This window comes from Cupressus sempervirens, chromosome 9, assembly GCF_028749045.1.
Source record: "Cupressus sempervirens isolate cs-2001-9-10 chromosome 9, ASM2874904v1, whole genome shotgun sequence".
NCBI classification, from domain to species: domain Eukaryota; kingdom Viridiplantae; phylum Streptophyta; class Pinopsida; order Cupressales; family Cupressaceae; genus Cupressus; species Cupressus sempervirens.
Genome location: NC_143126.1, coordinates 763,146,929 through 763,208,333, shown reverse-complemented (window position 1 = coordinate 763,208,333; position 61,405 = coordinate 763,146,929). Strand labels below are relative to the sequence as shown.

Sequence of the window (61,405 nt, the reverse complement as noted above, 5' to 3'; positions counted from 1 at the left end):
GACAAACCTCTGTGGGGATGGTACCAACAAAATGATCCACTAATCAAAAGTATCTTGTGAAAGATATTGACCTTGTTAGGAGTCTATTACACCTGTATAGTGTATCTATCCTTGTTAGAAGACTAACCCTGTTAGAAGCTTCAACCTTATTAGGAGTTGGTAATACAATAAAAGTAGCAAGCTAAGCCTATTGCTCAAACATGCATATACAATAATACAATCTGTATACAAAAGATATAGACACAAAAACCTTTCTAACTGTGCTAATATCTTCAATATTTGATTTGTCCTTTACAATAGCTTTCTTCACAAAACTCATCATTAATTCGTACAACACCGTAATATCACCACGTTTGCATCAATATTGATTAGGCAAATTGTGCATCACAACATTATAACATTAAATTAGAATGCCACACTTATTACAAACAAAAAATGTCTTCTTTTATACCAAATTGCTTGCCCAAACAACCTTCCATATCTTGCGTGTTTCTCAAAACTTGAAATAATTTTTTGCTAAGTGAGGGTTAACATTTAGGATGTCATCCCAACCTTGTTAAGTCATTGTTTTGGTAGACCAAAATAATCCTTTAACTGAAATGCCTTTACTTTGTTACTTCTCTATTCTGCTTGTATAACCTGTACTTGGAAAACTTGCCATAACTTTATCCACACATCGAATCTCCTTAAGTGCTCATAATCATGTGCTCATTACATCATGTACTTCCTTCCTTCAACTACACATAGTCTGAAGTGCCTCGAGTGAACCGTGCTAAAACAAAATGTATAATTGTTCTTTGTTTTCCTAAATAATACCTAGACAATTTAAGTCCAGGTATCCAAAGCTTAGAATTATGTTTTGCCTTCTTCACACTAGGTATATGTTGCCATAAATGGCAACTCTATATCATCCTTACATATCCTCATAAGCCGAATTACCAACATTCTATACATGGAGTATTATCAAGATAAATATATGACTTGTAATTCTTCCTATCCAATATCTAAATGATTGTAATCTAGTTATGTTATAGATGTATATTAATATTTTACATGATTGCAAGTATAAAGGTTGTGACAAACTTTAAACTAGTTGGCCTTTGATAGGTGGTGCTTCATCTTCTAATGGTTGTGGTTTTGGATGTGTTGTAATAGCAAATGACATTTCATAAAATTGCTTGGAAGGGGTGTTGAATTTTTTCTAATTTGCTAAGGTTTTATTTGTTATTCTAAGTTCAGTGTTGAATATGTGATTTGTATGTGCTATCATGCATGGTGTAGATGTGGAGTGAAACTTTTAAAAAGCTATTTATGAAGTTGCCAACCATACTTGCGTTGGTACCTCATAAGTAAAGCATGAGCAACGACCTATATGTGAACTATTTAATGTTGCTGATATTGAATAACATGATTCCAAGAATTAAATGAAGAGCCATAGAAATTTTTTATTTATTGAGAATTATAAACATAAAACATAGTCCAATAAACTCTATAAAAAAAGTGCTTTATTATTATACATAAAATCAACAGATTAATACACATTCTAATACATATTTCACAATTATATTCGCATAAAATTCTTAATAAACACCAACAATTCATCAATCCACCATGGACTGAAACACCATAATAGCAATTCCGACTCCAAGGATATCTTCAATCTCTTCTCCAAGATAATTCCCTTTAACAGAAGGGACAAAGAGAGTAATACTTTTTTTGGTTAATCAATTTTTATTGGTAAAGTTTTTTAAAAAAGTTTTTATATAGTAAAAAATTAGAGTACTGTGTGGATGGTAATGAAAGCATAAAATCATCGAGACAAAAGCCCAGAACATGAGGACGAGGAGGAGGAGGACGAGAATCTAGAGCCATAACGCAGAATATAATATTTTCATTGCCTACGACTCATCCTCATTTCCCGGTAGCTGTGGGAAAGGAGCGCAGAATTCAGCATTGCAATGCAAAATACCTTCAGAGAGGCATGATAATTGCAACTGTAAGTTCTTGTTGCGGGAACTCTGAGGGGGAAAACAGAGGAGAAATGAAATTAGAAACTTGTGGACGTTGCGGGATTTGATCGCTTGAATCGGCCAATTCAAAAGTCTTCCTTCCTGTCAGTGAAAATAGGTAATCTCAATCAAATCTGGGTTTGACTTCCAGTTCAAAACTGAAAAGTCCCTGTCTACCCATCCATCTGTCAGTTGACAGCGATTTATCCGTTGAAGGGAAGTATGGCACTGTTCTTTAATCACGTGAATAATTGAGTTAGAGTTTGTTCGATCTTAGGTAAAATGGCTTGAATTGACTCAATTTCCTGAAACTATCACTTTTTCAGTCTGTCGCCGGGTAAATCATGCCCGGCGAGTATCACCATTCTAATTGGTGAAGAAAACTCTGTTTATTTTGGTTTCGAGAAGAATTGAGTTAGGGTTTGATCGATCTTGAGAAGAAAGCTTGTATTTACGAGCAACTTTTATTACTGCAATTTTTCCCCTTGTCATCTCCAATTACCGGGAAAGGCATGTCCCGTTTCGGGGACGTCGTGGAACATCCTTTTCCTATAGCGAAGAAGAAATCTGTTTTCTTTCCTTTCTTTTGAGGGCCTGATTCGGCAATTGGATTTCACTTTTGCTCTAGTTGCCGTTCTGGAACAAAGTTTCAACGTGGAAACCCGTGCTACATATCATGCCAGTAAATATGTGTAAAGCTTTGAGTTAGATTTTCATTCATATTTGGAAGAAAGTCTCAAATATTTGCAGCTGAAATAATATTTTGTTGGGAAGGCATGTCCGGTGCTGGACAGGCTGTAGACCATCACCGTGTTCCTTTACCAATGCCCACAACATCAAAACGGGGAGCTGATCCCCAGGCTGGACACTGCAATCCCGTGAGGAAGTCCGGCCCGCCATCCCTTGAACATGTCCTGCTAGCCTTGAGGGAGACAGAGGAAGAAAGGGAAGTGAGGGTCAGAAGTCTGTTTAATTTCTTTGATGCAACAAATGTGGGTTACCTTGACAATTCACAAATTGAAAAGGGTTTGCAGGCATTGAGGATACCTTCTGAGTACAAGTACGCTAAGGATTTGCTCAAGGTTTGTGATTCCAACCAGGACGGCCGGGTCGATTACCAGGAATTTCGGCACTACATGGATGACAAGGAAATTGAGCTTTACCGCATTTTCGAGGCAATTGACGTGGAGCACAATGGCTGCATTTTGCCTGAAGAGCTATGGGATGCCCTTGTTTCAGCAGGTAAATGTGAGCTATCTTTTCTTCGAGGACTTCTGTTACCTGTATGCACCTTATTTCAACGATTGGTTAATTTTGATAAAATTTTAAAAAATTGGATCCGCGAAATTTTAAATTTTGTTGCATTTTGCACGGGCTGTTTTTCACTAGTTGCTTAGTTTTGACGGAACTTCAAATAAAACATATTAAGAACTTTTCATATAAAATGCATATTGTGTCATTAGATTTAATCAAACCAATCAGCCGGTCCTAAATTTTATGGTTTTTTTGGTGAGTTAGTCAAATGTATATGTATTTCTGAATTTTCGAGTCGGAAAAGTTCACGAACCAATCTATATTTGTAAAAATATTTTCACCACTAATATATACTTCATAATTTCTTGTGAGCTGGGTACTTACACTCGTAAATTATGGTGAATTTGGCAAATTTAATTCTAGTAAAGATCAATTCTGGCGAATTTGTTGTTATGACGCGTGTAAATTTATTGACGGCACACTTGATTTCTGTAATTTCTGTAGTGGAGTGTAGTACTAGGGATGGGTAAAGGTGTTAAAACAGTAAGTTATAACGTCATATGTTTTTAGCTCAGCCTGTTGATTTCTTAAATGTATTATCACACTACAGAGATCTTGTGAAAAATATAAACTGTTTCTTAGCAAAAACACTAGCAAACGGTTCCTGGGAGAGGAACTTATCTTGGGACTAGTACATCATTTTTATTGTTTATTGTGCTGGAAGGTTGAATTCCAAATAATATAAATTCCAAAACAAAAACCAGCAAAAAGGTTCTGGGGTGAGGAACTTTATCTTGGAAAATTAATATACATCCTTACAAGTATGATCCTGATAATGAATCATGGAGTGTGATCCAAAATGTTGATGAAAAAACTCACACACAATTAATTTCAGAAGCATTTGTAATGTACATCCTTATTGTTTATTCTGTTGGAAAGTTGAATTCCAAATAATATAAATTCGGAAACACTTATAAAATGTTCCACAGTAATTTTCCTTCCCTTTTGTGTATAAAGGTCATATATGTAACATTTATTCTAATCTGGTTTTTAGGTTGATATTCTTTGCAGGCAACAATTGAGAGAAAAAAGAGTCTTTTATGAAAATTACTGTTTTGATATACCAAGATTTTATTGACAATTTTTTTGCGGGTACTGATTTTCTACTGTGGTTTTGTCCTTATCTTGTGTTAAATTGAAGATGGGTTACAGTTTCTTGGCATTCATGACTTTTCGCAAAATTAAGAGACAAGCAATGTTGTGTGGACTTTCATGTAAAGTTGTCAGTAAAATAAATGATATTGCAGGTGTGACAACTCTTTTGTTTTATATTGATTTATGCTTGTCTATCTTTGTCAAGTGGTACTTTTGCTACTGTGATAAACTCTTTAACTTTTGCTCCTGGAAGCAGGTACATTGCTAAGGTCCTTAGAAAGTGCATTCATTGAGAGGCTGAGTATTTAACTAGTATTTATAAAAAAGTGGTCCTTGGAAGCTAGGTAAGCAATCAAGGTCAAGCATATTAAGTGTTTGAAGTGTTTGAAGCTGATGACGGTGAGCAAGATTTATGATTTATCATACACTGGCTTGACCTCTACAAAGGGATGACATTGTAGTCATTACTGTTGTGATAAAGGTGAGTGAGATATATGGTCATTTATCTCTCATCTACTGGCCGGACCACTGTAAAGGGGCAGTGATGTAGGCATTATTATCATTATAACTATTAAAGCATCATACGAGTATATTCAGCTTTATACTATGTTAACCAAAATTGTGGTTCTGTTTATAGGCTTATTCCATTGCAGAATGCATAAATCAAGGATATTCTTTTTGATTCTACATCTCATTTTTTACAGCCCTCACGATTTTGAAAAAAATATAACCAATAATACTGTATGTGAGCTATCTTTCATGAGGATGCTTTTGGATGTGATTCCTTATGGTTAAGGTTTTTTTAAGGTGGATATTGTTGATTTAAAGAATTATAGGAATGATTATTTTATGCTGTCTGAACGGTCTGTGTTATAGTCTTGTATGAAGTATGTAACTTTGTCATCCCCTAAGATAGGCTAATAAACTCTATATACCACTGCTACGAACTTTGACATTCTATACATCATCTTTCCTTTTATCTGCCAGCTGGGTATTTAATTTATATTTTAGTCCTTGCTCGTTTTGGAGTTTCCAGTTTCACAAGGAATGGAGAAAATGAATTTTGATGCATCTTGGTTTGTTTTTATTTGTAATTTTTCCTGTTCTCTTTTTCAGGCATTGTAATGAGTGACGAGGAGCTTGTTCGTTTTGTGGAGCACATCGACAAGGATAACAATGGAATTATAACATTTGAAGAATGGAGGGATTTTCTGCTTCTGTATCCTCATGAAGCTACCATACAAAACATATATCAATATTGGGAAAGATTTTGCCCCATTGATATTGGGGAACAAGCAGCTATTCCTCAGGGTATTAGCAAGCACATTCATGCAACTAAATATCTTATTGCTGGAGGAGTGGCTGGAGCCTTATCTCGAACGACAACTGCTCCTCTTGATCGCCTAAAGGTAAAGCTGCAAGTGCAGACATCAGGTGCTCATGTTGCTCCAGCTATCAAGGAGATATTTAGAGAAGGTGGTGTGTTGGGTTTTTTTCGAGGGAATGGGATTAATGTTCTTAAAGTAGCACCAGAATCTGCAATCAAATTTTATGCTTATGAAATGATGAAAAATCTTGTAGTAAGTGTAAGTGGGGAAGAGCATATTGGTACGTTTGGCCGCCTTTTTGCTGGTGGTACAGCTGGTGCTATTGCTCAGACTGTAATTTATCCAATGGATTTAGTGAAAACACGCTTGCAAACATACGCCAGTGACGGTGGTAAAATTCCAAGGTTGTCAAAGCTATCGAAGGACATATGGGTTCATGAAGGTCCTAGAGCATTCTACAGAGGGCTTCTTCCATCTATTCTTGGGATAATACCATACGCAGGCATTGATCTTGCGGCTTATGAAACACTTAAAGATATGTCGGAAAAATATATACTCAAAGATACAGGTCAGTGCCATAACTTTTCTATTACTGCTTCAATGATACTACTAAGGACTGAATCTATCGCATGTTTTGCAAATCAATGCAGGAGAAACCTTTTTTCTCTCATCTTATGGGAACTTTTATCTCACTAGCATTAATCTAGTTATCTCGGTAGAGGTATAAGTATCAATACAGACAGGGACGGGGATGCCATTTAAGTTAGGGCATGTGATTAAGTACATTGGGATACAATTATATTCTGTATAAATATGGTTACCAGAAATTTTGGGTATGGGGACTGTGATGCAGTCCATGTTCCTATAATGTAGTTTCCTAATAACTATGTTCCTCCACTAAAACTACCATTTTATGTGATGCCTTGTTCGTAAAGTCCACAAATGCTTAGAATTTGAGCTCTTTTGATCTTCTCAATTTGTTGTTTACATTCATTCCAGCATGTCTTTGATGCTTATCTTATAACCAGTCTTATTGGAACAAAAAAGGAAAGTATGATAAAGGCAGAAAATGAATGAATTTCTGCACAGAAGAAAATGTGGTGTATTTTACAACTAGGAGCAATAAAGATGCTATCCTCTTGGGTGGTAATTGTAATTACATTCCTAAATTTTTCCTGTGAAATAACAGAGATCTGGTGATACAACAGTAGCAATTCACACAATAGGAGCATAAGACAGCAAATGGAATGACAAAGCAGTTCTGAAGTAATAGACAAATTCAAAACATTGAAATACTAAGAATTGGGCTCTGACTGGGCCTGCATATAACACAAGAAACCATTGTATTTCAAACTAAATTTGTTGTTCAAACATGATTTGTAGTAAAGCAGCATGTATATTCTATAGAAGATAAGTTATAACCATTTGAAAATCAAAAGACAAGGACTTTGGAATATCAAGCTAGTAATTGCAAAAAACGGAAAACCAAATGATTTTGGAATTTTCAGGATGATAAATGTAAACCTGTTACCATGAGAATTATATGGTATTTGATGGATTGACCTTTCTTTTATTTGCAAGAAATGCTAGTTCAGAAATCTTTTAACAAATTAATACTAATAGGTCCCTGGGATTTGAGTGCAACCCTGGATGTCTTGGATGATTGGCAAAATTCTGGAGACATTCCCTAGTTCTCACCAACATACAAATCTCTTATGGCAGTCTTGCAACATGCCTTCGACACTCCATTTTTATCGCACAACATTTCTGGATTCAACTGCATAAGATTAGCTTTTGCATCAACATTCTGTAGCACACTGTAAGCCATCATCAGGATCACATTGTTTGATGACCATACATGGCTATTAAAACCATCTAACATATTTATCACATCAACAAAAACATAAGGAATGCAAAACTGAAAAACAGTAAGTGCAAAAGAAGATATGCAAATTATTGTGATGCACAAGATACCTTGGAGAAACCCTAAAAAGGGTAAAACCTCTAGCAAGACTGAGCATAAGCTCATTATTTCACCATCATCCCGTTTTTCCAAGTGTATACCTATCTTCTAGGGTGAAAATGCTATCCCACTAAGCTCAAACTTAGCTAATATGTCATTATGCAATGACAGACAAGCCTCCTCATACAGTCAACAATAAAGATTATAGGTTTTGCAAGAGGGCCAACTCCTCAAACATCTCTACAAACCATACACAAACTCCCAGCAACTTTGGCACCAAAGAGAAGACAATACATTGAAAAATGCAAAAAGACACTTGAAAGATGCTTGAAATTCCAATTATCTGCTCTGAATTGGAAAACCATCGTGATGGTGTTGGAATCTCTGTTTTCAGCTTAGTGGCAATGTCAGGATTGACCTGACAGTTTTGAATTTGTTGACTATACAAATCGGTAGTGTCGTTACAATTAATGTTTTGCAATTTGAACACTCAATCCTCTTTTCAAAGTCATCCCTGTAATGCTTTAGATCATCACAAACATGCTTCTCACAATTAATCCAGTTTTCCAATTCATCCTTGTCATGCTTCAGATTATCAGAAACATGCTTTTCACAACAGTAAATATTCTCACACGATGAACTACACTAAAAAATTGTTTTACCTCTCCCATGGTTCAAGACATTTTGTTGATTGGAATTAGAGACTTTTGACCCTATGGCCTAACATCTTTGACCCAATGTTTTTTGGTCATAACTCCCCACTAAGGAGGTTCAAGGACCTAACGAATGTGAGAACTTCTTCCCTATGCCATCCTTTGGTTAGCATTTTCTTGTCATGGAAATTGACCGCTTAAATTCACCATGTTTCATGTTTGCTTTTCCTTGTTTCCCTCACTTTCTTTTCCAGTGGTATGTCATTGTTTAGCTCCTTTTGTCCACAAGGGGCCAAGTCATCCATTGTAGGCAGCAGTACATCTTTTTAGTCTAACATGGAAGGTTCAAACAACCAAAGCTTATTTAAACTAATTGCTGAGAATATTATCATATGAGGAGGTTGGTCCAGCTGGAAGAAAGCATTCTCTTCCACTTTCTCAATAAGCTGAAAGGGAGAAACCAATGGGTTTCAGCTTCTTGGCTGGTCCTTGGATTCTATCCCTTTCCAAGTAATACACAAATTCTGTCACCAACTTGGCACTTGTGTTTCACTCTATACTCGTTGTCACTGTGCTTGTATCTTTGGATTTTGACTATGGAGTTGCATTTGTTGAACTTTTGTCCATGAAGTTTAAATCCTTGTTTTCTAAACCAACCTTTGACTGTCCCCATGAAACATTGAAATAGCTAGGGGGTAAACACCCAAAACATGTCTTGTAAGGCAATGGCTTGGTGAATGGGTGGGCTGCTCTGTTACAGGGACATTGTATGTAGGCTATATTTTCCTCCCAACTCTTGGGAAACTTCTGATTATAATCTTGTATGAAATGCCCCTTTCTGAGATCATCTTATATTTTGCCCTAAGTTCACAAATCCAAAAAAAACAGAGAGAAAATATAATTAGAGAAAAAATCCTCTCTCTAAAAAATAAGATGAGATAGATCTGTTTTGGAAATCTCCTGCCAGATTAGATAATAGTGTAGATATAATTCATGAAATAATTGGGTAAGGAAATACACATATGAATCTACACAACACATCTTAATGATTACATGGGAGCTCAACCATAGCAAGCATTGTACTGGAAGATATGACAAGGTGCCAAAGTATACTTTACCCAAGGTCTGATATCAGGACCTTATCCTCAATGGCCTCATATGGTCCTTAACCATCATCATGAGGTGGTGTACCTAGTGATGGCTTTACACCATTCTCCTTCCTAATGTTAACTAACCTCTTGCCTCTTATGATTGATTCACTTCAACTATTGATCAAGGTAGGGCTAGTAGGGGAGCTGCAATAGGGTGTCCTTGACCTTCAATTCTAGTCCCAAGCAGGACCTTATCCTCCTTGGCCTCAAGTAGTCCCCAGCCGAGGGTCCTTAAACATCATCATGAAGTGGCCTTGCGATCCTTAAACTTATGGCCCTTAACCGTCTTTACGAGGTGCTACGCCTAGTGGGAATCTTTCACCACATTCCTTGCTTGCATTCCCTTCTAGGGTTGTGTTGGGAGACATGGTGAGGTGGCCCAAGTATCCTTTACCCTAGATCCAATGGCAGGACCTTATCCTCCATGGCCTCATTTGGTCATTAACCATCATCATTAGGTGCTATATGTATATAATCATTGGTACCATCATTGCCATTGGGCTTTACAGTGTTCTCCATCATATTAATGTCACTTATTTCAAAAATTTCATTTAAATTCAAGTATTCATCATAGTAACAGAGGGATGCATCGCCCTCCTTTTTGCCCCACGTTGTGGACACTTCAACGCACCGGGGACTTGAGGACTCCATCCCCCCATCCCTAGCGGTGCCCCCAGATTCCACCACCTCCACCGAGGATGGGTGACATCCTGGTGTTGACTGTTTGCAGATTTGACTATTTATGTTTAATGTTCGATATTCTAATTCAATGCAATGTTCAAGTATTTACTCTTTTACATTTCTATATCTTATATTGCAATACATATTTTCATAACTAGCATTTTAAGTACCATATATATATATATATATACCCCCACTCTTGTCCCCCGCTGCCGTCCCCCTGCCGTCCCCTCACCGTCCCCAAATTAAGAGCATATCACAACAACACAAGGGATTATGATCAGATTGCCCTGCTGCAAATATAATTGCTTCTTCTGTTGATATGATTGGTTCTGCTGTTTATATGATTCCTACTGCTGTTCATATGCTTGATTGCTTACTTTTTTTTATACTTATGTCCTTCCCATGTGGTAGAAGAGTCATGTCTTTTCGATGAATGGACACTAGTGATAAATCATAGCTTTAATATCTTAGTCACACTCTTTAAGGATTGGTCAATATTTTTAACTGAGTGCTGCCTTTACCAGGTATAATTGCTGTTCTTACAATGAATTTCAACCAATGTTGTTTACCATAAACTATTTTTGATTTCTGCCATATTTATTAAAGGAGATTGCTTTTCCTTATATTATGATGATTGCTACTTCTTGCCTTGATCATTGTTCCTAATTTTGGTTTATGTTTGTTATGTCCGCTCTTGAGCATCGTATAGGTCTGCTATCATCTTTTACATCTGCTTAATGATTAGATAGATATTACTTGTGCTTTTCAAATGAGTTGATCTCCCCTTTATATCTTCAATGTTGGGGAGTCACACTCCATTATGACTTTCCTTTGCAATGGTCACAACCTTTCACCACTACCTCCCTTTGGAATTGTCACAACCCCTCATCATTTCTGCCCTTTGAAAGAGTCATAACCCTTTGTAATTGTCACTCTTTGAATGAGTCACAACTCTTCATAGTGATCACCCTTTGGAAGAGCCACAACTCTTCATTGTTTCTGCCTTTTGAAAGAGTCATAACCTTCCATAATTAGCACCCTTTAGAAGAGTCCCCCCCTTTCTTAACCTTTGCATTTTGAGGGAGTCATGTCCCTTTCTTTCCATTTTTCTCTTTCATTAACCATTCCTTGATTCCACCTTGCCTTTGCTCTTCCTTCCTCTATCTCCCTTTCAAATGAAGTTATCTTCTCTCTTTTTATAAGTCATGTTTGAGGGAGTTGCAATCTCTTTTCATTTTATGCCTTTTGACCTACTGATGTGAGTTTTGTTCCACTACAACATACAAAATCTAATACTCAATGTTTCAAAGTGAAACACTAAATCTTTTCTTGAATAAGGTAACTAATCATTCTAAGCTTGCAAAGTAAGATTATGAAATGACTTCAAGGTTCCTTCAATTGGGGATACTCACTCAGTTTTATTATGTGATATGTTGGTTATCACAAAGGGACTTTACTCATTCGATGGATATCAACTTTCTTCTATAGATTTGGCTTTACAATATGTAATGAAATTATAGTTTTTTTGGATTTTCAACTCTTGACTTCTCAACTTGGACTTAAGATAAACTTCTGCTTGTAACTTTGAATGCAAGGAATAATGGATGAACTTGGACTCTATGCAATTTTCTCAGCGATTCCCTGCCTAGTACAAGCTTCTAAGTTATACTCAAATGATTTTCAAATCAATATTTCCTCTTCAATCCCATCAAATGGATGCAAACTAAAGATTGAGTATCAATGGAAGTTAAGTGCTTTCAATCACTAGTTCATATCACAAGGCACACTCACAATTAGTGAGAGGCTAGTGGCCTAGATTTGTTCGAGTCAAGCAAGTAAACATCCACAATTGTCTTCCTTCAAGTAGGCCACTTTTAAAAAACATGAATTGAAATCTACTCCAAGCGAAATATTGAGGAAACCATGCAACACTTCAAAGAAACATAAAGTAATTTACCATAAAGACCAACAATGAATCATCAGTCACTTTGATAGCATTACAGCAACAATTTCAACAAGTCTCCCCCTTAGCTAGCCTAATCTAATCTAATGGGTTACAAATGAGAAGACCTTGGCCTTTTATATTTGTTCAATTACAATGAAGGGTTAGGATTGATTCAAGATCAAGGTGCCAAGTTTAATCCCTACAAACTCTTTCAACCAAATTACATGAGGGCACTGCTTTGTGGGCTAGTAAGAAAATTACATTTTTTTTGAGAGCCAGTGAGAAGATTGTACACTTGGCACGATGTGATTTGAATGTGCTTGAAACTGGAATTTTTTGATTGGTAGAAGACAACTAGGTGCCACCTCAACTTGTATCTTGTGGTCTTGATCAATCCTTTGGTGATGGGAAAATACCTCTTGATACTCAACATTGTCAAGTCCTCTAATTTGATTACATGTTCCCAAATTGCTTCGTCTTCCAAATTGTTTCTGCTTTTACTTTTGGAAATTTTGTCATTGCTATGACTTGAATCATGTGCATCTTTGTGAACTTGATCTTCATTTTGCCTAGAATTTGTACTTGGATGATTTGATCTAAATCCTTCTTCTCATTTGGAGATCTTGAAGCTTGAGCTTGCCTTCTTGTATCATCCACTTGTTTGAGATTTTCTAGCTTGATCTTGCCACTTGAATTCTTGATCGTCCCTTTGCTCTCATCTCCTCGCAACGATTACCTCACACTAACAAAGGGGAATTGTATCAAGCTAATAAAATGGTGAGAAGAAACAAAATGAAGAAAATCTTAGAATTCTCATGAAATAGAAGTGGCATCTATATTTCCTCGAAATCAATGTTCCATGAGGACGTGGGGACGGATTTTTGCCGTCCCTTGAGTCATCCCCTTTTTGGCAAATTTAGAAACATCCCCGAAACTGCCATTTTTTTTGGCAGGAACTTGGGGACGACCAGCAGCCGGGGATGGTTTTGCTGTCCCCTATCCGTCCCCAAAACTGCTGGCCATCCCTTCTTTTCCAACCAATTTAGTAAAGGCAAAATACCCCCTAATTTTTTTTTTATAAAATTTTTTGCTGTCCGCTCGGGCCCCTACTCGTCTTAAAGACATAATAAAAATATACAATCCATATTTGGTCCATTAAAACACTAACTCTTTTACTCATAGGAGCAGATCAACATGGCATCAAACCAGTTGGTACCTTGATAGGGCAAATGGTAATAATAGGAACCCAACAATTTGTTTTAGACTTTGTGGTTATTACCTTAGAGAAGAAAGGATATGATGTTTTATTAAGGAGAGAATGGCTAGTAGTAGCAAAGGCCAATCACAACTGGGAACGAAACACCCTCTCTATTGAATTGGAAGGAAGGAAGTACACTATAGATCTCAAGAACCAGTTAGTAAGTTAGGACTTGGCATCAAATTCTGAAGGACAAAACTATGAAGGGATGCAACCAGATGAGGAAGGGGTGCTCAGACTAGGGGAATGCTCAGACGACGACACAAATTCCCTTAATGAATTATTACACTGGCAAATGGGAGACTATGAAGTTTCCCACGCAGAATGTAATATGTTACAAGTACAAGACTCTCAATCAGAAGGAAGGTACTTGAAGGAGTACACGAAGCATAAAGAGAATGGGGCAGTAAAGTTATCTATTTGGGATAACAAACCTATTAGAGACCTCGTACATGGGTCTAAGTTAAAAGCGTATGAGAGACGGAATAAATTGGCAAGTAGCTATGAGACCTCGTAAATGGGTCTAAGTTAAAAGCGTACGAGAGATGAAATAAATTGGCAAGTAGCTATTTTATAAATATAAGAGAGGAAAAAGGACAAAAAGCAAAAAGAGAAAACAACGAACCAAGTCCTTATAAAGATACGAAATCACAAAAGATTACCCAAAACATTACCCAGAGTGACAGAGAAGGAATTACCGGGGAAGGAAGTGACAAAGAGGAAAGTGTAGAGGTAGCTGAAGTGATGGCCGCTGTAGGAGAGGAAAGGGTCGCCGTACGGACAGCCGTACAACAGGAGGGAAGGGTGGATAGAGCAATCAGGAAAATAGCCGTACAGAGAGGACCACACCTCGTCATTGGAGAAGAGGAACTCGTATGGCCAAGCAACACAGAGAGGACCATCGTACGGCAAACCTGCGTACAACAAACCATTGTATAGACCAAGCGTACGACATTGGCAGTTCCAAATTTCATTTGAAGACACTGTGTGGCAATATTCTGCAAGGCAACTTCCAGTACAACAACATCATCCCGTATGGCAACATCTCATACAGAAACATCACTTCCAACATCCTTACGTACGACATCATTCCAGAGGAGAGACCGTATGACATAATTCTGTACTGTGGCATCAGTCCAGGCAATAGACCATATGACAAATTTCTGTACAGTAGACTTTTGTACTAAAGAATTCCATACTGCAGCCACAGGGCGTACGACATGGGCAATTTGTGACATCCGTACGACAGAGATAGCTAGCAAAATCAGTATGGAAGGCAAATATAACATATGTACATGCAGAGGAAAACGTGGCCATGGAGGAAGCTTGGAAGATAGAGAAAGCAAAGCCGCGCACAGGGATGTTCTCCCATCCCTCTTCTTGCAGTCAAAGTTCTTTTTTGTTGTTGTTTTCATATTTAGTAGTCGTTTGGAAGACGACTTCTTTTTTTGGGGGGGGGGGATAGATGTAGTCGGAATAAAGTAACCATTGTGTTTAGCACTTGTTAAGCTAGCCAGGGTGGGTAGTTAGGAGGTGAGGGAATGCGTTGGTTGGTTTCCAACCAACGGACCCTTCTATAAGTACTCGGATGATTGTCAATGTATGGGGGTGGGTTTTTTGGTATTAATAAAGAAATCATTTCCTTGCCTATTGGATTGTGGTATTACTGGTACATCCTATGTTCTATACATGTGTATATCAATTGTGTTATTTTGTATTTGTGAACTTGAGTGATATTATCACTCTACAATTAAGTTAATGGTTTTAATCAAAACCCATATTGCGACAAATAACTTCCAATTACAAGTGAGCTACAGGAAAGTTGCCAAAGCATGGCAGTTCCAACAAGACAAAAAGTAAGAAATGATAGCTTACCAATTGAATAACAATAGTGCCTTTTTCAGCAAGTTAAATATAAAACTCATTACCTCCAACTTGAAGATTTAGTAAAACATTAAGGGATCAAAAAGTTATATCATGGCACCTTCAAATTTTAGCTATAGTAGTCATATTATAAGAGAAGATACTGAGAAGGTACAATAGCAAAAGAACAACTAAAATCGCATACATCTCCAATGGTAGCTCATTGTTTCTTGTTATTTCTAAATGCAGCAATACAGATTTATTATGACAGTAATAGCCAAGCATGGTGAGCCAAGCAAATGAAAATGTGCTCAGCAAGTAATACCACCAGCATTATCTATCAAATATGGTGGTTTCAAGTTCTTTAACCTCCATTCACATCAACAATGGTAGCCAAAAGGCATGAGATAAATCTTTAAAAAACGTAAGGGAAAAGGAAACCCATGTTTTAATCACAGAGTAACAGCAGATGATGGCTTCAAATAGCCTTGAAAGCTTGCAATAATACATTTCTTCATGAAACTAACAGAGTATGACCTCTAGCAGTGACAGTTTTGATTAAAATGTGCTCAGCAAGTAATACCAATAGCATTACCTTAAAACTATGGCAGATTCTAGCTCTAAAATGACGACTTCAAAAGGTAACTACAGCTATATACAAAGCTTTATCATGGCGGCTCAAAGACAGTGTCATTCCAGTCATGGAATGTAGAGGGTTTTTGCGAAAACTATATATATAATGGAGGCTTGAATAAATATGTCCAACAAAGAAGAAAAACTACAGCAGTACCTTCAGTATTTGACATCCAAGCTGGAAAAGAATAAGAGAAATAACCACAAATAACAGTGAAGAAATATGATTGCTGATTACCTTCAGCTATGAAGAAAAGATCAATTACAACTTTCATACATTCTCCATGAAACCAACACAACATTAACTTCAAATGGTGACTGGAAGAAATGCAGAAAAATCACAGCTCGCATAATGGCAATAAACTCAGAGAAACCATGGCTCTAGTCATGTGAAATGATTGCAACGGAAGAAGAACTCCAAAAATATTCATGGCGGCTGTTCAAACCCTAGCCACATCTCTTCTCCAAGCTCTCCAAAACAGATGCAATTTGCAAAATAAAGAAACTTAGGGTTGCAATAAGATATTATGCCCTATTTCTTTTTCCATAATTTTTGAAATCTGCAGATGTAAGAGAAGCTTTTGAGGCTTTTATTTTTATTTCCCAAAAGTAATGTAATTCATATTGTGTGGGGGGAAAAGGGTTTAAAGGATAAAATGATAGGTATTAGGACTTAGGAGTCAAGTTTTGCATAAGGATTGAGTCAAATATATTAAATGATTTTTTAAGTCATTTAAGTATTGATTTTTAATGCAAATAAGGAATATTGAATATTTCCTTAGATATTAATGTACTTAATATTTGCCAAAAAACTTGGTCTTGGGAGTTGTCCAGATTTGCAAAAAGGACCTAATATTATGATTGGTTGGGATTTGAGGAGTTTTTCTAGTGTTTAGTTTGGGGTCAGATTTGAACTTTGACCAGGTATTTTTGGAGTCTTTATGGTCTGTTAGAGCATTCCATGGGTGGTTATTGGTGAGTCATAGGTTTCTTTTTGACTTAGTGCAGTTATCATGCAGTGAGTCGCCATTTTAGATAAGATTTGACTCCTTTTTTGGAGCCTTCTTTCATGAATTCGACTAGAAGAAGATTGTTACTTAGTCTTTTGGACTATTATGGTAAAGTGAGTTTTGATTATGTAGGGAAGAATTTTGTGACATTTTTGGTGTCCTTAGTGTATTTTATGTGTCTTTTGTAACTCATTTCTAGAGAATCAATATATGAATTGGATCATTTTGGAGCAAATTTTCTTTGGATTGATTACGAATCTTCTTTTTCTGCAAAATTTTGTATAGATGTTTGAAAGATAAGAGAAAATAGTGAGTTTTAGGACTCCTTTTAATCTCTGTCTCAATTCTTATCAAATTGCAGAACTGTAAGTTTGTTTCTAAGTTGTAGTGTGTGTGTCACGTCTTTAGGATTGCTAAGTGAAATAATATCTTTTCCTTAGCTTTGCTTTCAGAACCTCAGTGTGAAATATTTATGCAAGCCTTTATAAAAGTGTTTAAGTCATCAAGGAGATGTTATGAAGTGAAGTCATTCATATGTTTTGTATCAATTAATTTTGGTTTATCACCTATTAGCTAAGTTTAGTTTTAGGTTCATTTTTGCATCTTCTCCCTTTTCCTATCAAGTTTAGTTTATTACAGCATCAAGAGCTAAGGAGCAGGCCTATAATTAGGAGATCCACTCAGTTTCAAAGGAAAATCCCACTACTTATGAGTGGTTCCATGTTATTTGAAATTTTTCTAGTTCATTTCATTTAACTTGGTAGGGTGCAAATTTCAGGACTTATTAGTCATTTTGTAAATCCTTTAATCAAGGTGACATTCTAATGGAATGATCCAAAGTCCTCTAACTAGGTCACTCCTAACAAGGTGATTAAATCCTTTAATAGGGTCATACCCTAACAGTGTGTTTTGTAATCTTTAATAAGGTTGGCTCTTAACCGAGCTCACTTCAAAAGAGTGACAATGGTAGCATGTTACTTGATGGTTTTTCCCAAATTGGGTTTCCACGTTAAATCTGAGTGTCAAACATGTGTGAATGTTATATGTGTGATGCATGCTATTTACTATTGGTCAGCATATGTTGAACAAATAGTTAAGTGGTGATTGAATTTGTTAAGTTGTTGATGAATTGCTATATGGATCGTGTGGTTTTATGAGATCGTTTAAGTTGCTTGAGGCTAGTAAAAATTGAATTGGTAGATCTAGACCGGAGGATAACTAATTCACCCCCCCTCTTAGTTATTCTGATTATTCTAACAGGGTTGAGGCCACCTTTTATAGTAGAGCTCACGAACATGTTGATAAATTCAAAGAAGATCAATCTAGGGAGCATTTTCCTGCTTACTATTTTTTAATTGATAGATGGTTCAAATTTGAACCCATTTTGGCTGGACTATGGTGCCTATTGCTAGGAGTTGGTGGGTTAGAAATAGGCTGGGGGAGCTTGAAAGGTGCTAAACTTCCCAAGTTAGGCACTAGATTGAGCAAGATCTGTCTGATTCGGGTGCATGGAAAGAGGAGCACTAAAGAAAGCTCTAAATGAGCATGATATTGTATGAGGATACAATGTACAACCCTAAATGTATTTCCCACTTTAGTTGGTTAAGGTTAGTAAAAGTTGAATTGGTACATTTGGACCCGAGGATAACTGATTCACCCCCCTCTGAGTTATTCTGATTATTCTTACAGGGTCGAGGCCTCCTTTTATAGTAGAGCTCACAACCTGTTGATAAATTCAAAGAAAACCAATCTAGGGAACATTTTCCTGCTTACTATTTTTCAATTGATAGATGTTTGAAATTTGAACCCATTTTGGCTGGACTATGGTACCTATTGCCAAGAGTTGGTGGGTTAGAAATAGGCTGGGGGAGCTTGAAAGGTGCTAAACTTCCCAAGTTAGGCACTAGATCGATCAAGATTTGTTTGATTTGGGTGCATGGAATGAGGAGCACTAAAGAAAGCTCTAAATGAGCATGACATTGTACGAGGATACAATTTACAACGTAAATGTATTTCCCACTTTAGAGGGAGTTTGACCTCACCCTTATACTTTTGGTAAAGTACGATAGCATAAAAAACATTCACTAGGGCACAAAAGAGAAGAAGGTACCAAGCCCTTAGGGACTTAGGATCTCGTCTATCCAAAATGTCAAGATAATAGAAGCAATATGGTTATATGTTATACACACATGGAGCATGCATGAAGAAAGAAGAGAATATGGCTTCATAGAGTAGTAAGGTGGTGCCTTTTTAGGAGTTATATGAGAAGAGGAGAAAAGACACGACATCTTGGCCTAGGAGGGTGCTACATACTGTGAGCCATGTTAACAAAAGGAGTTGAGCTGGTCTAGCAAGGGGTGTTATTCTAGTTGACTCTAGAGCATACAAAAAAAATACTTGGTTTGCCAAATTTGACAAAAATGATTGCTAAACGGGTGTCGCAACATGCACCAAACACAAAGATTACACAACAAAGCCTTGGCTTACAAAGTAATCTAAAAACTCTATTGCCAAATGGGCATTCTAGTGTGCACCAATCAACAAATTGATATGAGACTGTATGATGGGTGCTGCAGTGTGCACTAAACCAATATCTCCTACTTATCAAAGTATATATCACCATGTCAAGCGATTACATACACCTTATCAAGAGTAATCAGTTTAAGGTTGCATGCATACTCTAGAAAAAACAAGCATGTCACAATAGTCAAATGTCCCCAGACATAGGCAAATGAAAGGTAGTAGTTAGCACATACGAGATTTAGTGTAGTATATCAAGTATGGTTGTATTGAATCGACCTCATCTCACAAAGGTAGTGGAACTAGAAGCACAATGGAAGAGGAGCTCATAAGATGAACACAATGTCTTTTTGGGTCGACATGGAAGAGACCAAAAATATTTGAACACTTGGCATCATCCTAAAGAAGACAACAGAATGACATTTACTGCGAAACTACATTTATGGCACATGTATACAACATATAGAAGAATGATGATACAAAGTTACAAATAGAGGAATTCTATGGCAAGGTTGGCCACTTTGTTGTCTTGCACCAACAGATCCAAAAGGTTTATCCAAAGAGGGCTTAATAAACACAAACACACCAAGCATCACACTACATGCAAGTAAACTCACAAATGAATCCATTGGACGAGTGAGCTAGTCTAGTAAATAATTCTCTATGGTAGATGGAGCTATCACGAGTGCCAAACAAGGACCATGCCATAATGATGAATCACAATGGGTGTCTCTAGGAGCTAGGTTCAAAGATTTTGAAAACACTGAAGATAACTCATGTTTAACCTCAAAAACTTCATTTATATCATAATCATCAGTAATCTCAAGATTATTATCAATATCATCATCCAAATTAATTAAAATAAATCTCATGCATAGTGGAGATGAAGTGAATTGTAAGATTTGGCTATGAAGGTAGTCATGCATGCACTAGAGGCCTAATAGAAAGCACAATGGCAAGAGAAAGTCAATAAAATGATCTGTATTCTTATCAACAATGCAACATAATAGAATGACTTGACTTCATTGAATCAATGGGAACAACATTATAAATGAGACAGTTATATTTTGTTGCTGAAGGTTGAATATGATAGCATCAAAATCCCTGTCAGATAAAGAAAGACCCTTTTGTTGGTTGGGTGATTTCTGATATCGGGCACTTGAGTTGCTGCTACAAAATAGTTTCAAAAGAATTAAGACAGTGATTGAAATAAATATCCTAGGTGGATATTCATGTCAGCAACTAGATAGCAAATTGATCTCTCCACTCAAAATCTTTGATAAAAAAGCTAAACTGATATCAAATCTCATGAGATACAAAGTAAATCTTATTCCCAAGCATCAATCAATGAAGCTGCTAATGAAATGATTAGATTAATCAGCATGTAAGAAGATAAAGTTATTTCAAACAAAATACAGCGACTGAGATATGGATAGCATATACGCTGAAGTAATTGATATCAAGTATTAGACAAACCTAGATTAATGATAGCCATGGATATTAAGCATAGAAGGAAGCAATTCATACAATAACTAATCAATTATCATTTTCATAACCAGCTTGTTATGCATTGGAAGCATGGTTAATGATAATTAAGTTGACAACGATCATTAATCAAAAGAAAGGATATGATTGATGTTACTAATTTTTACCACATTGTGCAAATTGGTAGAGGAAAAGCAACTGCTCAAGTCCCTTGGTTATTTTTCATATTATAAAGTCTTGCCTCTAACATGTTTAAAGTTGCGATCTTGTGAGAATGTCTTGGTTGCTCCATTGCTCCATTCTGATCACTAACTGTTTTAGCAGCTACAAAGATGCGAAGCAGTCAACAAAATGGCCATTGCATCATCGTGGATGTTAATATCGGCTTTCAAATTTAAGTTGCGAAGAAGCGATTAAGAGCCATGAAGACTCCAGTTTCTAAGTTGCAAAGGTGTGAAAGATAGCAGCAGTTAAGTCAAACGGTTATCGCATCTTCACAGGTGGTTAAAGGTAACCTAGAGTTATGGTGGCAAAGCGTCAAGATGCTTTGATCACATCTTCGCAGGGTCAAGAGGCAAGTTAATGTAATCAATTTCGAAGGAGTTGTCTTGTCGATAAAACCAATTGAGCTTAAATAGCTATTGCTCCATCGAAAGCAGTGAACTAAGATCCTAAGTTGCGAAGTTGTGCACAAGGTAAAGCTTGAGGTTTCGCCACTTCGCAAGGTGTTGACAAACAATGTATTCCAATGTTGCGCTGCAACGATGAGGGTAGTTTGACGGTTATTGCCGTTTCGCAGCATTTAGTGTAAGAGAGCAATAAGCAGTTGTAATAGGGTGATCAACAATTGAAAGAAGTCTTCACATTCTCACAGGTCAACAAATTCAATAAAGAGATAAAGTTGCAAAGGTGTGAAAAGTAACCAGGATAGTTAAGGCCTATGCAGTCGTAGCATCGCATGGAGTCAATACTTACCTAAGATCAAAGTTGCGAAGTGGCGAAATGCTTCGATTGCATCTTCGCGGGGTTAAAGTTGCGGTTAAGACTTAAGGTTGCGAGACTACAAACAAAGAAAAGGGTAAGGTTAAAGTGGCTACTGCGACATTGCGGGTGGTAACACAATCAAAATGTTTTAAGATGCGAAGCAGCGAAAACTTAGGATCGCACCTTTGCAAGGTTTGATTATAAGTTAAAGTCTTGAGTTGCAAGGTTACGAAATGAAATCAGAATGGTTGAGTTAAAGGCTAGCGCAACATTGCAGGTTTTCATTTGCAGTCAGGGTCTTTACTTGCAAAGCTGCAAAGTAAAATGGCAGTTAGTCAAAACAGTAAGTGCAACATCACGTAATTCAGAAAAGCTTTGTATCTGGTGGTTGCAAAGAGGCGACAAGGTTAGGATCAGAGGCATCACATCATCGCAAGCAAGAGAAATGCTAGGTTCTAAACTGCTGTGAAGATGTGAGAAAGTCAGTTTGATGGTCATCGCAAGATCCCATGGTTTAATAAACTGAAGTGATAGACAATTACGAAGCAGCGATAAAGCATAGAAAGAAGAGGCTGCAATTTTGCAAAGCCATGTAGTCAATGAAGAAATAGGGTTGCGAAGCAGCGAACAAGAGCAAGAACATCATCGCAGGCTTGACATAGCAATTAGAGATTGTTGTCTCGCAAGTTAGCAAGGTCATCAAGGAAATATAGTCGCGAAGGTGCAAAAATGTGACATGGCGAGGACCTCTTGATAGGGTAACAAGGTGACGAATCCAGCCTATCAAATGGTAACACGTGGCTCTCACTGGACGGTCAGCTCGAGGTTTGACTAAGGTGGCAAGAAACTTTGGGTTTAAGGCTCAGATTGCAGAGCTGGAGCAGGAAGAAACAAAGCTGAGAAGGATGAGCATTGATGCTCAATCTACACAACAATGATGGAGATCTGATTTTTAGGTGGAGCAAGGCAGTAAGAGACTTAGATGAAATTAGATTCACCAAGTGGCTCACCAAGAGGGAAATAAATGTCTTGGAAGTAGTTGGAGAGATTTAGGCTCTATTGGTGGAAGCAGTTGAAGACATACATGCTAAAGGTAGTAGAAGACAAACAAAATTAATTGGAGGACTCCTGTAGTAAGTGTTACTTGCCACTTTTGCAACTACTTTCCTAGTTTTGTTCGAATACACGTCTTAAGACTGGTGGGAAGTAAAGGTAGTATATTGTTGATTGCCAGAACGGGCAAGACAATCTTTATGCAGGCCTCTGCAAAGAATGCCTTGAATGTAACATTACAAAAATATCTCTGTATTCGTTTTTTTTAGTAAAGATTTTGACATGTGTCCTCCCATCTGAAGCTTGTTGCAATTCTTTTCTATAAAAGGATTTCCCAGATGTGGAGTAAAGGGGTTATGGTTTTAGTAGATTGGGGGACTTGTGCTTTTTGTTCAATCCTTTTCCTCATTCTTGCCTATTTCTTGTAACCCAGTTTATGATAGTAATCACTTTGGATACCATTTTTATCAATCGTTTCTACCCTCATGTTTGTAGACCTATGTATCAGTGTGATTGATGAAATTGTTAGTGAAAAGAATGATTTTCCTTCAGATTTGTCTCACTATGTTATACCCTTTTTGTAATAGGTGTAATGTGTAGGTTACAGATTGTGTCAAGTAGGTGTTATAGGCTCTTTATCGTGAATGTTTGGTTCCTTTATAATGCAATTTGGCACTTAGACCTTTCTGTAAATTATTGATGTGCATGCCTAGAAGAGACAAGTTGTCTGAGTTTAGATTTGTTATTTTGGTGTTCAAGTGTTTCAGCTTTCTAAGTATCATAAGGAATTTTCGATGCATCACCTTAGTCTTAATTTTTAATTTCTATTATCCTTTATATCTTTCCCTTCCAAGTTTTAAGTTTCGTTTGAAGAGAAAATAGGTGATCATCACAAGGAGTGGACCTAGAACCCGAAGATTCACTCCTATTTTTGGTACACCCACTACCCAGGAGTGTTTCCATGTTTCTCAAAGTGATTGAGTTTTAGAACTCAGCTAGGGTGCAACTTTTAGAGATAACAATTAAGATTTATTTGTGTTATGAAGAGGAGTGGCTTGGAAGGGATGTCTCTTCGACATCCTAGAGGTGAAACCCCTTCACGAAGTATGATATAAAGGAAGATGAAACTCAACTCATCATCCATTTGGAAATTGAATACCTCTTATCCATTTATTGGATCTACTCTTTTGAGCATTTGCCTTCTTGGCTAAATCAGTTGCAAGTTCATAACTCTATATCTGAGACAAAACCATTGATTACAAGGGACAATAGTATATTAGATGCAACATCAGATGGTGGCAAGGTTATACATCCATATTTGAAACAACAACTATATCATTATAGGTGATATTACATATCAGACATTGCATGATTAAAGGGATCATATTAAAGACAACAAGCAATATTGCTATGTAATGTCCCCTATAGGGGCTTTACTTAATTTAACCTAAATTCTTAATTAGGATTTGGATTGTAATGTCCCATGATAGATTAGTCATTTATCTCATTAGATTTATTTGTGCAAATTATCATCATCCATTCTCACCCTTTTACTATTCCAGCTCAAAGACGGAAGGAGTAGGTGCTATCCAAGTTTCCTAGAAAGCAACAATAGATTCCCTCAAAGTTTACATCTCCAAGTACATATCACGAAGGCTTATAGAACATCGACCCCTACCCTCTCTTGGGATAAGCTTCATTTGCTTGGATTTACAAAATCCCCTCCTTGGCAACACTTCAGTCTTTCCTTCTTGGCCAGAATGTAATAGGATTGAAAATGTTTTTTTTAATACACACACACACACACACACACACTTGAATATTTAGGTTTATTCGCCAATGGTTTCCTCTCGGATTATTATGTGTGTGTGTCAATTTGCTATAGATATATATTTGTTGTATATAATCCTGATTTTATTACTATATATATACATACATATATCAGATGGGTTCTTGGACCATCGAAGAATTCAGATATAATATCTGTAATTTAGTATTAATTCATAGATTAGATACAGCATATTAGTATGCTGCCATATGATATTTTGTGAGCCATATAATATAATATGTATTGTTTTTTGATGGTGTAGGTGATATGTATTCAGTACCAACTATAGATAATTATGTCCTTATTGATCATTTCCTGTGATCAATATAAAATATATTTAATAATCTTCTATTTGTATGTCCTTTTCTATTCTGATTAGCAAGATCTTTCAGATCAATCCGATCTGCTAATTTTGATCAATATTAATTTCTTTATTACGTATTTCTTTTTATGATCTATTCTCCTATTCGATGCCCAAATGCCCCCTTCAATATCCTCCACTTCATGTCCATTTTTATATCCCTTGTTATAAAGAGTCACCTCTTCAAATATATCTTGACTATTACGTAACTAATCTTTTAATTAATTCTCTTTACTTGATGCTTCCTTGATTCACTTTTGCGGCCAATAATCATAATCACACTCCCTTTATTTATTATCTATTTATACCTCCATAATCAGATTAGTCTTTTTAATGTAGGAAATAAACTGGCCACTATGTATACCCTTGGGTACATATACATATTAAGTAGTAACTGCATTTCTACCTATTTCTAGACATAGCTTGTCTTGTCCCTCATAATGGACTCAGTGGAATTCATAGGGAGATCTGTACAGTGTTAAGTTTGTAAATCACATTTCGCAGGAGTTATAATGAAGACAACATGGCTACCCATGACAGTGTAAACACTATCCATCATATCAATCATAATCTTCAATGTTTATTATGAACATTATTTAGGAGGCATTAATGATTGATGTATTTTTCATCTTACTCCTAAATGATAATAAAGCAATTTCTGGCTTAAAGATGTTTATCCTTAGATGCTGACTATCATTTTCCTCTATGTTCCCCCGAGTATTCGAGATGGGGACGATAGGGGACAGTGGGATGGGTTTTTGGGACGGCAACATTTGTTGCTGATTTTGGGGATTGGTGGGATGGAAAATGGGTACTACTATTTAATAATAGGGAAAATTAAAATATATAGAGAAATTTAAATATTTATTCGAAAACCTGGATAAAGCATGTACTTATACATAATAGAACCTTAAAATATAAGAAAAAGCAGAATTAATATGCCAAATTTGTGTTACTTTGAGAGTCAAAGTTTAATTTGTTCTAGAAGTCAAAGTCAAATCCCCTAGGTGTCCACAAGTCTTTGAGATGTTTCCGGTATAGGGATGGCTGAAAATATATTGGGAACACGTCCCTGTGTAACATTAATTTTCCTTCATACAATTGTCAATACCAGAAATCGTTAATGGATTGTGATGTGCTTGCTGATCAATTATGAGTGATTGTTGCAGATATGAGTGCCATACAGGGGTACAATTTGTCTTCCTCTTCTTCATATGTGTTTTTTATATGAGCAATAACTAGTTATAACTTATCGTCAGTCAATAGTGATAAATATGTAGGAATATTGTTGTCAGATAAATATGTGAAGACTTTTAGTGCTCTATTAATCAGCTCGTATGCTATCAATATTATGTAAATGATATCGTTAATATATATCAGTGTTTCTTTAATTGTTTATTATAATTTAATATTTACTTCTGGAAGGGTATATCACATGCTAAAAGCAACATTATCTTACATCTCATTGCATATATTCAAAGGATTACATCAGACATAGCAATATAACAAGATAATCTTGCATATTTGACGTAACAGAGATCCAAGTGATCATTGCATTAAGTGCAAATACATCAATCCACTTGAGCATAAACTTAATTTTATTAATCAAAGATTGCAAGTGACATTTGATAATTGTCATTTAATATAACATTGCCTTTATATTATCAATCACACAAGTTCATGGTATAAACAAATATTGTAATTCTAAAGAATTCAAGTAAATGCCCCATAAGTTTAAGCTATCTAAAAAGTAGACATTACAAAAGGAGTTCATATGAGCTTGAACGTATTAGAGTTAAATTTCTCTAAGTTTTTTTTTCTCTTGTGTAGATTTACTTCTATTTTTAATGGTCACTCTTCTTCTATGTTTCCATATTCTCTATCTGTTCGATATGGAAACTTTCTCTCTTTAGAATGTTTCTATTTCTCTCTTTGTTTGTTATAGAATCATTCTTGTGTATATTTGTATATATAGGTCATTTATGATCTTTGTTTAATAACACATTCATTATTTTACCATAATATGGTATCAGAGCCATTTTTTTCTTAGAAAAATAATAATTCTATTATTGAAAATTTCTTAGTAATTTTTTGAACTAGGTTTTGAAAATCTTTAATTTTATGAAATTTTAGAGTCGAGATTTTCAACATCCTTTGCCTAGGTGTGTTCAAAAAATTGTTTGCAAAGATATTTTTCTATTATTTGGCTAGGGTTTTTGTATATACATTTTTTCTCTAGGCAACTTTTCTCCTACATCTTGTGCGTTTATTTTCCTTTCACTTGCCTGCATGACCAACTTCCTCTGAAAACAACTGGCTTTATGGTGTTTTTGGGTTTGCATTTGACGTTATCTTTGTGAGCCTGTTTTTTTGCAATTTCATGGCCTTTTTGGGCATTTTTTATCTTTTTTTTCTGCACATCTTTTGCAAAGAGTGGCGTCTAGGGTGATTAAAAACCTTCATCTCTGATTTTTGTTTGATAGTTTCATTTCCCACCTCTTTTTTACAAACAAATCTGCCATTTTTGGGGTTTTTTGAAAACTGCTAGGGTTTCCTGCAAAACTCTTAGATTATTTGTCATTTTGAATTTTTTTTGTAGATTCTTAGTGGGTTTTTGCAGATCTCAACTAGGCCAGATTCTGTTTTTCTGTGTGCATCATTTTTTGTGCCTCAATTTTTGATCTAGTGGATTCAAAATTTAATTTTAGTTTCTTTCTGGATTTTTTGAGCTCTTTTTGGGTGTTCTTTCTTTTTTCTAGGTCTTCTATCAATTTGTCTCGAAGTTTGTGCCTTTTCATATATTCACTTTTTTTTGCATTAAAAACACATCATGGTATCTCTCACCAATATCTTAGAAGGTAGTTAGCGATTCAACGAAAAGAACTACTACATCTGGAAGTAGAGAATGATGATGATCATCAATACCATCGCCTTGAGGTGCTTGTTTTGGGTATTGACATTCGTCCTACCGTAGTCTATGCTACCACAGATCATTATTGTAGAATATATAGAGCGGATTCCCCTGCAAATTTTTGTTTTGAAGTTAGATGACCATTAAGGGAGGGTATTAGAGTTAAATCTCTCTAATTTTGTTTCTCTCTCTTCTGCAGATTTACTTCTATTTTTAATGGTCACTCTTCTTTTATGTTTCCATATTCTCTCTCTATTCAATACAGAAACTTCATCTTTCTCTCTTTAAAATGTTTCTATTTCTCTCTCTTTGTTCGTTATAGAACATTCTTGTGTATACTTGTATATATAGATCATTTATGATCTCTGTTAAATAACACATTTATTATTTTACCATAATATCGTGTTAGAGTTAAATCTCTCTAATTTTGTTTCTCTCTCTTCTATAGATTTACTTCTATTTCTAATGGTCACTCTTCTACATTTCCATATTCTCTCTCTGTTCAATATGGAAACTCTCTCTCTTTAGATTGTTTCTATCTCTCTTTGTTTGTTATAGAAACGTTCTTATGTGTACTTATATATATAGATCATTTATGACCTCTGTTTAATAACAAATTCATTATTTTACCATAATAGAACGAAGACTCTAAAGTCGCAAAAGAGGTGATTGTGCAATTTTCTGAATTTTTTAAATTTGGAAATTAGTAAACTTCACCATCGTAAAGAGCACAAAATTCTACCCCCCAAAAAAAAGGAGCTTAGATGATTGAGATATTGTTGTTTAAAAATTGTGTGTGTAGTTATCATGCTTGAATCACTGCCGCACCTCCAAACTTAAAATGCTGATAGGTTTTGCCTCCAGAGTTCAGTTGGACAAAACAAAAGTGGATCTTGGAGTTTTGGAACTCCTAAGTTAATGGTTTAGATTTGCAACAACAATCTCCAATTTTGATCTGCAATGGAAAGCCGCAAAGAAAACTCCCCAAAAATCCACCTCCTAAATAAATAGTTTAGACTTGCACCAACAAGCTCCAATTTTGATTTGTAATTGAAAGACACGGATCATCCAAAAAATACACTCATATCTCTTAAAAGACCATCCAATGTCAACAAGCTTTGGAACCATGTAAAATTTGGCCATGAAGTTAGCCACCCAAGATCTAGAGGCTTGATGGTAAGCACGATAACGAGAGAGAAACAAATATGACAAGAATAATCTGTATTCTCACCAACAATGCAATAGAATAGAATGAATTAATCAAATTCACTTCATTAAGTCGAATGTAATGACATTACAAAATAGACCCCTTGGTTAAATAGATCAATGTAAAAATATAGGAATTCATTTGATTATGGCAATTGTCGTAATTGTGTGACATAAATGTAAAGTGAGAACTTATCATCCACCTTAGGTGGAAAAGTGAAAGTATTACATGTCCATGAAAGGTGGATCGTCCTCCAAAGTGGACAAATATTAGTTTCATACGTCCACTAAAGGTGGATCGCCTTCCAAAGTGGAATGGTATTTGTGTAAACCATTTATGGTTGGAAAAGTGATAATCTAATCATACCATCAAAAGTGAGAATACTCCTATGTGGTCCCAAAGTAAACTTAAGCAACATGTGTATTTAGAACCTAGTAGAATGACTTTATAGTAGCAGCAATTAAACATACCAACATGAGGAATCATTGTCCATAGAAAACTTTAATCTTTGACAAGGTAGATCAAGATAAAGCTCCTCTCTAGGCTTAGGCGAGTGTGGAAAATGAAACCAAGCCGACCTTTGACTGTGTAAAAGAGAAAACACTTTGGGAAACAATCTCATGGGCCTTGGTTTGATGTCTTCACCAATGTTCTCTTGCACTATGATTTGTCTTGTTACGATTCAAAATTTTTGTGAAGGTTTGGGGCCACTCAACATTGGTTCCTTTTCTTACTTGCAAAAGGAGGAACGAAAGAAACTGCACTAGGTTGAGAGATGGAAGATGCTGAATTCTTTTCTCTCTGTCCTTCATAGGATTTGTGAGCTGAACTGTGACACTATACATATATAGGAGGAGTAGGAGTAAGGAGTCCGGGTCCAGGATGTGCAAGCAACACAACTATATCCATGTCCATTGAAGAAGTAGTTTAAGAAAACCTCGAAGGATTACAAAAGGACAACTTGGAGATTTTGTTACCTTTGAACTTTTGATAGGATAGGAGGAGGATATTTTCAGGAGGTTCTAACGGTTGAGGTTTCTAAGACAAAAATAATCAATGATAAAGTTTCCACGATTAGCAAAGGCTGATAAAAGATGGATTTATCATTATAACTGTCCCATTGTGGGAACAATTCAAACAGTTATGGATGGTAGAAGGGACAGCTTTCAGGAAGTGAGTGAAGGATCTACCAATTTCATATCTAAAGACTTAGTATCTACTTGAATGGTAAGGGTGATGGAACCTAGAGTGAAAAAGTGAAACCACCATGCACCTTAATCACAACATCAGATTCATCATATGTATCGTGATGAAATTATTGCATATGGAGATGTTCTTCAACATTCACCATACATATTGGATCAATGAACACTCCATGGGAGAGCTTTTTTTTAATCTTCGCAGTAATGCACAATGATTCATTTGGTGCATTATTGATATTCCTTGAGTCAAAAGTTATGCAAGGTTCACACTTAGGCTTAGGTTGGTTAATCAAGTTCATAACATTGTTGGCTTCATCGGATTTATTATCAATAGCAATAAAGCTTGGTTCATTATGCTCAACATTGGTAGAATGGGAAGTCAAAGAATTGGTAAAAATTTGAAAAATCTGATCAGAAGGTGCCACAGATTTATTCATTCCATCCAACACTATAGCATTGGAATCATTTACATCTGAGATTTCATGCTTCTAATGGTACATTTTTCGTATTGTGCTTGAGTTGACAAAAGAGATTTTTTATCAAAAGAAGATGGAAAAGGCTTAGAGGTATCTATATGAAAGAGAGGAGGAAGGTTCATTGTATTATTATTAAACAATGATAGCATGATGCTATTCAAGTATTTAGAGAGGTGTGAAGTTGTGAGTTTTGAACTCAAAGGCAAAGGTGAGCTACATTAGGGATTAGGTTGCTTATTGGCATTTTGATAGGTTTCTGGGTTTGTTTTCTTAAGTTTTGACAAAAAGAGAGCATCTTCTGTGCTATCAACTAGAGTCAATGATGAAGAGGGTTCTTATTGACTCACTTGAAGCTGATGATTGAAGTGTTGTGCACACTTGTTTGAAGGATGTAAGACTTGAAAACAAAATCTTATCTCTAATGGCTTTTTGTAGAGTGTTAATGAAAATTCTTTGTACATCACCATCAGAGATGGGCTAAACAATTTGTAAATACAAGTATATATATCTACCACTGAAATCAGTTACTTTCCACTGAAATCAGTTAATTTCTATAACACCTTGTTTAAGGTACACCAAATTAGTAAAAGTAACTTGTGGACCATTATTATCTTGAACATGTTGAATGAAAGCATCAGCCAACTGTAGAAAAGAAGCAATTAAATAACCAGAAGTAGAAAAAACCATTCCAAAGCTTTATCTTTCAAGGAATGAGGGAAATGTTTTGCAAGAAGCTTTGGGTCATAATTAAAGTCACTACACAAAGTTTGAAATGTTTTCACCAGTTTGGTGTTCACCTTGTACGTTATGCTTCTCTAAGCAAGGAATCTTAATTTGTTGTGGGATAAGTGTATGATGGATCTCGCTGGAAAGTGGCTTAAGGCAAAAAATGTCGGAATAATGGTTTTGGATTGGGTAATGATAGCCAATTGTTGTTGTAAAGATGAGACATTTTGCAACATATGGTTAATTGTGAATGAACTGGCTTGAGAAAAAATTGAGCATGGAGGATTGAAAGGTATACCATTGTGGCAGGTAGGTAGATGAGATGGTCGAGAGACAAATGCAAAATTTTTTGTAGGTGACACTTAGACCTATTGATGTATAGGATTCTCCCCACTACTAACATGTATAGCAATAACATTTTGTGTGGAAGTAGCTATGATGGAAGGTGTATACGTAGACACATTTCAAAGAGATATAGGAATAGGCACAGGGCATCTAAATATGATTTGAAGCATTTGAATATCCAAGAACCTAATGCAACTAGCCATTCTCATAGTTTTCATCCATTATGCGAGCAATAACATGTAAAAACTCCACGCCATGTTCATCATTTTGCATCAACCTCCTTAAACCTTCAATCAAGGGTTTGCCCCTCCACCCACCTAATCTCGACTCACAAATTGTTGAAGTCTTGCCACTTGCTGGTGAAGATTCCCCAATTGTTCATAAAGCACTTAGTAAAAGAGTTGTTCCCTCGTCACAAGAAGTACTCAAAGAAGGGTTCTCGACAATGTTAGGCATGGAGGTGCTAGGTTAAGAGAAGGGGATTTGCCTAAGCTCCTAAGGAATATGTTATTCAACTCAGGCTCAATATCTTTAGTATTCAAACTTTGGGAAGCCATAAGTCTGTAACTACTACTCACTAGGCTATTGGATTTGGGACAGTGCATAATGAAGCTCATACAGAAGAAAGATAAGGCTAATAGAAGTGGTTTATGCTCTTAGAACAACTCAAAGCAATTATAATAATGTCACAAGCGATTAAATAATTCAGTTCAGTTCAGAAATGATTACTTAACCACTCATTCAAGCAATCAAAGCACATAAGAAATGCAATTACACACAGATCTAAACATCTGAATAAAAAATATAGAGCATGCCATGTTGGGTTCACAAAATGAAAAGCTGGGAAACAAGAGTCACTAGCCTGCAAATGCAAACTAGGAATCAAACCCATTCTTATCAACTAATAATCAAAGAGTAACTCAATTGGCCCAACTTTAAACCAATTTGGTTAGTGAGAGCTGGGCACAAATGAATTATGTACACGAGTTATCCTTTTATTGAGTTTGTCAATGTGATTGGATAAGATTGAACAAGAACTAGGTCTAAAGATGTAAAATTTAATGACCATCGACATAAACAGTAAGCTAAATTGATCAGAGTATAAATCTAGAATAAGGAATCAGAGTGGAACCTGTTATGGAAAATGGGCTTAAAATACAGGACTATGTGGCTAGGCAACATTGTGACAGTATATCTGATGTAAATGTTGTGAATGGATTTCGACTTAGGATGTTGCTCTTATCATCTCCCTGAGAAATCACAGGAAAAGTGTTGGACTGTGGCTAAGCTTCACTGTCTAGGCTATTTTGTGTCTTCAAAATTTGGATCTCTTTGTTTCAGTTTGTTCATCCTAGATTTGTAATTCTTCTCTTTAGGTCTAAAATGCTGCACTCAATAAGAAAGAAAAATTGTGTTGGGTTATATGAGGGCTTGTCTTAGTCAGGCCCCAGGAGAATTCAGTTTTCCTTGCAACAATGATGTACAAAAGGAACCTTGAATCTGAAGTAAAGAATGCCAACTCAACAATGTTGTACCTTTTCTATGAATTCTCCTTGTCTTGAAGATTTTGTGAAAGTTTGATGATGCTAGAACAAAGCTCATGCATGTCTTCACTCATGCAACAAACGTATGAATTTGATCATGGATGCCATCTTCAATGCTTGCTCAATTTCATGATGAGAGATGAATTCCTTGATTTGTGACTCGGGTGCTTAGCACTAGTCCACACAATTTGACCTAAATTTTACTAGAAAATAGTTTGGAAGCCCCTGAGACTAGTTTGACCCCCATTTTACATTTGGGAAACCTGTCAGGACTATGATGCTTGGCTTCAATGTTTAGCCATCTTGAGCCCAAATTTCAGACACAGGTTCCTTTCTATATCTCCTCTCAAGTTCTTTACATCTTAGTTGATTCTCAGATCTACATTTATCTTTTTATGATGATTATATCAAAGCATGATTGATCAAAGGAAGACAATCAGAAACCTCAATCACATGTGCCCAGCTCTCCCAAGGGTCTAAAGATGGGCCTAATTGATTGTCTCTTATTGTAATGGTCTTTGGAAATGGTTTCCGGTTTGCTATCTTTGGCTAGACAATCCATTTTCATACATTAAAGACCATTTATCAATTAATTCACCATATATACACCAAATAATTTTTGGAATTATCGTGCCCTTAGCCTATCATACTCTTCAATATTAATTTTGTAATTACTCATGGCGCCATGCTATTGTTTGCTCTCCTTTTTGTTGTCTACCCCTTGGGACTGCTCTCCATTGTACAAGGTGCTCACTCTTGTGTCATATGCTAGATCTCACCCACTATATGGTTCTCCACTTTTGTTGTATTACCCTTCGGACTATTTCCATATGCCTGTGGCTGCTAGCAGCTATATACAATTTAATGCATGATGCCAATAACTATTTTTCTTTTTAATCATGCAATGTATGTAGCTGGTTTTTTTGGTTGAATGGTCCATCCTCATTTTTTTGGGTATTGACCCCCATTCTTCTGTGGTTGTATGACCATTGCCTATTTATCGTTCTAAAACACCTACCAAACTGTATGTGCAATCATTATACAATCTTCTAATTGTTTCGCTGCAGTATGGTACCCTTGTATTTTTGCTCCTGCATGACCCTTAGGTGACAGTTCTGCTATATGGAGTGGGCAACGAGTTATTATTGTGCAAACTTTTAGAGTAATTGTGTACCCTTTAATAAATTTAATAGTATGAACTTAAAAAATATGAAATTAATATATGAAATATTATTAATTCATCTTTTCAAATTCATACTATTTTATATACTTTTTCTTTGTATATTTTGTCTTCTTTCTTTTTTATAATATTTTGCACACATGCGCTATATTTTCTTATGGTTTAGTTTTTTCCTTTTCTATTTTATTTTATTTCTTATTGGGTTCAAGTTGGGTTAGTTTCTGGTTTGTTTATTTTTTATTTTATTTTTTGCTCTTGGTAGTCTTCTCATTCTTGGTTTCCTGGTCTGCCTGCTCTCTCCCTCCCTTCTCTTTTATTCCTTCCTCAGTCTGCAATGTGCATTTTCATGTTTGTGCACACACATGCGCTATATTTTCTTATGGTTTAATTTTTTCCTTTTCTATTTTATTTTATTTCTTATCAGGCTTCAAGTTGAGTTAGTTTCTGGTTTGTTTATTTTTTATTTTAGTTTTTTCTCTTGGTAGTCTTGTCATCCTTGGTTTCCAGATCTGCCTGCTCTCCTCCTCCCTTCTCTTTTATTCCTTTGTCAGTCTGCAATCTGCATTTTCATGTTCCTTTGCTCTCCCACATCTTGATGTAGCATGATCTGAAACTTTGGTGCTAATTTTTTTTTACACAATCAATCCCAGAAAGAAAATATACGTTGATATGGATTGTGGAAATCTGATAGACTTAAATTTTTACATTTCGCATGATTGGGAGTCATGCTAACATATTAGTGATTTAGGGAAAGGAAATCCATGGCGAGTGAGAGCAATGGCCAAAGTTCAAGAGGGGAAAGTGTGTTTGATAGACCTAGATGTTTTTGGCATCAATATCACAAATAGCTCTACTATATGTTTTTCACCATAGTTTGTGAGCTCAGCAAGTTGTGAACACTATGATTTTTGTTGTGCAAGTTTTCACAAGTTTAACCACCATGTTTTTATAGGCACCAAAATAATGTGGGTAAAAATGTCGATGCAGGTAAAACACTGGTTAACATGCATCGTTTGCATGTTTTTGCTATAACCTCATACATTTTCTCTTTCACTATGTCAATTTTCAAATTAATACAATTGGTAATTGAATTTTACAAAAAAAAATGTTTATGAGATTTTAATTTTCAGTACTCTCCAAGTGACCAAGATTTTGTCGAGTGAAATTTTTTGGGCTTGCCGAGTACTCTATGAGTCCGAGTCTGTGAACTATGGTTTTCACATTTTTTAATGTTTTGGTTAATGTAAGGCATGTTAGTGCATGAGATGGCTAGTGATAGTTAATTGGGCATCCTTGCATTGGAAGTTCTTATTTGCTTTGTAGATTTGTCTACTCCTTGGATGAATCCATCCTAAATAGAACCATAGAAACACCCCATAGGGCAATGTTGAGCCAAAGGAAGAGAGGACAACATTCTTATAAATTTTTGAAAGTGTAAGGATGGAAGCGAACAATGATGACTCATTCCCATATTTGTGCAACATAAGAGAACATTAAGTGTGATGAATAATAGTTTCCTTGTTGAGGAAGTTAGGACAAGTGAAGGGGCTAATCTAAATTTCTTTTTGGTAGTGACCAATAGTAAGAATTTTATCATGGAGGACAAGCCGGAGACTTTGTGCCATCAAGGCATCGGAAATGAGTGACTCCACTTTAGGGCCTTATAAGGGGTTTTTTGATGTAATATTTGATATGCTGGTCTTTTGTGCAATGACTTGATAGTGTGAATATCAGTAGGTATTAGTATCAAAGTAATTTGAATATTATATGACAATATGACTAAAGATTTAATTAAAAATTGGGCTTTCTTAATTTTATATGATGTAAAAATTTTAATAAGAAAATGTGTTTCTACCCTAGTTTAAGTACCTGCTGGAAAACTCATTGACTTGTGAGGCATCCCTTTTGGGCAAGTAACACACCTAGAGGTTCGCTAGTGAGTTACTCATCCAAGATGCTACTACGCTTATGAGTTTGTGGGGAAAGCTTGCCCATCAGTGTATGGTGATAGTCAATTGGCCAAAAAAGCATCAAACTGCACATTTTTTCACAATTTTTTCAAGCTCACTCTAACAAAATGACCACATTTTGTGCATTGTAGGTGATCTCACTATATTTTATATGACCTTGAACTAATCTGGTATGTTTTTTGGTAGCATTAGAAAAGTATGTAACAATTTCCTTGCTCATGCTTTTATTTGTAGATATTTGTTTCATTTTCCCCTTTGGTTTAAGGGTTTTCAGTTTGTTTTCTGGTTATTTAGCTATCTGCTAGAATTTGTTTGTTTTAAACTTTAATTTGTTTTCTGGTAGGGTTTCAAATATAGCTTTTTGTTTGAGGTTTGGCATTGAGAAGAAATAGAGTTGGTGGATTCTTAAACTTGGACTTGGAAATAACTGGTTTGACCCATTTTTTTAAAACTCAACACTATTTAAATAATTTTCTGAACATATAATTTTGGAGCTTTTTTCTTTAGGAACATGCATATTATTGAATTTAAAGAGCATATTACTGTTTTTGTTCATATATAGATAAAAAACGAGTTCAGTACACATAATAGACCAAAAACGAGTTTAATACACATCATAGGCTAAAAGAAAAGTTAAACACATATCTAGTTTCAATGTAAATAAACGTTACAAATGTACATTTCTTATGCTACTAAAGCTTAAAGTGTGCTAGCATTGTGCGGGGGTCCTTAAAATGTATAGCTGCATCATTTTCAATAGGAGTGTGAAATAAAGGATCAGGCTGTGAATGTGATGAAATGGTTTGCCAACCTTGTCTTTTGCCTCCTCAAACGCTTCAATGTCTTCTTTCCATTCTGCTCTCTCTCTCTCTCTCTCTCTCTCTCTCGCTAATCTGCAATGCTATGTTATTGGGGTCAGATGCATGATATTTGATTTTACAAGCAAGTGAAGGTTGTATTGCACAAAAAAATGCCATTCAAGTGTTTTTGAGTCAACTTGTTTTCTTTCTTTGAATGAATATTCTAAAACTCACAGCCCTCTGTTTTTTACATGCAACTAAAGGTTGAATTGGACAAAGAAAATGTCATCCAAGTGGTTTGAGTCAACTTCTTGTGCTTCTTTGATTGAATGGTCTAAAAAACATCCAACTGCACTCACAACTAGAAATGTTGTATAAAACGTGGATGGCAAGCTTTTGAAGATGAATGGTGCTGCATTGGATTGCCTCCACAAATTTTTAGGGACAACGTTTATAAGTTTGTACAGATTTTAGTAAACTTTAAATTAAGTGTTAAAATAATCAAGGAATGCGAATTAACATACATGTTTTTTTTCCACCTAACTCCAGAGTAGCTATTATTTGAATTTGTAGAGTTAAACAAAATTTCCCTCTCATCCCTTATAATGGTGGTTCATGTATGACGACTTTGAAATTCTCATGATGACCATTCTCTTTATATATATTTCGCGTCCATCCGTAACTTTCTCATCTGCTTCTGATCAATAATGCATCAGATGGGTTCATGCTTGTTTTTGTTTGACTCATCCAAATGTTGAATAGCCTCCTTGACCTTTTCCAAGGCCTCATACAGAAAACCCATAGGGATTTTGTCTCCATATATTTTGCGTTTGGGCAAAGGAGAAATTTGGTGCATGCATATTTTTATGCTCTAAAATCTCTATGTTACTGTGGAAATGTTTGGTGTTCAAGCAATTGACCACCTCAAATGTTTGGTCAAATAGGCAAAGGAAGACACAATCCGGGAATCTGTGGAACACAAACAAATAGCTTTCATATGGTTTGTTGAATATTCATGTTTAAAGGCATTGATTATTTTTAAAAGAGATTTTCAAACTTTTTCAAGGATGGATTCCAGTTTTTGACTTAAGAGGTTTCCTTTATCTGTTGCAGAGAAAAATATTTATTTATCATAATAGTTTTATTAAAGTCAGAAAAAGCATTATTGACAATTATTGCATTATTGAAACATGATGAAAATTCACAGTGGACATGGCCATGGAAATAAAAATCCAAGTGCTTTCCTTGAGGTATTGGACATTAGAGGGAAATCTCCTGCACAGTTGACAGAATCCTTCATGAAGCCTCCATGAAACATGGGTCAATGTATTCGACTCAAAAGTTACACAATTCAATTCTGATAGAAATATCACAAAGAACCATGAATCATGGGCCCTTGACCAGTTAACGTTTTTGAGTGGCATCAATAATTTGGTAAGTGAAGGATATTATAACAATTGCTTGATTTTTTCGTAAGAGATCATTTCCATGCAAAAGGAAATAAAGATCTAAGATTTTCTTGTAAGAGAGAAAAGTTTCTTTACGGAATCCCATTACCTTATCATGGCATTACTTGAGTTAGAGAGAGGGTACATCCAACCATGTCCATAGATTCAGAAATTGTACTTTTCTTGTGATAGCATGTGATATTAATTTGATTTGCCATTGGTATCTATTTGAAGCAGACAAATAATTTGTAGAGTTTCTTTTCTTGTGTTAAGAATGTTAGCTTCTTAGTGAATTGAAACATCTAAAATAAATGATATAATGAAGTATTGATTATTCATGTTCATTGTCACATATATATAATCTGTCATAAACTTATATTGCAAAATACCAATTATCAGTGAGAGTCTATTTACTAGTGACTTGCCATTCATATATGATATAAGGTATTCGGGATCATGAATCCTGATTGTATTAACTACCTCAGACATTTGTTCTCACACACCGATTGAGTATTGGGTGTCTTGCTTTGGCTTATACACTGATTAGTATCGGGTGTTCTGTCTTGCCTTATACACCGATTAGTATCGGGTGTTTTGTGTTTAGTTATGACGCAGTGCAATTACATAAATGTTGAGGCATGATCACATAGGGTCATGCCCCTACGTGATTATGTTTCTATATATATATATATATCTATATATATATATATATATATATATATATATATCCTTGCTCTATACAATCTGCAGATCATATCAATAACGGCGACGTATCGATCTCAGATTAAATCAGAATACTACAAATCATATATTGAATATATTGTACTTACATGAATCTTTATACCAGGAAATTTTCTCGCATACATTAGTAGTGATTATTATTAGACACACATAAAAGGAAGAAGTCAAGCATTCAAATTAGAAATTCAAGGCTCTCAAGGATCAAAGTAATCTCAAAACTGAAAATGCATTTGTTTAGTCTCCTCCAATAAAGATCTCTTAAACTTTACATGGTATCAGAGCCAAATCGGTAGAGAGACTTTCAAATTTAAATCTTGAAACAAAAGTGACAATATGTCAAACAATGTTAGAGTAGAGGACAGACTTGAAGGAGCAGCAAATTTTTTCTCATGGAAAATTCGAATTATTACAATCCTTGAAGAATTAGAACTAGAATCTTTCACTCAGTCAGATGTTTCAATACCTAAAGATGAGGTAGAAAAGGCCACTTGGAAAAGACAAAATAATAAAGCCAGGAAAATTATTGTTGATTTAGTGAAAGATCATATTCTTCCATCCATCTCAAATCTCAAAAAGGCATTTGACGTATTCAAGACAATTAAGGATACATTTGAAATCAACAACTCAAGTCGATTGATTACATTAAAAAAATCAACTGATGAATACAAAAATGAAGAAAGGAGAAACAATATCATCCAACTTTGGAAATTTTTTTGAAATATAAAATCATTTGTCTTCTATTGGAAGCATTGTAGAAGACCAAGAACTATTCATAATAGCACTTAGAGGATTACCTATATCTTGGGAAGCATTCATCTAGGTTGTCAGCAGACCTTCAATACTAGCTTTTGGTCAAGTGAAAAATGATTGCACATTAGAAGAAACAAGACTAATTTCTATAGGGATTATTTCAAATCAAGAGGGAGAAAATCAAGCTCTTTTCTTAGTCTCTGACAACAAAGGGAAAAAGAGGAAATTCGAAGGAAAGAAATATGACAAAATGAAAGGGAATAATAATTACAAAAGAAATGACTTCTCCAAAGTTAAATGTTATAAGTGTGAGAAATTTGGACATACCTTCAGAAATTGTCCAGAAAGGAAAAAAATCCTAGCTTCCGTAGCCGAAACAAAAAAGGATGAAAATTTGTTATTCTATTCTGCCCTATCAAGAGAGATGAAATCTAATGAAAATTTGTGGATAATAGATAGTGGTGCTTCCCGACATATAACAAGATTCAAAGATAAGTTTGAAACTTTAGGAAAATATCTCACTAAAGAAGTCACCATTGGAGACAACTCCACCTATCTAGTAAAATGAATTGGGACCTGTTCTATACAACTAAGAACTAGGGTTACACTAAAATTGAAAGATGTTCTTTTTGTACCAGGCATAAAAAGGAATCTAGTATCAATCTATGGACTTGCTGATGAAGGGTTTCAAGTCACCTTCAATGAAGACAAAGTTTTGTACTGGCCTAAAAGCACTAATCTCAAAAATGCTATCACCTTAGGAACTAGAGATGGGACTCTATATAAACTACGCAACATTCAAAAGCAAGCCCTCAACCATGAATTGGCAAATTCTAATGAAGTATGGCATAGAAGGCTCAACATATTGGATTTCACTTCCAAATGTAGAGAAAATCACCACTAGAACACCTAGCTTAAATTCGAAGCATATATGCACCTGTAAAGGATGTGCTCTAGGAAAGAATATAAAAAAGACCTTTTTCTCCTAGTGAATACAAGTCTAAATCAGTTCTAGAACTAGTTCACTCTGACTTATGTGGACCTATGCCAACACTTTCTCTAGGAGGATTCTCTTACCTACATAATATTCATTGATGGTTTCTCTAGGAAAACTTGGATCTATTTTCTAAAGGTCAAAGAATCAAATGAGGTTCTATCAAAATTTAAAGAATTCAAAAAAATTGTGGAAAATCAAACGTAAAAAAGAATTAAAACCTTAAGATCAGACAATGGAGGCTGAAAATTCCAGAGTCTTTTGTACCTCTATTGGGATTAAGAGGGAGTATATAGTATTTGATAATCCTCAACAGAATGGGGTAGCACAAAGAAAAAATAGAACCATTGTTGAAGCAGCAAAATCCATGCTTCATTATCAAAATTTACACTTTGCATTTTGGGCGGAGGCCACCAATACTGTTGTATACATTCAAAACAGATGCCCACACTCAATACTAGAAAACATAAGATCTGAAGAAGTTTTTACAAGAACTAAACCTAACTTAAATCTTGTGAGAATTTTTGGTTGTCCTGTTTACATCCACATACCTAAAGAAAAAAGAACTAAGATAGAACCATTGGGGAAGAAAGGGATATTTGTTGGGTACAGTGAAAACTCCAAAGGGTATAGAGTCTATGTACCTAGACAAAGATTAGTTGAAGAGAGCAGAGATGTCATATTTGAGGAAAACATTGCGTTAAAACTATCAACAGGTACAAAAGATGAGCCCATCATAGACTTAGATGAAAATCTACAAACTAAAGTTAAGAGGGAGAACATATCAGAAGAGAATGAATCATTTCCAGATACAGAAAATAGAGACATCTCTAATATCAAGAAAAGGCCGTTATGGGCAAGAAAAATGATTGAAAAAAATAATGTTGAGCCAGATGAAATTTCCAGGGAAAGCAAGAAAACCAAAAACAAATCTTGTTACACTACATTAATAATTGAGCTTACTAAATTTGAACCATCAATTGTTGAAGAAGCCCTAAAAGCTTCGAAAGATGCTATGGTTGAAGAATATCATCTATATTACAAAATGATGTTTGGGATATTGTACCTAGACCAAAAGACAAATCAGTTGTTTCATCAAAGTGGTTATACAAAATCAAATATGCTTCAAATGACAGTATTGAAAAACATAAAGCAAGGTTTGTTGCTCGAGGTTTTTCTCAGAAGGCAGGCATTGATTATGAGGAAACTTTTGGTCCAACTGTTCGATACACTTCGGTAAGAACAATTATTGCAATTGCAGCATCCAAAGGATGGAAGATACATCAAATGGATGTCAAGACCGCATTCTTGAATGGGATCATTAATGAAGGAGTATATATTGAACAACTTGAAGGTTTTGTTATAAAAGATTAGAATGTATATGTATATAAACTCAAGAAAGCTCTCTATGGCCTCAAACAAGCGCCTCAAGCTTGGTATGAAAGGATAGATAGCTACCTCAACAAATCAAGATACTCAAAGAACGAAGTTGATCTTAACATATACTTCAAAATTTCTAATGATGATATGTTAATACTTGTTTTCCATGTTGATGATCTATTAATAATGGGAAATGATCACCTAATTGAAAGATGCAAACAAGATCTTGTAGCTGAATTTGAAATGAAGGATCTAGGCCTACTACACTGTTTTTTTGGGCCTAGAGGTATGTCAAAAGAAAGATCATATTTTTCTAAATCAAGGGAACTAGACTCAAGACATCTTGACTAGATTTGAAATGATGGACAACAAACCCCTAGCAACTCTAATGGAAACTAATCTACACAAACTAAAAGAGGAAGCTGTAAATTCAGTTACTATTGATCCCATAGTTGGCATAATTGCTGAAAAATCGACGAGTTTCTACTAATCGCTGAGTTTTTGGAAGCAATGAGTTTTTCCTAGATTTAATTGTGACTCGGCTAGAGAAAAAATAGCCGATTAATCACTGATTTTTTTGAAAACATTGGCGAGGTTTTTTAGAAAAAACTCTTAAAAAAATAAAAAAATAAAAAAATAAAAACAAAAAACAAAAGGCAAAAACCCCATATATATTATGTAAAATAGATAATTACAATATGCTAGTAGAGCTGGGAAGAGGAAGATGTGATTGTAATGATGTATTTAGTTTTGGTTTGACACAAACTATTTACTATTATGCTTCCCACCATCAACATTCTGCATGAGAATGCGATTTTGTACCCAGTATGCATTTATATATATCTAAACTCTTCTTGGTTCTTTTGTGTTCTCTTTAAGTAACACATTAGATGCATCTTCTCATTGAAATTTGCAAAAAAATGTGTTTTGAATTAAATTTTAGCGTTTTTTTAAGGTTCCCGAGTTTTTTTTTTAAATGGCCGATATTTTCCTAAATAAACTTTTAGGAGGCTTGGCGAGTAGTTGCTGAGTCTGAGTTTTCCAACTATGATTGATCCTACTCTCTACAGACAAATCATTGGATTGCTCATGTATTTACTAAGTACTAGGTCTAATATCTGCTATGCCACCAATGTCTTAAGTCATTTCATGTGTGAACCAAAGAAGATTCATTTGATGGCTGCTAAACATATCTTGAGCTATCTACGTGGCACTATTGGTCTTGGATTAAAATACATAAATGTTGAAATCAAACTTGAAGGTTATACTGGTTTTGATTGGGCTGGTTGCTCCATAAACCGCAAGAGTACAACAAGATCTTGTTTCAGTCTTGGGTCGGCGATGATATCATGGTTCAGTAGAAAACAACCTACAGTTGCCTTAAGTTCCACCAAAGCTGAATATATGGCAGCCTCCGTGGGAGCTCACGAAGCAGAATGATTGAGAAAGCTATTATTTGGATTGTTTGGAAAGCAACTAGAGCCCACAGTGATTCATTGTGATAAACAGAGCTGCATCAAACTTTCTGCTAATTTGGTCTTCCACAATCGCCCAAGCACAATGAAACTCCATACTATTATATCAGACATGGTTGACAGAAATGTGATCAAGCTGATTTACATGAGCACTAATGATCAAAATGATGACATTTTCGCCAAACCTCTTGCAACTTGATGAAAATAGAGTACTTCAGAGGTAAACTTGGTATGACAAATTTGTAAATACATTTGTAAATTTATATATTCATGAATAAGTGAAAATTAGATTGTTTGCAAACTTGTAAAATGAAAGGTGATGATCTTTCATATGTGTTTAAGGTCACTATTGTAAGGTGACGATCTTATCAATAGTTGATGTATCTTCTAACACCAAAAGTGTTGAAGTGTTATCATTGTTCTTCAAGCCGGATTTTTCGGACACATTGATGGCCGGATTTTGCCGAACACCATGAAAATTTATTGTTATGGTACTTTGGGCCGGATTTGGCCAGACACCATAATTGATTAACCACAATTAAGTGGTATTAAAAACTTTTGTATATATATATATATATATCTGTTTCAAATCCCTCATTGCTAAAGAGAGTGTTAAGAATGTTAGCTTCTCAGTGAATTGAAACATCTAAAATAGATGATATAATGAAGTATTGATTATTCATATTCATTGTCGTATGTGTGTGTGTGTAATCTGTCCATGCCGATTATCAGTGAGAGTCTATTTATTAATGACTTGCCATTCATAGATAATATAAATTATTCGGGATCATGAATCCTGATTGAATAATTACGTCAGACATTTGTTCTCACACACCGATTGAGTATTGGGTGTCTTGCTTTGGCTTCTACACCGATTAGTATCGGGTGTTCTGTCTTGTCTTACACACCAATTAGTACTGGGTGTTTTGTGTTTAGTTATGATGCGATGCAATTACATATATGTTGAGGCATGATCACGTAGGGTCATGCCCCTACATGATTGTGTTTCAACATACACACACACACACATGCTCTATTGAATCTGCAGATCATATCAATAACAGTGGCATATTGATCTCAGATTAAATCAGAATACTACAAATCATATATTGAATATATTGTACTTACATGAATCTTTCTATCAGGAAATCTTCTCACATACTTTAGCAGTGATTAATTATTATTAGACACACATAAAAGGAAGAAGTCAAGCATTCAAATTAGAAACTCAAGGTTCTCAAGGATCAAAGTAATCTCCAAACTGAAACTACTTTTGTTTAGTCTCCTCCAATAAAGATCTCTTAAACTTTACATCTTGGAGTCTTGCATTTTCGAGGGCATGATGCCATGGTGTTGAAATGTCATCAATCTCCATGTCTTGAAACTAAAATGATTTTTCAAAGTAAAATGAGACCAATTCTTTATGAACTTTTGTTTCTGCGTAGATATTGAATAAAGCAGAGACAATATATTCTTTATAATTCTTATGTCTTTTTCACACTTTGAAACCTTGTAGATAATCCATCAAATCTTATGTGCACACTCAAAACTAAGAGTTCCCACTCAAGAAGTTATACGACTTCCCAGTTATGTATTTTGTTTCTGCCTGAACATATGCTTCAGGACAATTTGTTTGAAGATGTCTTTTATTGAAAGGTTCTTGTTAATATCTTTTTGTCTAAATTTTTTGCTGCCAACCATCTGCGTCAAGGTGCAAATGAATTCTGACAGATTAGAAAGCTATAGTAGCAGATGTCCTTGTTACACCTTGGTAGAAAGTGGCTTTACAATGTAAGAGACTCATTTAGTGATTCTAAACACAGCATATTAGGCTTGACAATTCAAGGGTTCTGTTTTGTCAATATTAAATTGCACCACACAAATCTTCCATATAGCTATAAACTATCAAATTTGGGCCATTTGAATACACGATTCATATTTTCTTGTAGATTTCTGGTCCTAAGTATTGTTTTAATAGACATGCTCAGAGTTTATTATTTGTTTTGTTTTGGTGCATGGAATTTTGCAGAACCAGGTCCTCTTGTGCAACTAGGATGTGGAACAATTTCGGGTGCTCTTGGAGCAACTTGTGTTTATCCTTTGCAACTTATAAGGACACGGTAAATCTTAATCGGAGCTGTCAAGTACATGCAAAATGTATACTGCTTCTATTGAAAATTGAATGTCATTAATGTTTGTGCTTTGATTGTTACCTGATATTTTAGTGGCCTGTAGGTTACAAGCTCAACCATTGAATTCACCTTCAAGGTATGAAGGCATGCTTGATGTGTTTTGGAGAACCCTACGGCATGAAGGACTAATTGCATTCTATAAAGGACTTGGGCCCAATTTATTGAAGGTGGTTCCAGCAGCTAGTATCACTTATATGGTGTATGAGAAAATGAAAAAGGTGCTAGATCTTGATTGAGGAAGATATTTGAAACATAGCCTCATTTATTTTTGGTCCTTGGATAAGTGACAGGATAATGGCGATAAAATTTAGTGTCAATGAGATGGCGAAAAGCCCTCCAGAGTTATTTTTAGGTCATGATTTTTATTGAGGATACCAGGGATCATCACCAGAGATTGTCTTCTTCTGTTTGATCTTCTGGGCTTGATCAAAATTTAATTTTCTACAGGAATTTTGGAATGTATCTTCTCGGCTCCTTACCATAGTAACATATAATTTCATCACGTTCCTTCACTTACTTGTAACGTACAATTTTTTAAAAATAATATCTAATATATATGAAGGGCATCTGCCACAGGCACCTTTAACATTTGGCTGGAAGTGTCTGTTTTGTAACAGGCTCATTTTTTTGAAACATTCCTGAACTTTAAACTAGGCATTTGTATCTGTTATATGTTTTTCAGGAACATTCCGGTCATCTGGATTATTTTTCCCAACCGGAAGCATCTTATGTAGCAAAGTCAAAACATATGAATTTTCTCATTGATTTTAAAACTTTTCTCAATAGAACATTTCTGCTCCTATAATTTTGGTAGGCGAGGACTCTGGGGAGGAGGTTTTGGGATCAACATTGCTTGTGGATTTTGAGCCAAGATTGATGGAATGATATTTTTTGGAAAGGTTTATGGATGATGTCCAAAGTAACTGCTTTTGATGGTGTCTGGATTAATTTGAGAGGAGGGGATAATTTGCTTCATGCAAAATCTATTTATTTGATTGAATCATTTTCACTAACCTTCTAATGTTTAATTGAATGAGATTGAATGGGGTCTTAATGTTTTAAAAAACATTTTACATAAATCACAAGGGTATCTTATGAGGACGGAAACTTGCATCTAAAAACATTTGAGGAGCAACTCCGGATTGCATGTTGGATGGCTTCATGTTCTAAACATGGTACATCTGAACCACTAACTAATAAAAATCATCTTTCATTGAATTTGTCTTTTGTTACAACAATATCTGAAGATGAAAACTTTGCCTCAAGTATACCCAATGACTGTATTTGAGGCTTTTTTCCTAAATTTCCAGATCTTTGAACTTTGTAAGATAGAAACAGTGAAAGAGCAAATCATGGTAGAGTGCTGGCTTTAATTTAAATAATCTAGCACACGGTCTGGTATTCATTAGGTCACTTGCCACTTTTTAAACTTGAATTAATTTATTTATTTTTAATTTAAAGAAGCTAAGTTACCGGTTTGGGTTCGGTTCAAAGTTCGAAGTTCGAGAACTGGTTCACATGTAGCATAGCAGTATAAACACATTTAAACAAAAAAAAATTTAAAACAACATAAACAGTTAAACTTGTAATCATAGTGTTCATACCATCATAGTAACATAGTGCAATCAACTTCAACATCAAAGATTGAAAACATTTAAAAAATCAAGTTCAAGAATCATTTTTTCTCGTTCATTGTTTAACTAATGGAATGAAAATTTATTAATATTCTAAGTTCTTCAATCTTCATCTTCTTCTCCGGTATTATTTGCGCCAAGGCCAATGGGATCAGTAGCAGAAACAACAATGGTATTGACATCAAAGTCGTCAAAATCATCAATTGTAAGCCGAGCAGTGGAAGCATCTAAGTCCGCAATCTCTATGCCTACATCTCACTTTTTTGTCTCTCCTTTGTATTTTTGACTCTTGTGTGAAAGAAGACGCAAGTTGTTATGCACAAATACCAGGTTCTCTGCTTTTTTTGATTGCAACCTATTGTGCTTCACCAAATGGATGAAAGAACAAGTGCTCCAATTTCTTTTTGATGGAGAGGAACTAGCAACCTATGAAGACAACAAAGGGTAAGCAATTAAAAAAGGATTAATTCAATCTTATAAAAAATTAAAATCACTTTCTAGTCATGATTCTTATGAAGATAAAGTGAGCTAATTTTTTAAAAATAAAACTTACCTGTGATATAACTTTGATTGCAAGGGGTTGCAATGTTTGAAATTTCTGGCCATAGAGGTACCACCAACCATGAGCATCCTTCTTGAACCGATGATGAAGAACTATTACTTAGACCTCTAGCATTGACAAACTCTACGAACTAATTCATGATTACATCTCTCATATCATCATCAAGAAATAGTCTTTTAAATGTTGTTTGGTACTTGTCAAACACTTCCATATCTCTATATGGTGGCAACTTTCCTGGTAGACTACAATATTTTGAGCTATAGTATTTGGGGGTCAAGGCATAGGCAAGCAAATGTAATGGAGTGGTCATTTTGTTCCATATGTCAAAAACAATGTTGTGCACTTGTTTGAAAAAGGTCTCTTGCAGATCTTGCTCCTCATTTATAACTTGCTTGATCTTCTCAAGCGTTGAGTCTATGCCATCATAGATCTCTCCAAGGCAAGGCCTATCCATGTCAGTGTACTTGAGCATGCTCATAATGGGCTCGATAATTTTAAAGAGATATTCCACACATTCCCACCATGACTCAACCAATAGCCTCTCCTTTATTTTGTTTGCCCTATTGGTGTTCTTTCACTTGCACAAGTGGTCTTAAGATGATTATATGTGATGCAAAACATGTCTCAGCAACCTATGACATAAATTAGAGCAAAAAACAACTACTATTAGATATCTATATTTTCAGAAAAGTATATACATTGCACAAGTAAAATATGAAAAATCAGAAATTGTCAAATATTAAAAATTAATTTACCAACTTGAGTTCATGTTCAAGTTCATTTACTTTCAATAGCTCCAATTTTGAGTGGTTTCTGAAAAGAGATTGAGTCATGTCATGGTTTGTGACAAACATTTGGATGTCCCCAACCTCTTCATACACTATTTTGATCCACTCAATTTGGTTCCCAATTTTTTGTAGCATAAGATTGAGTGAATGGACCACACAAGGTATCCAAAAGATATGTTGATATCACGATTCAACCAACAAACCAGCTACTCTATAATTCTTTGTGTTGTCCATTATGACTTGGACAACGTTTCTTGCACCCACTTGTTCAATGATCTCAATCAAGATATCAACAATAAATGATCCATATTCTATTTGGCCCTCAATCCACTACTTTAAAAAACATTACCCCTTTAGGGGACATCGCAAGGACATTGATCAAGGGGCGTTTCCCAGAATCCTTCTACCCATCCGAAATAATTGCCACCCTTGTTTCAACCCATGAATCCCTTATGGGCTATAATTGATCTTCAATTCGTTGGACCTCTTGATCCAACAAGGTGGTGCACACTTTCTCATACCTAGGGCCACAATACCCTCTTGGAGCTTCATTGACACAACATTAAAAGACAACCCATTTGCATACATGCATCTTCCTACCTCAATGTCAGCAATTTCTCGACTCTTATTTTGAAAAACAGTTTCATGTGGTCCCTTTCTTTTGTGTACAAGGAGGACAAATATAGTGTCAGTGTTCACTTCGGTTTAAAGGGGTGGTCTTGTACTACATCAAAAGTAATTCATAACAACTTTTAGGGTTGTGGATGTCAAAAAAATTAATTTTTGCCCAAAAAAACACTTTTTTGTTGTTCTTGAGGTCCAATTTGCTGCGGGTTTGAACTTTTGGTGTTGGTTTGCCTGAGTTCCATCCTAGTTCAAACTTGATCGAACCCGTAGAGCCAAAACAACACCTTGGTTGAACCAAGTTCGAACTGGACCAAAACTGTGAACTGGTTCAAACTTTTTTGGGTGCAGAGGGGGAGGTGCCTGTGCAACTTAGGAAAGAAGTACTTTATTAACAAGAGAGAAAAATTATAAATAGTAGTATAAAAAATGCTATCCAAATTAATAATAGATTTTTTTGGTTCCATTAGATATGAAACCATTTAATAGGTTGTTCCCAAAGATCCTTTGAGGTGTTGGGTACATTTTTCTTATCATTGACAACTTCCTTGGTGGGGGCTAGAGATCTTATCAAGGGTTTACAAAAACTCAACTCATTCAGAGGGCTCGAGGAATTTTGAAATCTAGTTGGAAACATGCTTATTTTATCCATTATTTGATTCAAGCAATGATTCATTAATTTCACCTTCACTGCATTTGTTCCTGTTCAACACCCTTCTGTCCTCCACAAGTGATTGCTACTGTGGGCTAGTGATTCTGTTGCCCAGTCCCATTTGTTGCTTAAATTAATGGAGTGCAGATTGACCATAGAAATTATAGATTCTGGCATTTTGCAGGTTGTTGGGGACATGAATGGCTAGTGTTGTTCAAGGGACCTTCCCTTGGCACTTTGCTTCAAATACACTGAGCTGAGTTTGGAGGACATCAATTGATCTTCGAAGCCCAACATTGGTTTGGAGAGCAACTTGAAGAGTGAGTAGAGGAGAGAAATCTGAAGTGATTATGAAGTATTCTACTTGACGAGAGTGAAAGTTGTGCGAAAAGGTAGACATAGATCTAATTCCCCAAACATGCTTCAGGATAGTGTGTTTGAAAGGTTGCATAATAATTTTAGGGGTTGAGGGAAGACCAAGTAGGGTAGTTTTCTAGGACAAAGTTTGAGGTAATAATATAGAGTGGAGAAAATGAATTTCTAGAGCTGTTGGGCATCAAGTCAGAACCAAAAAGGATGCTTGATAGTATGTTTTTCAAAGCATAAGGGGCAGGATGGGCACGAAGGTGGGGGGAGACAAAGAAAAGCCAGTTACCAATAGGAATTTTGACACGGAGAATTTTCCACACTAGCAGCTAGACTTGAGCATCCACTTTAGACTCTTAGATGAGAGAGCTTAACTTATTCCATGATGATTTTATGAGGTTGCAATACTACTTGGTATTGAGTTGGCGGGAAAGGGGAATGAAAGGAATGAGTTGCTTATACACAAATTTGAGAGGGAATCTTTGAAAGTTACGATTGCTAGACCATTTCCAGTCCTTAAGGAAACTATCATGAGACGAAGATTACATAACTCACCACACCCTGGGTCTCACAAGTTGTTGGATTTTTGGACCAAGCTTTTGTAAACCAAGTACAATTTGAACCATGACTTGATTGGGTGCCATGATTTCTAGTCAAACCTCAAAGAGTCCCATATACCATGAAAGATACAAATAAATTTCTTGAATAGGTGTTTTCCCTTGAGGTTTCATATAGTAGCCAAGGGACTATTGTTTCTTTGGACGCTGGTTCCACCAAATGGAAGAGGAAGTGAAAATTCAGACCACTGACTTACGACCTAATCATACCACATTAATTTTCTTGAGATAATTTTCCAAGCTCTTCAAATGGAATTGAAGGAAGATGAACCATGGGTTTGAATATATGGAGCCAAAATGAGTTTATCTTTCCAATTAACTATATTTTGTGATTGACTGGAAGTAGTTGTTTGAATACGGTGTCAACCAAGATGCTTCCAAGGAGCATCTCCATCCAAATACCTCACAATCTATTTCATATTGAGATAAATGCCTTGCGTATAGTGATCAATTATTTCCAACCCTCCTTTTCCTCTTGGTTGGATGCAATGTGTTTTGGAAGTGTTTGGCAAACCTTTAGTGCTTCCCTTTATTCCAAAACAACCTTCAAATAAACTAAGTCGGCTGAGTGCAATAGGTTTTAAAGGGAAGCCATCAAGAAAGAGATGTAAACATGACCGACTAACATGATCTTATTGGTGACTTGGATTCTACCAACCATAGAGAGGAACTTATCGGTCCAATTTAGAAGTTTTTTTTAAGTTTATGTATGAATCAATTCTACATCTCTTTAAGTGAAATTCTAATGCCAAAGGGGATGCCAAGGTATCTAATGATGGTACCATTTTTGACCTCACACCATTTATTAATAATCCAACGGGGTTGGGGGCTCAAACGGGTGATTATGAATTGAATTTTATGCATGGCTAGATTAGACTCATAAATAGTGCAAAAAAGATCCAGCGTATCCAAGACATTAGTCACCTCCTCTCCTGAATTTTATATGAACAACATACTATCACATGCAAAATGAGAACTAAGTATTGTAACATTGCCTAGCAATGAAATACCTTGAATAAGTCTATTGAAAAGAGCATGTTGAAGTAAATTTCCAAGAGAACATAAAGAAAGGGTGCAAGGGGACAACCTTGTGTAATGAATTTTGCAAGGAGAATGACAGATTAAGAACGTGTCATTGACAACAACTCTAGCAAAATCATCTTTAAACATCATATTATTTTGTCAAATCCAAGCCATTTTAGCATATTAAGGATGAAAGACCGGTTGAATGCAATTATAAGCTTTATCGAAATCAAGCTTAATTATAAGAGTTGTTGGGATATTGGATTATTGGAGGTTCCTATTTGGAATTATTGATGGTTATGTTTGACATTAATGTTTTGGAATCCCTTTCAAATGTTGTAGATATTTTAAGGCAGGGTATGTTTTAGCCCAACACAAGATGAAAACAAGAATTTTTATTTTTCATGGTGGAAAGGAGTCTCTTCTAAGCATTACACACGATTTGGAAGAAATCCTTCACCTAGGTGGTTGCCTAAAGTGGGCCATGTGTTGATGCTAGTGTTGTTGTCTTTGTTTCTATTCCTAGTGTTGTTGTTGCTAATTCTACTCTTGATGTTTCCCATATTTTTGTCTCTACTTATGTTCCTAGTAACGATATCGCTAATTCTACTCCTGAAGTTGCCTTTGATTATGTTCTTGGTGTTGTCTTTGATTTTGCTCTTGATGTTTCCCTTGTTCCTGATGTTGCTGTCTTTTCTTTTGTCCCTATTGTTGTTGTCTCTGATTTTGTTGTTGGCGATTTGTTGTTCTCATGGGGAGTGTTGTTCTTGATTGGGTGGACGATGTCTCTTTGTTGTCTAATGGTTCCAGTGCTTTACCTTCGTGGAGTCTTCTTGGCTTTGTTTCTTCTTCTGGCCCTACTAGATCTTTGGTGTTTGTGTCACCTTCTTAGATGCATGTGGCATTTCCTACCGCTGGTCCTTCCTTGAGATATTCTATGTCTTCTTAGGATGGAGGTATCTTTTTTTTTTTTTGATTTGATTTCTTGACAAAATGTTGCTGCTAGAGTGGAAGTGTTGAACAACAGTTAAAAGTAAAAAATCTAAGTCTCCCTAGTCCTAATTTGATATGATCCTTCATTTCCATAAAGGGAAATTTGAAAGGAAAATTTTAGTGATGTTTTCTTCGTTTGGGTTGCATGTAGGGTTATTTTTCTTTTTCTTTTTATCCATGCAATATCTTATCTTTGTGGGGGAAGCTTGCATGGCTTATCCTTTATTGTTGGTTTGGTCTCGTCTTACTTTGGCCCGCTCTTTCTAGTGAGTAGTCTTGAATATCTTTAATTATGGGGTTTGAGATACATTTCAAACCTATTTTGTAAAGGGTTTTAGGGTCCCTTCAAAACCTTATTTCACTAAATAAAACACATATATGTCTATCAGACAATGCTCCTATTAATGGTCAGTGTAAAGAGAGATCTAGTGAAGAAGCAATTTGTTGAACTTGAGCTTGCAAACATTATGGGATGATGTTTATGTTGGAAACTATAATTGGAGCAATTTTTATTTCGTCATTGATGTCAAACCTATTGGTAAGTGTTAGTTGGCATTTTGAACCCCAAATTTGAACTTGAAAATCCCATCCTCTTGATGGCCTTTTCCTTGGTTCTCTTGAATTCTCCTCTGGTTTATATTGAAAAATTCTTTGTGAAGTCTTGTTTTATGAAGGCAATGCTTAGATTGATTGCCATAACAACGAACCAGAGGATGCATGTGCCGAGTTTCAAGATTGAGAAAATAGGTTTGGATGGTGCAAAATGGTTCTGAATAACTTTGTACCTATTGAACAAGTTCAGTGATTCAAGAATTCAATAAGTTTAGATGGTTCAACAATTTTGAAGGTTTAGTTTGCATTTCAAGGTCGCACAACAAATGTGTTCAGATGATTGCGTCCAGAATGTGCAATGGTTTAGAAGTTCATCAGGGCAGAAATGCAGTTCAAATTCAAAATCAGGTCTAGAGTATAGAGATCAATTCCATGTAAAGTTCAAGTTCCTAGTTGCACTGGATTTCAAAAGTTCACAAGTTCAACGGTTCCATGAAATAGTTTTCAAGTGTCAAGATTGTAGATCTAAGTTGGTTCATAGTTCAAGTCCAAATGCAGGTTTACCATAATCCAATCATGCATTAGGGTTTTGAAATTCACTGGTTCAGAGGTACAATTCCAAGTTCAGTTTCTAGATTCAAATGTTTCTATTAAGTAAAGACAAGTACATCCCCCTGGACTATGTGTATGTGCAAGATACCTACACATTGTTTGGTAACATGCCTATCTCATAGAGCTATTGTTCTAATGACTACTAATCTTGGTTATTCATAACTAAAAGGGGATAAGTTGAGTTGTGAAGGTGGAATTGTACCCGCTATTAAATAGAAGGTTGCTCATGCACAAAATCATTGCTTGATACACCTCATAAAAGTATTAGAAGCTCAATTAAGCAAAGGATTTGAAGATCAGTCATGACCCTCATCGGAAGAGCATTCAATATGGTTTGAAATGATGTGCTAACACATGTCCAAGACACCATTGGGTTCTCCCAATGTATTTGGACCTAATCAAAGCACTTGAAAGAGACCCCAGAGCCCCTATGAGAGATGTTCATTTTTGAACATAGCAAATTGTTTTTAATCTCCATGGTCCCAAAGAACTCTAAAATTCAATCCATGAGGATGATTTCACAACCCTCTCAAATGAGTATTGGTGGCAGTGGTATGCATATATGCATTTTTCAAATGGCATAGGTACAACATCAATGAGCAACTTGGGTGCTTAAAGAAGTTCAGAATCACACAAAGGAGATGGTAGGTGTGCAACACATATTAATAAATTGTCTCTCATACCTTAGCCTTACGGCTCATTACCAAACTTGAGCGCATGTTTGAAAAAATGCCTGAATCCATCTTATCATAGCGGTAAAATATAGTCTAGGCCCAATTTAGAGGGAGGATGGAATCTTCATCTATCCAGTGAACACTAGGACTGTTATGTTGGTGATACCTCCTTCTTAGCATGGTATCAAGAGCATCTGCAAAGCCTGATTGCCATGCTAGCGAGTGATTAACTAGGTTATATGTTTTGAAACTCCACTTTCCAAGCCGCGTGGAGCCTCATTGGGTGATCACTAATCAAATTCCACTCATAGAGATACAAGGAAAGCATGTAATCAATTTGTCAGAATGTCTCTAGAAGAGAGCCCGAGTAGACTTGATAAATGTTGATATATGCAGTCGGTGTGCTTGATGTTGTTAAAACACCAAGTTAGTAATGCTAGGTAACTCCAATTCGAATCGTGTTCATTTCCAATTACCACACGCCATCAAAAGTAGAGCTTATTGAATTGCGCCAAAAGGAGAAATACCGTCTAGATTTGGTTATAATCCATGATTCGCAATAACATCTACAATGTCTCTTATAGGGGCATGTTCAAAGTATTCAAGATGATAGATGAATGTTTAACAAAATGTTGATGTATTTGTGGCTCAAAGGGTGCTCGGGATAAGTATACCAAGTTCTGAGTCGACATCATGGGTACTCAAAATGTGTTAATTACCAATCACAATATGCAAAGTCATAGCATAAAGGAATGTCACCCCATGAGAATGAAGATGTGGAAACTTACGAGCATCATGCACCTGATCCTCATCTCACATCACCAAGAAGGCAAAAAGAATGAGGAAAGCCCACTGTTACACCTAGGAACACAGAATGTCCACGGGTGTGTGTGAATTGTTTAACAAAATGCAGATTGGAAGCAATGCAAGAGCTACATAGGTATATTTGAACAGTGATCTCGATGGATATCTGCAACAACAATTCATCTGTTCGATAAAATGTTTGAATCGTGCAAAAGTTGTTTTACCATATGTCTTTAATGATTATCATAAGAAGGGACACTTTAACTCAAGGTGCAATAGCTCTACCGTTATTGACCCAAATGGTGAAAGCCCGAAGATCCAAAAAGCTTTCACACATCGATCCACAGGCTTGAGTTGCAGATATGAAAGTAAAAGTCTTTAAAAAGATGATAAATAAAAGAGAAGTCGATACTCTGAATAAAAATGAATCACAACATTAAGACATGGCTAGAAAGCATATCAAAGAAGATGGCACTTCAATTGTCCCGTGGATTTAATTTGGCATGAACATACCAAATGCCAGGTGGATGTGTTTGACATATGTTGGCACAATTTAAGGACAGGTGTGAGCCACTTCTATTTGAGAAATCTTTTAATCATCCTTATAAACATTATGAAGCATGGTGCTCGATAAATTAATAAAAGAAGATTATCCTTAGGAGATAGAGGAGCAATCCCTTATCACACCCAACTTAGAAGAATGTGTGAATCCACTTGTCAGAGAGTAAACAAGACAAAAGACTAAGTTTCCACAAAAAATGGGTCTGGTATTAGATTGATTAGTAAATATTTCTCTTCCAATAATCAATTGTAGGAACCTTTTAAGAATCAGTTATTGGAACCGATTCATGACAAGGAAAGATTATTTATTGTAGCATCTCAAAAGAAAAAGGGTTCAACTCTTTGGGAGAGTGTTTGCTTGGGAAAGGGGGATAGTTTTTATCAACAATTCTTTTGTATATGTATTTGCAGTTTATTTTTTAATGTATAATGTTGAAATTGGTTTTTGAGTATTGATATTCCAAATAAAAGTGTTATTTTGGAAAGATTGAAATTATGTGTTCATTTAGTTATTACATGATTATGTTGTTGATTGCGTTATATCTTCAGAATTTCACCTCCTTGTTCATCAAATTATTTCAAGAGCTGCAATTACATTTCTGAGTTTTTGTTCTTCAAATTCATAGCAATGTGAAAAATTGCACGTCTTTGCTTTGGCTGTGTAATGTTTAGTGAAGTGAGTAATAATTATTTTCCCCCTATCTGAGAATAGTAAGGGTAGCCTTCACTTTCAAGTTAAAGGCATTTGTTAATAAAATTCCTTGTTGATCTAATCAGGGAGTTGTACCCTGTAAAATTCAGAGGGCACTTGCATAGTCTCATTGCAACATAACCCAACTGTTAGTGTTGTTTTGTCTTCAAGTTTGGGCATTTTTTAGTGATTTTGTAAGCACTCTATGCAAAGGAAATTCTATTTACCAATAGTAAGACAGAGTTTCAAACCTACTAGAGAGACATTTTACTAATAGTGTAGAGTGCCATATCATTTGGTTGATGGAGAAGATTTGAAAAGAAGAGATCATGAGGTGACCTAGTGAAAGGTTTAGTTGAGATGTGTTAAGTAACATGGAAATACAATGGGCACTTGATAAGTTAATCCTTGACAAGATAATGTGTTATTCAATCAATACATGAAGTGAAGAAGACAATTAGACAAAGCTAAGAGTTGAAACAATCCACAATGATAAGATTGACTGAGTATCCACATTGTACGATCAATGAAGGAGTTGAACTAAGGAGCTTAAGTAGAAGTCGAGTGAAATAGTTCAAGCTGAGCAATTAGTTATTGCTAAGAAAATGTATGAATGAGTGTAGTTGTGTTTGAGCATAGCAATGGTCAAGTGAGCATATTGATGTTGAGTGAGAAAGTATAGTGTGTGTTGAGATACACAATGATTTTCAAGCAAAATAACATAGTGATTGCCAAGTGATAACAAAAGTTAAAGTTTGAGAAATATTTTATTTTGAGGCCGACACACTTGGAATATTGAATTAGTGAATGTGTGTGGAAGATAATGATTGATGAGTTGGCATATTTAATGCATGAGGAGAGTTTTTAATGTGATCAAAGGAAAGAATTTGATTAGAAGTCTCTAGAAGAAGGAGAACAAAAAGATGGAAAGATTCAATGAATATCACCTAACTCTAAGATCAACAATGATGTTTAAGTGGAAAAAGATCAAAATTACCTATTTAAGGAGGCATACAGAATGAATTTAAAGGTTGGTTCATTTTTTATTAGTGATCTTAAGGAGAAGTTGTGAAGAGGATAATAACATAGGTGAAGTGTGAAGAGCTTGTGAAGTGTGCTTTCTTGAGGAGACAGCAAGAAGATCTAAGATAAAGATGTTAATGAAGGCTAGTCAATGAACCAACAGATGAACGAATGAAGTTTTGAATTTGTAAAGTGAGTTGTACTTTATAGATCAAACCTATGTCACATTTTGACCATTATATAAGTCCAAAATCCTTTAATCAAGGTTGACCTAACAATCATTTTTTAAGTCCTTTAATCAAGGTGGCATTGTAATGGAATTTTCTAAAGTAATCTAACAAGGTCACTTCTAATAGGGTGATTAAATCTTTACAACGTGCTATATAACCTTTAACAAGGTCACATATAATAGTGTGTTGTATAATCTTTAATAAGGTTTGTTCTTAACTGAGCTCACTTCAAAAGAGTAGAGAATTGGTAGCATATTACTTGGTGATTTTTCTCAAATTGGGTTTCCACGTTAAATCCTAGTGTCAAAGTGTTATTATCATGTGTGGATGTTATTATTTTGCATGCTACATTTTACAATAGTTTATTTATGGTAGTCGGTACATATAGGGACAAAGTTAAGATATTGGACAAAATGTTAAATTGCTCATGATATGCTATAAAGACTGAGTGGGTCTAAGAGTTTTTTAAAGTTGTTTGAAGTGTTTAAAAGTTGAATTGGTACATCTGGACCCCAGGATAACTGATTCACCCCCCCTCTTAGTTATTCTAAATCATTATAAAAATTGGTATCAAAGTGTTATTGTTTGTCTGAAAAGTTTGAAGAAACTCACGTCAAAGGTCAAGATGTCTAAGAGAGAGATACCTAAGCTTAAGAAGGAGAACTTCCCAACATGGAAAAGGCTAATGAGATTGCACTTATTTGGAATTGGAGATTCCATATCTTACTACTTGGACAATGAATACATTGAGATGCCTAGACCTATGACAATTAAGAAAATAAAAGAGAAGTAGGAGAACAACCAAATGATGATTGAACTCCCAACAACCCTCAGTTATGCAAAATTTGATGATGTGAAGGAATGCACTACTGCTAAGAAAATGCAGAACAAGTTGGAAAAAAATTCTAGTGGAGACAAGAATGTGTTAAAAGCTAAGGAAGAAAGCTTAAGAGAAAAGTTTGATGACATGAGGATGTAGGAAGGTGAGAATATTTCACAGTATTGTAGTTGAATCAAAGAAGCGGTGAATGCTATTAGAGGAGCTGAAGACATATAACTAATGAGATCATGATAAGTAAGGTATTGAAGACTTTATTTCCTATCTATGCAATTAGAGTATTAGCAATTCAAGAATTGAGATGTACACCTAGTAATGATTTGACCTTTGATAGTCCAATTGGTAGACTTACGCCATTTGAATTATCAAATTTTGATAATTACTCCCTTGCTAGAGTTGAATTTGCATTCAAATCCCAACTAACCCTTGATGGATCTAAAAAAAGAAGAAAAACAAGTATGCACCAAGTGACAGTGGATTTGATGATGACCTTAATGAACTTGAAGCATTATTGACAATAATACTTCTTAGAGGAAAAGGCAAATACAAAGGTAGACTTCCAATTATTTGTTTTACATGTAACCAAGTTGGTCATATTGTAGCTAGATGCCATGACAAAGATGCCAAAGATGAAAGGAAAGATTTCAAGTACAAAGGAAGGACAAATGATAGAAGCAATAGAGACAAAAGAGACTACTGCAAGGACAAAGGTAATAAATCTTGCTATATTGTTGAAGAGAAGGGTTCTGACAGAAATTTTGATGATCATGATGAAGAAGTTGTTTATGTTTCAATAAAAGATGATTAAGATGAAGATGCGAAAATTGCATTGATCTCACATGTGAGTAAGAATGATAGATGGATAATTGATAGTGGTTGCTCACATCATATGACTAGTGATACAAGCAAGTTTAATAATATAGAACATTACAATGGAATTAGTGTTAAGTTTGGAAATGATGCACCATGTTATGTGAAATGTAAATGATCAAGTGCGACAATGTATATTAGGTTGATGGTTTGAAATATAACTTGTTGAGTAGCACAATTGATAAGTTTAGGCTACATAGTTGATTTCGAGAACAAGAAGGCAAAGATCTATCATACTATAGGTGAACTAATTGGAAGTGGAGATTGAGGTAACTTATTCTACCTAGACCTATCTATAGATACTTGTCTATTTGCACAACGTGAAGATGTTTGGTTATGACATAAGAGGCTATGTCATGTGAACTTTGATAACATGGTAAGAATAAGAAAAATGAAAAGAGTTAGAGGGTTACCAAGACTAAGAAAACCTAACAAAGTGATGTGAAAACAATGTCAAATGGGTAAAATGACAAAGTCTAGTTTCAAGAGCAAGATCTATTCTTCTGATGAGATTTTGGAGTTGGTTAATACTAACTTATGTGGTCCTTTTAGAATACACAACTATTATGGTGATAAATATTTTATTCTATTTGTTGATGAATTTTTAAGAATGATGATTGTGATGTTTCTGAAGGAAAAATATGATGCATTTCAAATGTTTAAATGGTATCTTGCTAGAGTTGAGAAAGAAACAAGAAATAGTCTAAAATGTTTGAGATCAGACCAAGGTGATGAATTCATCTAAGATGAGCTCAACATATTTTGCAATGACAAAGGAATTAAGAGGCAAATGAGTGCACCGAGGACACCACC

General features: G+C 35.4%; 1 protein-coding gene across 7 annotated transcripts; it reads left to right on the top strand.

The window, feature by feature from the left end:
* Nucleotides 1-1,799: 1,799 nt before the first annotated feature.
* Nucleotides 1,800-47,066, top strand: LOC149540914 (calcium-dependent mitochondrial ATP-magnesium/phosphate carrier protein 2-like). Of its 7 annotated transcripts, none has more exons than XM_089801976.1 (4): nt 1,800-3,251; nt 5,535-6,314; nt 46,316-46,406; nt 46,522-47,066. In XM_089801976.1, the coding sequence occupies exons 1-4, from the start codon at nt 2,786-2,788 to the stop codon at nt 46,712-46,714; spliced, it is 1,530 nt and encodes a 509-aa protein (XP_089658102.1). In that variant the 5' UTR covers nt 1,800-2,785; the 3' UTR covers nt 46,715-47,066. The 7 variants fall into 7 exon arrangements, with proteins under 7 accessions (XP_089658102.1, XP_089658105.1, XP_089658106.1 ...); XM_089801975.1 differs by having other exon boundaries at nt 1,814-3,257; XM_089801977.1 differs by having other exon boundaries at nt 1,814-3,257; nt 46,316-46,443; nt 46,522-46,659.
* Nucleotides 47,067-61,405: the final 14,339 nt, after the last annotated feature.

Coding starts and splice junctions, on each gene's coding strand:
- LOC149540914 (XM_089801975.1), top strand. CDS start 2,786: ATGTCCGGTGCTGGACAGGCTGTAGACCATCACCGTGTTCCTTTACCA. Junction 3,258..5,534: donor CCTTGTTTCAGCAGGTAAAT/GTGAGCTATCTT, acceptor TCTCTTTTTCAG/GCATTGTAATGAGTGACGAG. Junction 6,315..46,315: donor ATATATACTCAAAGATACAG/GTCAGTGCCATA, acceptor GGAATTTTGCAG/AACCAGGTCCTCTTGTGCAA.